Source organism: Dromiciops gliroides, chromosome 3 (assembly GCF_019393635.1).
Source record: "Dromiciops gliroides isolate mDroGli1 chromosome 3, mDroGli1.pri, whole genome shotgun sequence".
NCBI lineage: Eukaryota > Metazoa > Chordata > Mammalia > Microbiotheria > Microbiotheriidae > Dromiciops > Dromiciops gliroides.
In genome coordinates, this window is record NC_057863.1 from 431,660,553 (window position 1) to 431,732,641 (window position 72,089).

Genomic DNA, 72,089 nt, shown 5'->3' on the forward strand with positions numbered 1-72,089 from the left:
TTCTCTCTATTTTATCTAGCTTACTGAATATATGTAGACAATTTTCTTTTCCTACCTTCCTTTGCAGTCAAAGACCTTTCTGTTAAGTTAAGAAGGCTCTAGGCAACTCTGTTTGTTTGTTTTTAATGTTTATCAGACATACTCCAACCCTGGCCTGGAGTTTGTCATTCCTATATTTTAAACCATGTTTGAGGAATACAAATCAGAAACCACCTTATTACTCAAAAATTCATTTGGCAAATATTTCATTTTTGTTTTTAGAACTTTTGATCAATTCTCTTGTATTATTTCCTGCATTATGACTTTAAGATTTTTGTTTTTCTTTTTGCCTTGTCATTCTTCTGGGAGAACTATGATGCTTTGTTGTTTGTTGTTCAATTGTTTCAGTCATGTTTAACTCTTTGTGACCCTGTTTGGGATTTTGTGGCAAAGAGACTGAAATTGTCATTTTTTTCTCTAGCTCAAAATGCACTGATATTGGACAGGATATATAGGGACAGCTCGGTGGCATGGTGGATAGATTGCCAGGTATGGTGTTGGGAAAACTCACCTTCCTTAGTTCAAATCTGGCCTTAGACATTTAGTAACTGTATGACCTTGGGCAGGCCATTTAACACTATTATTTTCAGTTTCTTCATCTCTAAAATGAGCTAGAGAAGGAAATTTGAGCAAGTTTTTTTAAACATCCGCATCGTCATCATCAATGGTGGTGGTGATGATGATAATAATGATGATTATTGCTCCTCTTCTTTTATATTGGCCTTCACTTTCATGTGTTTGCATTCCTAATCAGTTGCCCTCTCTTTTATTCCTTTGGTGAGACTTTTCATCACAGATTCAAGTATTTTAAATCTGCCTATTATATTTGATGATATATTTGATGGCAAAAAATTTTGCTCTTAAGTTTCCCATTTTTCTTTTAAACCACTCAAGAACATTGTGTTTAGGTTCCAAATTTTCCTCAAATTCCACAGGGTCCTGCATCATGAAGTGTTAGATAATTTTTCTTAGTTTTGCAATATTTGTACATAAATGCCTGAATTCATTTACTAGATCTGTAAGCCCTATTTCCTTCCATTTTGACTTATCTTATTGTATTCAAGGTCTTTGAGGTTTTTATCCCAGAGGTCTGTGGTTGTTCTAGTCTTTTTTTCTCACCTCATTTCCCCTTATTGTTCACTTTCTGACTCCCCTTTCCTGCTCCAGTAATTGTTTTCTTGGGCCTAAATGCCAAAGCATCTCAGACTGCTCTCATACTGAACAATTTGTGGTTCACCAGTCTGTTCTTTTATCCAAATGACTTTTACAGGCATATAACTTGCCTCAGTTAGATGCTTAGCTATTTTCCTCAGGTTTAGAGGAGTATTACACACCCTGAACCCCCAATTCCCCCATCCCACAGTGTCCTGTTCCACTCACTATGATCCTCAGTTCTCTAGCCTGGCACCAGAACTTCGGAGAACTGCCAAACTGGTGTGATGGGGTTGATTTCTATAATTTGGGTCTTTGAGGCTCTGGAAGGCAGGGAGGGTGGAGTAGGGTTGAGTTGTATTTTAGCCCAGATACATGCCCTGTCCCTTTCCCTCAGTTCCTTAGCCCTTCTGTGGCACAGAATCCTGCTGCCATGGTATCTGAGCCCCATCAGAATTCTGTAGCCTGGTGCATGGCCATAGTCCTGGATTTCTGTCATAATCTGGGCAAATTTCCACAGCCTGGAGGCAGGATCTCCATGTAACTGATGGTTATGTGTATTTGTGTGTGTGTGTGTATGTATGTATGTAAAGTGGGCTACGAGGTTGGGTTTTTTGTGAGCCCATATCTTAAGTCCTTGGGTTTTGTTCATATTTTTTTTTCTTAACATTCTTTTGGATTGCAGGTATCCTAGTCCATGGAGAAAGTTTAAGTTCCTCTAACTTTGGTACATTATTTTAGAACATAATAAATTTGAGAGGTCATGGGGAACAGAGAAAAATGTCTAGTTCTCCATCTTGCAGGTCACATGACCTGGAAGCTCCATTCTACTTTTAACATCATCAGTACACAATAAAATTACTCCTGAGCCTTCTGTCTAATTAGACTCCTCATGATAATAGAGTTTTGCTGGACACATGTATCATATTTTCATATTAGAATGTAAGCAGTTTATCCTCCTTTAGCCACTTATTATTCACTTATGTTTATTTTTTACATTTCTCTTGACACCTTTGCACTTTAAAGATTCTATGCAGGTCTGCTCTTTCCTTCAGGAATTTCTGTAAGTCCTCTATTTCCTTAAAAATTCATCTTCCTCTTGTAGCATTATACTCAAGTTAATTGCTCTGGGATCAAAGTCACACAATTACTGCTTATTTCTGAACTTTTTCCTAGATCAGTATAAGACCAGGGCCTAGGAACACTTATTACCCCAGTTGCTACCACTGGACACACACCTTCCTCAGTTTTGCCGTACAAGAGTAGGGAGAAAACAATAGGGCTGCCAATGGGCACCTGTTCTAGTACCTTGCATGAGATTCAGATGCCCAACATTTGTCTGGGACCTTGCTTATCCCAGTTCACAGTCTCTGTCTTCTTTCAGTCCCTGAGCACTGAAATACTTTTTAGCGCTCCCTCCTGACCTATGTCCCCAGTGACCCCAAATTTGTCTTTCTTTGCTAACCTGGGCTGGAAAATTGATTTATTGCCTTTTTTTAAATTTCCCATTAACATTCAGTCTGGTACATTTTAGAGATATATTGGGCTGAGTTTTGTGTATAGTGGTTGGTGTTCACAGTACTTCTTCTTGCTACTCTTACCATTTAGGCCCCATCTATAAGACAGATGTTTTTGACCTGTGGTTATAAATCCCACAGTGAGTCTATGAATAGATTTGGTGAAGGGGTTTGTAAAATAAGATGGGAATATTAGATCTTTATTTTCACTTACTTCTGTTTTCCTTTGTAATCCTTTACATTTTGTCTTATGTATTTAACAACATTATTATGAGAAAGAGGTCCATAGGCTTCACTAAACTGCCAAAGGTTTCCACGGCACAAAAAAGGTTAGGATCCTCTACTTTAAGAATACAAGTTGCAGAAAAGATATTGATCTGCATTGGTAGAGGAAGTGTCCCCACTGAAAATTCTCCATATTGATTAGATTACAGAGCAAATATGAAAAAACAGGCAAACAAAAATTTTCAAAGGTCACCCAGTGAGTCATAGAGAACTTGTAATCAGAATTGGTAGAGGCAATGACTTCTAGCAAGTAAGAGACTTTTTTTTTTTTGCAGGGCTATGGGGGTTAAGTGACTTGCCCAGGATCACACAGCTAGTAATTGTCAAGTGTCTGAGGCCAGATTTGAACTCAGGTCCTCCTGAATCCAGGGCCTTTGCTTTATCCGCTGTGCCACCTAGCTGCCCCAAGTAACAGACTTTTAGGTACCAAAGTAAATGATCCTTCTAACAAACCCATCATAAATTTCCATTATTCATTGTCATGGGTATAATTTTCGTTTCCCATCTCCCAGTGCCTTAGGGATGAAGACAGTTTTGAACCTGTTGAAACAAGTAAAAAGAAGAAAGCATTGAGTTGCAGCAAAGAAGAATATGATCCCCTCTAACTTTGGAGAAGAAGGGCATAGTTCCAGCTCACTGAATAAAAAAAGACCAGCAGGATGCTCAGTTCCATTTATAGTATATCACAATGGCTCATTAGGAACAGTTACTTCTCTATCAAATTTAATTTTTCATTTTATAAGTTATTCAAAATACTATAAGAAATTATGATCCATTTGCACAATATATGATCATTTGCCCATTTTTGCATACCAAAAATAATTACTGAGCTGTGTGCAAAGCCCTATTCCTACTTATAATTTTGGGAGGAAATATAATGAGAACAAAATCAACCAGAGTACAAGACAGCCTGTGATAGGCACCTAATAAAGATATTTGTTTGGGCTTGGCAAAATTAAAAAAGTCAGAGCCATTTTGAAATGGACTCAGGTATCCTGAGTCTTTTTCCAGTGCCCTAGGTAAAGATAGTTTTAAACAAGTCAAATCATGACTTCAGGCCTCAAGGTCTTCATCATTCTAATGAATGGGTTAAACTAGATGACTGACCCTGAAGGTTCATTTGTCAATTTCAAAGACATTTAGTGTCAGTTATGAAACTGGGCAGATCATTTTCTACTAGCCCTTAAATTGTATATCTTTTTAAAAAATTCTTTTACCAAATTATGTAGTGTATTCAAAGCACTTTGCAAAGTACATTATAAACATGGGCTGTCATCTTTTGTGCTATTGTCTGTAAATGGATTTCCAGCTGATTCACATTTTGGCCTATATTAAGCCTACATTTGTGCTTCATTTTACAGTTTACAAAGCATTTTCCTTCCTTCCAATCTTCATCAGATACAGGTAATGCAAGTATCCATTATTATCCTTTAATTTTAAAATGAGCAATAATTTAGCATTGGAAGAAATGGTGGCAACTGGTATAGGCCATCTCTACTGCTCATCCTCTTTTCTGCTCTAAACTACCATTCATGTCTGCCATTCAGCTGTCAGATGGGTCCCCAGGCCAACTATCAGAAGGATACTTCAGAAGGCAGTAGAGGGATATGAAGACCATATGATCCTTGGGATAGGGGCTGGCAACATGAAGCAGAAGAGGTTGCATTGATAAAAGTTCTTAAGTCTTTCAGGGTTTTTGACCTTTACAATGTTATTTTTATTGTACAAATATTTTGCTTGGTTCTGATCACTTCATTCTGCATCAGTTCATATAAGTCTTCCTAAGGTTTCTCTGAAATGCTATCTTTTTTTATAGCACAATGTTATTCATTTCATTAATGTGCCATAATTAGTTCAATCATATCCCCAATTGATGGGCACTCCCTTAGATTCCAGTTTTTTGTCCTTTCTAAAAAGAGCTGCTATAAACATTTTTAAACACATGCGTCCTTTTTGTCTTTGGACAATAGGCCTAGCAGTGGTATCAGTAATCAAAGGTTATGCAGAGGGGCAGCTAGGTGGCATGGTGGATAACGCACCAACCCTGGATTCAGGAGGACCTGAGTTCAAATTTGACCTCAGACACTTGACACTTCCTAGCTGTGTGACCCTGGACAAGTCACTTAACCCTCATTGCCCTGCAAAAACAAAGAGAGAGAGAGAAAGTTTATACACAGGTTAGTAACTATTGCCCTACAGTTCTAAATTATTTTTCAGAATAATGAATCTATTCACTTCTCTAATGACAGTGTTATGTTCCTTTTTCTCCATCTCCCCTCCAAAATTTGTTGTTTTTATAAGGTGAAACCTCACAGTTGTTTTAATTTTTGTTTCTCTAATTATTTGTGAGTTCTAGAATATTTAAACATATGGGTATTGATAGCTTGGATTTCTTCCTTAAAATGCTGCCATTTCACAGCCTTTGCCCATTTATCAATTAGGGAATGGTCCTTATTCTTTTTTTTTTTTAGGTTTTTTTTTTTTTTTTTTTGGTGAGGCAATTGGGGTTAAGTGACTTGCCCAGGGTCACACAGCTAGTAAGTGTCAAGTGTCTGAGGCTGGATTTGAACTCAGGTCCTCCTGAATCCAGGGTTGGTGCTTTATCCACTGTGCCACCTAGCTGTCCCAAATGGTCCTTATTCTTATACATTTGAATCCATTCTTTATATAGGTTGGAAATGAAAACTTTATAAAATAAAGTCTACAGTTTTTGTTCCCAGTTGTGTGTTTCCCTTCTAATTTTAGCTACTTTGATTTTGTTTGTTAAAGCATTTTATGTAATAAAAATTGTTTATTTGGCCTTCCCTATCCTTTGTTTGGTAATGATCTTTTACCTTATTCATCTGAAAGTTCATTTCTTTTTTGCATCTCTAATTTGTTTATGGTTAATTCTTTATTAACAAGTCATATATCCATTTAGAGTTTACCTTTTACAATGATGTAGGATGTTGGTCTATAGCTAGTTTCTGCCAAAGTACTTTCTACTTTCCTTCTTCCACTTAAAAAAATGAATACTATAACATGAAGAATAGAGGGGTCTTTCTCAAGTCCCAAATTATTTTCTAGCAGGGAAACCAGTCCGCACTGTGAGTATAGAGAGCAGTCACTTGGCCATAGCAAAAATAAAGATTTCATATGTATTGCAAGTCATTAAAGTCTCTTCCTGTTCTCTGTACTTATTGGAAGTGAGATCCTCAATTCTTACATTTCTTGCTAGTAGCAGCCCATAAGATGTATGTGGTAAACTGTTTCTGAGTACCTTTGGCTCCATGCAATCCTCCTTACTTTGGAGAACCTTTTTTCAAATTCCTTAACAGGTAACTTCAAATCTCTTTCCTTTCCCTTATTAACTCTTACATTTTCTTCCCAATTGCCTTCTTTTTTTCCTTCTCTGTATCTTATTTCTTGTGTTCTTTAGATCCAGTTCTCCCTCTAATTTTCCTCCTCGTATCCTTCAGTTCAAATTATTGTTCTCTTTGAGGTCATTTTCCTTCTCTTCACCTTAAGTTCTTCTCCTATAACTCTAACCCTTTGTTTCCTTCAGCTTAGAACCCTTCACCTTTTTCACAAGTTCCCCTACCTTTTTCCTCTACAAATTCAATATCTGCCTTTCTTTACAATCCCAAGCTCTTTACATGACATTTACAATTTATACTTATTCTTCAGTTCAAATCATTCCCTCATCCTCTTCTCTTTCTCAGAGCCTTTCCATGAAGAAGGCAGATGTAGTTCTATAGCTCTACATTTTAGAATAGATATCGATAAACTATAGAGTATCCAGAAAGAGGCGGCCATGTTGGAGAAACTTTTCAATTTACTGCCCCACAAGGATCTATGGAAATAATTGTACTTAATGTGTAGAAAACTTGGTGGTGGTGGTGAGGCACATGGTAATTGTTTTTAAGTATTTGGAGACATGTGATATAGAGGAGAGATTAGACTTGTGCTTGAGGCCAGAGGGAATAAGTAGAAACAATGAGAAGAGACAAATTTTGTCTTGACACAAAGAAAAATTTACTAAAAATAATAGCTATCCAAAAGTGGAATGGAATGCTTGCTCCACTGGAACATAGTATGCTACCCTTCACTGGAGATCTTTAAGCAAAGGCTGAATGACCGTCACCTGTCAGATTTCTTTTCTTTTTTTCAAGTATACATTGGAATGGATAGTACTACTGAAAATTTTTTTCTTTGCTTTCAAAAAAGAAATTTTTTAAATTGACCAAGGTACAGATAAGTTGTTAATATGTATTGACACAGATAGTTTCCATACTGAGTGTTCCTTTAGTAAATATATCACAAGTCCAGAGAACTTCTCCTTTTACCCACCCCCCCAAAAAGCTGAATTAATATTTTGTAAACAAGGGAAGGACAAATAATATTTCTTATACCTTTATGTCCTTTTTCAAAATATAATCTTCAATTAAGGCCATCAATGATAAACTAATCTCTTGAAATGGTCAGTGTGAGCTATCCCTGGGAAGGAAATGGTATCAGGAAAAACATACCAAAAAGAGATTACTCAAAAGCATTCAAGAGGCCACTCATAAAGGAAAATATTCCTTTCAGACAGCTGTTTTTCTTTCATTCTTTTTAGAAACTGAAGAGGGTGATTGGAGGAGGACAAGAGGTAATACCTCATGTGTTAACTCATTCATTATAGTGCCCAAATGGCAAGGGTCTTCAATATCAATCTGGTTGAAACTAGAGATGATTTAATTTCAACAATTTAAGGAAAATGAGAATTAAACTTCCCTAAGCCCAGATGCTTGTATTTTTAAAAATATTTCATAAAATTACACAACCCCCAACCCCATCCCAAACTGAATTGATTAATGGGACATTGCTGTTGCTTCCACTGCTGAGGCTGGATAAAATCAGTAGGAGCTACAATGTATACCAGGATAAACAGAAGTTAACTGAACTTTTCTGAATCTCAAAGAGATTAAGTTCAAGATTTGGTGAAAAGTTCAAGTTCATTCTTATGAACCATCAAGTCTGTTCTCTTTTTATCTAGGTTCCACCACTCAGATAAATGTTGTATAGGGGGTGGAAGAAGCTGTGCTTAATGCTGACAGAAACAATATCTTGCTTGCAAGGCATACAGCTGTTAGAGAAGGCAAATGTGGATTTTGGAAGCCAGCAGGGCATCTGGGGAGTATCCTATTTCATTGCCTTTTCCTACTAGTTATAAGACATAAAAACAGACATTTGCCACTAGGAGAATGTTTCATAAATTGAATGTTATGATTCCATAAACTGATACTATTGCTTTAGGGGACTGACTGAACTTTTCAGGAAGGTGGAGTTGTTATCTTAAAATGGATCCCAGGAGCTTTTCAGTTCTTAAGTTTTAAATTGTTACAGGTTAGACCCTTGCACTCTTTTCTGGATAAAAATGGATAATAAGAAAGACTACTGGATTGTCTGATCAGAGCATTTAAAACTAAAGATAGTGCCTTCAAATCTTTAAGAGAAAAGTAATTTCTTTTGTAGAATTTTTCCACTATAAAATCATCAGATTAGTGCCTCTTTAATCCATAATCTGTCCATTTTAAAGCAAGACTATCTGAAATCAGTAGTTCTATAAGATTTTTCCTTCTGCTTCTCTGCCCTAAAAGTACTGCCCTTGTGAGTGGTTTGTGTAGGCAGCTTTCTGCACAAAGAGATTTGAAAAGTAGCACACAGATCCTCCCACATGACATATCCTCTGCACAGACTGGGTGCATGCCTTGATGCCTTTCTCCTTACTCCTGCTTCTTTGAACCTCTAATTCCCTTGGAGATTTGGCTCAAGTGTCACCATCAGCATGAATAGCCTTTCCTGAAACCTCCAGTTAGTGCCTTTCCCTCCACCTCAAAATTATTTTTCAATTTCTTTATAAGTATTTTATATTTTCTTACTTGTGTGCGTGTAATTTCCACTCAACAGAAGATAAACTTCTTGAGGGCAGAGGCTGTTTCACTTCTGTCTTTGTATCCCCAGAATACAGGAGAAGATCTTGTCTATACCAAACACTTAATCCATTTAATTAAATCAGTTCCTCACCCTCAAAATCCTTTCATGGTGCCTGGAATCTACCTTTAGAAATTAATTTCTTTGATGCTTGAAATTACTTAAGATTTTAATAGCCAATATTAAAAATGTAATTACAGTAATTTTATTTTGCATAGTGCCCAGTACATAGTAAGTGCTTAACAAATGTCCGTTGATTTGACTAATTTTTATATAATGCTTTAAAGTTTCCAAAGGGCTTTACAGGTATTATTTCACTTGATCCTCACAACTACCATATGAGGAAGGTGAGATTATGGTCCCCATTATTCAGCTGAAACTGAAGCTCAGCGGGTTTGTGATTTCCCCAGACTCACAGAGCTATTAAGTGATTGAAACAAGATTCAAATCCAGTTCTTCCTTGACTCTGAATGATTTGCTGCTCAGGGTAACACATTAAATCATTTATAACTAAAACTCTAATGGGAATCAACCGCTATCTTTCTGAGAGCTGGGCCTTAGGGGAATACAATATAGGACACATACCTGAGGAAATAGAAATACCAAGGTGGTGAAGAAGGAAACTAGGTAAGAAGGGGTATGGGAAAAAGGTCCAATGACAAATTTTGCCACAATAAACTTTGCCTAAGGTTGACCTTATTCTTGTGGCCTGTCTCTTGTATTCCACAAGGCACAACTATGACAGAAGTTCCATTTTGTTGGAAACAGGAAAGTGATATGTTCTTCCTTTTTTTTCAAAGCTCAGAAGAAGGTTTTTGGAGAGATCTAGGTGGGGAAGTCAATGCCAGTTACTTTGCATAAAATGAAAGAATTAATAGTTGTTGGCCAGAAGGAAAGGCAGGCAAGAGTTAACACCATCTGTCTTCTCCACCTAACAGTTGTTCGAATCCCCTAACAGTTGTTCAAAGCCCTCCCACTCTGGTTGTCTTAACAGTGCTTCACTCTAACCTTCAGAGAGGTCAAAACTCACCTTTGAAAACCACTAAATTAAATCATTGTAGACAGGTGAGAAACTATTACATTTTAAAGCAAACAAACAAAAAGTTACTGAAAAAAGATTCTGCAATATGCCTTGGAAAATCATTCTAGTATTTACCAAGACTCAAGAGGAAATATAAAAATATACAATATCAATTTAATATCTCATCTTAGTCCCAGACCCCACACCCCACCCCGGTAACTCAATTGACCAAGGAGTAATAGATCTGAAGTGAAAATAGCTATTTTCCCCAAAACAGAAATTCCTTCTATTAATGGACAGGATTCCTATGATTGTCCTTGTAGTTCTCCAATTTCACATTCCTTTCTCAGAAATGCTTTGGCCACCTTGTTGTGGTTTGTGTGACCCTATCACTAGAGATCAGACAGAGTTTTCTACCTTAGCTGCTCATGCATGCTTAACACCTGACTTGGAGCACACTCCCAGCAATTCTACAGATTTCTCTTCACATTAGACTAACATCTTTTAGAGATGACCCCTAAATGATTCCAAACTCTAGTTTTCACAGCGAGAGGGCACAATGGATATACTACTGGGCCTGGAGTCAGGAAGACCTGAGTTCAAATGCAGCCAAGACACTGACTAGCAGTTGCACTCTGGACAAGTCAATTAACCTCAGTTTGCCTCAGTTTCCTCAATTGTAAAATGGGGATAGTAACAGTATTTATCTTGCAGGATTCTTGTTACTAGAAAATGAGATAATATTAGTGCACTGTGCCTGGCACTGAGTACATAATAGGCACTGTATAAATGTTTATTCCTTTCCTATTTTCCATCCCTCCCAAGTTATTCTATAAGAAGGCTATATTGGTGCCCTCATAGAAAGTCCACTATAATCCCTTTACTTAATGTTTGCTAAATATTTTATTATGAGTGTTGAAATGAAGGTAAAAGCCTAGTTAATTCATTAGTTTTCATCACTTTCAACTTCCCTGTTTATAATACTCCTCTCTAGTCTACAGGAAAATGTCTATGAAGATTTTGCTATTCCTTTGATATTTTGATGGATCTTTTGATACTGAGATATCAGCTATATGAATAATCCTTCCAATGATGCAGATCAGATTTTATCTATGCTTCCCATCCTATACAGCTCTTGTTTTTGTCCTGTCAATTGTCCAAAATGGGTCCACCCAATGTACCATAGAATCTTTCTCTGAATCTTTTTGACTTCCTTTGGATATCTGTAGAGTATGTTGACTGTCCAGTGGTTGGTTATGTCCCATGACCCATCTTTCAATGTTATACATCTTCCTGGTGATCATTGGATCATGGGTTTGGAACTTTAAGCTATTTTCAAGGCCAACTAGTTCATCCCCTTCATTTTTCAAATGAGTAAACTGAGGCCAGGAGATGTTAAGTGACTTAACCAAGATCATGGCTAGTAATTAGAAAAAACAGAATTTGAACATAGAGTTTCTGATGCCATATCTAGTTCTCTTTCTCCTGTATCAACCTGCCATTCTAAGAATGCATTACATTCTTTAAATTACTTTGTGATAAATATTATTTTTTAAGTTTTGAGTTCAAAATTCTATCTTTCCTTCCTCCCCTCTTCCTTCCCCAAGGCAATAAGCAATCAGATATAGGTTATACATATGCAATTAGATGATACATTATATTCTTTATTTGCTTCTATAGCATAATTCTTCTTTTGAAATGTGTTGACACCTACTCATACTCACTGTGTACCTCTACATTGGGTGAATCAACTTTATTTCCTTGGAGTAACAGTTCTTCAAATTTTCACAAAAGTTCTTCAAGTTTTGGTCATGAATACCTCAGGTAGTCTAGTGAAACCCATTTAGTCCTCAGAATCATGTTTTTAAATGCATAAAATAAAATATATAGGATTACTAAATTATATTGAGGACTATTAAACTTTTAAAAATTAAAGTTCAAAGACTTAAGAACTCTTACTTTAAAGACCCCCATTTATAAGTATATGACAACTTTGAGAATGTACAGAGGAAGGCAACCAGCATAGTGAAGGGCCTTGAGAATCAGTAGAAGGAAATTAATATGTTTATCCTAGAGAAAAGGGGACTGATGGGGAATCTGAGTTCAAGTATTGGACAGGGAGGCATATGGAAGAAGAATTAGACTTATTCTATTTGTTCACATAAGGTAGAGCTAGCAGCAATGCGTGGAAGGTGAAAAGAAGTCCCATCACCCCCCAAACACCTTTTAATTAGAGCTGTTTAAAATTAAATAGTTCACTTCAAAAGGCAATTTATTCCCCCTCCTTGTAAGTCTTCTGACAGAATCTGAATGACTTACTACTTATTGGACATATTATGGTGGGGATTCCTTTAGGTACAGGTTGGATAATATGGATTATAACATCCTTTCCTACTTATAAATCTGTTATTCTGTGACTAAGAGCTGTATTGTTACACTACAGTAATTTACTCTAGCTATGAAAGGTAAGGTACATTAAAACATATGGAATTCTTCATTGTTATTATTATTCAAAACGAATGACTCCCAAACAATTCAGAGGCAGAATAGTCTCATTCCAATTAAAGGACCTTTTAACCTCTAGCAAGATGAACCTTGCAGTGAACTTCAGGATGCAAAATGAGAGCAATTACTTGGGCGGTTCCCCTGGTGTCACTGAGAACAATATTGGACTGAAGACCATTTCTTCAGTATCTTCAGTGCAGATCAAGCCTGAGGAGAGGTGGCTAAGACAAAAGGCACATAAGGTACCCTAAAGAGTCTTCAGCATTTTCATTATGTAACGATTGGAATAACGCCACCTGCTGGAGACTTACTGTAGGAGAGTTCCACCCATGAAGCGAAGGTCTTTGAGGGCAAGACCAGGAGTCTTTTCTTCGGCGTCAGGAAGTGACGCGGGCTAGTGGGAGGAGGAAGGAAGAGACTGAGGCTCTTTTCCTGAGGACGCTGGTGGAGAGGGGAGCTAGAAATGTGCTCTCCCTTTAATAGATAGAGGAATCTAGGCCTTTCTCTCTTTCTTTACCAAACTCTTATTCTCCTTAATAAATGCTTAAAAGTCTAACTCTTGCTAAATCTTATAATTTATTGGCGACCACTCATTAGATATTTTAGACAGTTTAGCTAGAATTTTAGCCCTTAACAATTACAATCACGTTAATTACAGCATTATGTCATCATTATTATGAATTTGACATAGAAACTTCTTATGTTGGCAAAAAACAAAACAAAACATGACAAAAACAAAACACCTGATCAACAAAGCGGGTATTGATTGATTGAGGAAGGGCTGAGTGAACTGTGGTATGTAAGTGTAATGGAATATTATTGTGCCATAAGAAATGACAAATGTGAACAATAAGAGAAGATTTCTATGAACTGATTCCAAGTAAAGTTAGAAGAACCAGAAGAACAATATAGGAAATGAAAAAGTAATGTAAAATAAAGTTGAATGCTGAGTAATTGTAATGACCTTTCTTGGCTCCAGAAAAGAGATGAAGCAGCAGTTTCCTTTTTTCAGTGGAGAGGCAGGGGACTAAGGGCAGAGAATGCTGCATACCCTGTCAGGAATATCCATAATCTCATTTGGTTCTATTTCAGTGTTTTTCTTTGTGTCAAGGGAGGGCACATGTAGTGGTGATAATAGGGGCGAAGCATATTTGGAAATATCTGTTAAGTTAAAACAAAGAACATCAATTAAGCTCATTTTTATAACATTTGCCACATCCCTTCCTCACCTTCTTTCCCTCCCTTTCCACTCAGGACTATGCCCATTACCATTGTCTCAGTGTAGTTATGCTGCTTACTTCCACATACAGCCAAAATTGCTGACCTCTGTCTACTGTAAATGATTCTCCAAGAGCACAAACAACCAAGGACATTAAACACTGTATATCTCTTCCAAGATTTTAACCTTTCATTTCCAAACCAATTTTCCCACCTCAAAAGCAGAATTAAAGATGCTTACCTAGCTCTTAGGGCTACTCTATAAATTCACTACCATGGAGCCCGAGGAACAATGTTTGTAAAGCACTTCAAAAGGATAATTACAATGATAGGCACATTTAGCAAGCTCAGAGAATACTATTTAATTTCTTTGGGTTATAAAGCTGATCACTGCACATAAAAACCAAGCTTTTGCATGAATGGATAAGCCAGTTAGAAAACCTCCTGGTAGTCAATTCTGTGAGATATTATATTCAGTAATTAATTTTATAATAACTGGTGCACACATAAAAAGTAGTCCATTTGCATAAAAAATTACTGCTTAAATGACAAATCAATTATTGCACACAAAGTCAATTATTACACACTTGTTTAAAAACTGAATATCATAATTAAAATTTGAGTAATTTGCTGTTTTTCCTATTCTAACATGAGTGCAGTAATTAGTATTCTGCTTCTATAAGATTAAGTATTTCTAAAAAGTCATTAAAATAAAAATCCCTAAATGTAATGAATAGTAAATGTATGACAATTGTAATATTTTAAGAAAAGTCCTTTTTATAGAAATGCTCATTCAATCCCTTTTTCTTTCCATAAGCAGATGTCAAAAGTCCTCTTTTCTTCTTTTGGGAGAGTGGGGGTTAAGGGAGTGGGCTGGGATAGACCAATGATTTTATTCATCCAAATGTCATTTTACAAAATTGCCCAGGGGAATTGAGTAGTTAAACAATTTGCCCTGGCCAGTACTGTGGGAGGGATGACCCGAAGCCAGCCCTGCCTAAGTCCAAAGCCAGGCTTCTAGCCATTCTATCATGCAGTCTCTATTGGAGACATGAACCAAAATCCCAATCATCCTAGGATTTTATGCCCCTAAATGAGATTTTATGAGTCTCTCTGCTTATCATCATAAAAAGCTTAGATTGTGAAGACACTTTTGGTCAACTCATTTTAGAAATGAGAAAACTAAGATTCAAGAAAGGTTAAACAACTAGCTTAAAGTTGCAAGTTAGGGCCAGAATGAGATTAGAACCTAGGTCTCTCTCTTGAATCCTGGTCAATGGCACATGACCTTCTTTTTATTATTATTATTATTTCTTCTTGAAGGAAAGGTGAATGTTAAAGCTTAAAAGACAAATTTACATAAAGTTCTGGCCTACCTAATGGATTAAATGAACACCACCCTAAGATTCCAGAAGTATTATATTAACAGAATAGCTGTGACTAATTCTCTACTTATAAAAGTAGCACATATTTACCCAAATGGAATTTAAGTCTCAATCCTAATGTTCTCAAAGTTTTGAAAGATAAATTAATAGTGTCAATAGGACAGAGTAGATAGACTGAAGAATTCTAGATAGAACTATGTTTGAAGAACTATAGGAGAATTCTAGATAGAACATTTGAAAAAGACAACAAGCATTAGGCAAGCACTTACTATGAGCCAAACACTATGCTAAATTCAGAAGATTCAAATAAAAATTTAAAAGAAAAAACAATTGGAGCAGCTAGGTGGCACAGAGGATAAAGCACTGGCCCTGGATTCAGGAGGACCTGAGTTCAAATTCAGCCTCAGACATTTGACACTTACTAGTTGTGTGACCCTGGACAAGTCACTTAACCCTCATTGTCCTGAAAAAAAAAAACCAACAAAAAGAAGCAATTCTTGCCTTAAGGAGTGTATACTCTAATGTGGGAAACTGCCTATATAAATCAGCAAATACAGAGTACATGGAAGGTAGCCTTAGAGGAGAAACTAATGGAATTAGGGAGAAAGGATGTTAGAGGAGGCAGCATTTAAGTTGAATCTTAAAAAAAGCTAAGCATCAGCACTAAGAGAGCATTTCACTGAAAAAGCACAAAGATAGAAGATGGAAAGGTGTGAGAAACAGAAAACTGGGGTGTGGATGCACCATAGAGTAGATGAAGATGAATAATGTGTCAAAAGTTTAGAGAGATAAGAAGGGATAAGTTTCTTAAGAGCTTTAAGTACACAGAAGAGATTATATTTGTTTTTGTTTTTTTTTCAGGGCATATGCCACCTAGCTGACCCCAATTACATTTAATTTTAGAGAAAATAAGGAACCACTATAGTTTCTTAAGGGCATTTAAGAGGTACAGTGGATAAAGTGCTTGGCCTGCAGTCAGGAAGACTCATCTTTGTGACTTCAAATCTGGCCTCAGACACTTACTACCTCTTAAGGCTAAAATTTTAGCTAGTCTGTCTAAAATATCTAATGAGCGGTTGCCAATAAATTATAAGCTTTAGCAAGAGTTAGACTTTTAAGCATTTATTAAGGAGAATAAGAATTTGGTAAAAAGAGAAAGGTCTATATTCATCTATCTATTAAAGGGAGAGCACATTTCTAGCTCTGTTCTCCGCCAGAGTCCACAGGAAAGAGCCCGAGTCAGAGCACCAGGCTCCCCCTTCTTCCTCCCACAAGCAAACATCACTTCCTGACACCAAACAAAAGACAAATGGTCTTGCCCTCAAAGACCTTCACCTCATGGCGGAATTTTTCTACAGTAAGTCTCCAGCAGGTGGCATCATTCCATTTGTTACATACCTGTGTTACCCTGGGCAAGTCACATAACCCTGTTTGCCTGTTTCCTCATCTGTAGAATGAGCTGGGAAAGGGAATAACAAACTACTCCAGTATCTTTGCCAAGAAAACACCAAGTAGGGTCAAAAAGAGTCAGACATGACTGAAAGATGACTGAACAGTAAGACAAGAAGAACAAGGATTAAGTGTAGGTCATTAGATTTGGCAATTAAAAGATCATGGGAGAGAATAGTTTCAGTTGAATTATGTGGTATAAAGCCAGATTACAGAGAATTTTGAAGAGAAGAAGGGAGGAAGTGGAGGCACTGGCTGTAAATGATAGATAACTTTCTAAAGTATTTGAGCAACACCAAGAACAAAATTCAATGCTTCTATTATATAAGTAAAATATTTTGCTAGACGTTAGGGAGATATAAAGATAAATGAGAGTGAATTCCTGCCCTCAAAGTAGTTTACTTGAACTCTGACAGGGAGAATGAAAGATACACAGAAAGAATATAAATTACAACATGACAGGGATGTGAAAAACAATATGGGAGTGTAGGAAGGCAGAGATTACTTCCAGCTACAGGGATTAGGAAAGGCTTCATTTAGGAGAGGACAATTCAGCTAGGTCTTAAAGGCTAGCTAGAATTTAGAAGGCAGAGTTTGTAGGGGACAAGTAGAACTCAGTCAACATGTTGGGAATGGAGTGAGAAAAGGCAATGAAGCAGGAAAAATCAGGACATTCTCAGGGCCTGGAAAGTAATTCAGTTATCCAATAAACACTGATTAAATTCTCTGTGCTAGGTACTATGCCAAGTGTTAGGGATGCTAAGTAGAGCACAAAGAGTCCTACCCCTCAAAGATCTAATATGCTAATGGGAGACTTTAGCAGTCTTCCTAGAAGATTCTGGTGGCATTCTGGGTCTCTCAGGAACTTCCCAAAATCCTTCAGCCTCCTCTGGGTGGGGCTATAATCAAAGGTGTTTCCTTACACGTTGGCCTGTGTGGTCACCAGGTAGTGCTATTGTTTTTTTGTTTGTTTGTTTGTTTTCTTGTTTGTTTTGTTTTTTTGTAGGCAGTGGGGGTTAAGTGACTTGCCCAGGGTCACACAGCTAGTAAGTGTCAAGTGTCTGAGGCCGGATTTGAACTCAGGTACTCCTGAATCCAGGGCTGGCACTTTAACCACTGCGCCATCTAGCTGCCCCCAGGTAGTGCTATTTCAGGAATAACCAGGAGATTTCTTACAGAACAAAGCACTAAGGGAGATCTTACAGATCTGGGAGGTAAACTATTCCTTCCTCTCTTAATTTATCTATGGTATCACCCTTTATGTCTAAATCTTGAACAAATTTTGATCTTATTTTTGTATAAGGTGTAAGATGTTGGTCTATGCCTAGTTTCTACCATATTATCTTCCAGTTTTCCCAGCAGTTTTTGTCAAATACTGAGTTCCTATCCCAGAAGCTGGAGTCTTTGGGTTTATCAAACAGTAGATTACCGTAGTCATTTACTACTGTGTCTCCTGTGCCTAACCTATAACCATTCATCCACCACTCTATTTCTTAGTACCAAATAGTTTTGATGATTGCTGCTTTATACTTGTGATATTTAAAATCTAATGTGTGATCACCTTATCTGACCCCCCCAGTGTGTATATGGGGGTAGAACTAGCTAAGTTTACTGATAAATTCTGCAACAATTTAGGCTTTTAAGCATTTATTAAAGTATATTAGGGGTTAGCAAAAAGAGAGAGAGAAGGCTACCTTCACCATGCTTTCAACATTAGAACACTTGAAGTTCTCCCATCACAAGATAGTCCCCGAACAAAAAAGAATGATCCACAGCAGCTTCTTCCAGAAGCCCATTGTGAAAGAAGGGCAGTCCCCACATACAGCTCCAAGCTAATTGGCTGGTAGCATTGGTTGACATGACCTACAGGTGGTTCTATGACTTCTGGACTCCAAGCCAAGCCATGTTTTCTACGGAGCAGGGCCCTGGTTCTCACTATGTCTTTCTCAGAAAGGGGTGGCACCCTGGTTCTCACATAGTTTAGCTTCAAATTTGGTACAGTTAGCCCACCTGTCTATGAGGTTTTTTTTATTAGTTCCCTTAATATTCTCGACTTTTTGTTTTTCCAGATGGATTTTGTTACTATTTTTTCTAACTCTACAAAATAATTTTTAAGTAGTCTGATTGGTATGGCACTGAATAGATAAATCAATTTAGGTAGAATTTTCATTTTTATTATATTAGCTTGGCTAATCCATGAGAAACTGATATTTTTCCAATTACATAGATCTGATTTTATTTGTGTGAATAGTGTTTTGTAATTTTGTTCACAGAGTTCCTGGTTTTGTCTTGGCAGGTAGACTCCCAAGTATCTTATATTGTCTACTGTTACTTTAAGTGGAATTTCTCTTTCTATCTCTTGCTGATGAGCTTTGTTGGTCATGTATAGAAATGCTGGTGATTTATGTGAATTTATTTTATATCCAACTTTGCTAAAGTTGTTAATTGTTTCAAGCAGTTTTTTAGTTGATTCTTTAGGATTCTCTAAGTATGCCATCATATCATCTACAAAGAGTGAAAGTTTTGTTTCCTCCTTTCCTATTCTAATTCCTTTAATTCCTGTTTCTTCTCTTATTACTAAATCTAACATTTCTAGCACAATATTAAATAATAGAGGTGATAATGGACATTCCTGTTTCACCCCTGATCTTATTGGGAATGCCTCTAACTTATCCCTGTTACATATAATGTTTGCCGATGGGTTTAGGTAGATACCGGCTATTATTTTAAGGAAAACTCCACCTATTCCTATGCTCTCTAGTGTTTTACTTTGTCAAATGCTTTCTCTGCATATATTGAGATAATCATATGATTTTTTGTTAGTTTTGTTTTTGATGTGGTTGATTATATTAATATATAATATTTTTAATAATTAATATTAATTTTAAAAATAATTGATGTGTATGATAAATGTCTTAACTTTAACTATCTTACCTTTGGCAACCCCTGGTTATTTAGTTCTCCTTTCTTTTTATTGTATTTTTAATTTATGGAATAAAACAGGAATTTCCATAATGTAGTACAGTAAAAAAGATGATTGTACATCATTTTTTAATGTTAGGATTTTTCTTCTCTATACTTTTAACAAGACACAGACCATCACTTTAAGTCTCTTCAAGTTCACTACTCATAGTGACTCTCCACCTTATTTATTTTTTGGAGGCAATTAGGTTTAACTGACTTACCCAAGGCCACACAGCTAATAAGTGTCTGACACCAGATTTGAACTCAGGTCCTCCTGACTCTAGGACTAGTGCTGTATCTTTCTCACCACCTAGCAGCCCCATTTTTTTTTTTTGCATAATTACCATTTGTTTATTAGTGATGAGCAAATGCTATTTCATTCAGCACTTCCATTTCCAGGGAAATGACTTTCTCAGTAAGGATAGCATTTTTCCATCATTCACACCTGAACCTGACAAATGTGCTTCAATTCTTGATGGGGGTATCAAATGGATGGAAAAAGTCCACCCTGGTCTTGCAGATAACACAGAAATTTATGTTGTTCCCAGATTCTAAGTCACTGAAGATACCAGATGGTTTAAATTCATCTTCAAATATAGCTATTACTGCCAAAGACCCAGAACCCATGGTTATATAAGAAAATTTATTAGGTGATCCACAAGGATAGATGGCATAGAGGTGAGGTCCAATAACATCTTCTCTTCCTAAATCCAAGTCTGCACCAATGTAACCTTGATACCTTAAAATCATCTGTTTAAGCATTTGATTAGCTGTAACAACCTGGGTAGATGTTCCATAGAAAAGAAATGGAGCTCTGAGTTGGAAGAGATCAGCTGAGTTGTCATATCAGTGTCTGCTGCAGGCTCAGCACAACAGCAATAGATATTAGGAGATATTAAATGTATTTCTATATTCTTCCTTCTTTTCTTCTTTCCTTCTTGCAAGAAAACAAGAAGGCATAAGTCAATGGTGACATACGTAAGAATAACAGATGGGTGACATAGGTAAGGTTAACAGATAGGTGACAAAAGTACCATTGGCAGAGAGGTGACATACGTGACAGTGGCATATTGGTGACATAGATGACAAAAGTGGCATCTTTGTGACAGATGACAAATTTGGCACTTTAGCCAGGTGTCATATAATTCACATAGGTGACATTTGCGGTTATATTCCATAGGTGGAACGTGTAAATTACTATCACAGATGGCAGTAGATGGGTGACAGGTGAGATTAGCAGATAGATGACAAAAGTGGCAGGTGGGTGACAGAGGTGACATTAAGCAATAGGTGATATGGGTGGCATTGGCTCATAGGTAGGTGACATGGGTGGCATTAGCACATGGATGACATATGTAGATACATGACATATACAGATAGGTCAGGAAAGTGACATTTGCTTTTAGGGGATATAGGTGGCCTTAGAAATTATTTATATAGGTGGCACGTGGAGATTATTATCACAGGTGGCATTGGTAGATGGGGATGACATAGGTGAGACTAGCAGAAAGGTGACAGAGGTTCCATTGCCAGTTAGATGAAATCAAAAACATTTGACAAGGGTACCGTCAGAAGGTAGGTGTTCTAGAGCCAACAACCATAGTTATAGACCAAGAGCTGTTCTGGGCTAGATTGGAAGCAGGGTTAAGTAAGATAGAGAAAAGTAGTTCTCTGCAGGTAGTGAGGAGTAGGGGTGGGAAAGGTATGTTTCCTATGTCCCACTGTCACCTGTGTCACCAGTCACCAAGATGCAACTATGTTCACCAGTGTCACCCTTCTTTCCTTTTAATTTTTTTAATCCTCAAGTGTACCACATCTCCTTGAGAACAATGATGTTGTTAAGAAAAATACTTGAAGTATCCATGGTTTTCCTGATGTGAGATACAACCAGGGACATAATAAAATAAGCTGGTACCTCTTCTTGTGAACTGATTGTCAGATTCTCAGTGTGAGCATTGTACCTTGCAAATTGGCAAACACTACATGTATAGAAGGGCAGCTGAGTGTTGGAGTAGATAGAGTACTGGACCTGTCATCAGAAAGAATTATCTTTGTGAGTTCATATATCACCTCAGACACTTTTACTAGCTTTGTGATCCTAGGGAAGTCACTTCACCCAAGGCTACCTTCATGCAAAAATGAGCTTTTGGAGAAAACTGAGAACATTCAAACATCTCTCACCCCAGCAAGATTTCTTTGTAAACTTTTCAATATATCTCCAACATATAGAGTTCCCCTTAAAATAAAATGACTTTATCATTCCCATTTTAGAAATGATGGAAAAGAGGCTCAGAAAAGTGGAAAATGAATCAAATTCACATGACAAATTGATAACAGAATTGGTATCAGAATCTGCATTTTGAGAGAGAACATCCAAGATACCACCTGCCCTGTACTACCTACCAAATAGGATTGTCATAACAAAAATGTTTATAAACTTCTAAACCCTACAGAAATCTCAGTTTTGGTTATTTATTACTACCCTGCCTCAACTTACATGTCTAATCTTATTTTTGAGTAAGAGCAAATCCAAACTCTCTGCTTTATCTTCACTGTTCCCAGCATATGTTATGTTAATTTATTCTTGAAGCTGTTGTTGAAGCTTTTCTTTGTCCTCTCCTCATGCTCCTCAGAGTGTCTTCCCTCTCTCCCCTTTACTGATCCAGACCCTACTTATCCTTTACATTTAACTCAAGCACCCCCTCCTTCAGGAGGTTTTCCAGATTACTCTAGACTATGCAAGTCTCCCACTTTTCTAGACAACTGTTACACCTGGACCTCTGCTACCCCTTATTACTTAATGGATATATATATATATGTTTTAGATTTTCAACTAGATTATAATTTTCTGCAAGGCAGGAACCAGATCTTATACTTCTTTGATTGGTGCTGGGCATAAAGTGGGTACCAAATGATTATTTGTTGAATGAATGAATGTAGATTTTACAATTCTGAAAAGTACTGACCACAGAGATCTCCAGCAAAGCAAGTAATAAAAATAGGAATGCCCCAGACTTTAATATAAGGTAAATTTGTTATGCAATACTATTGGGATTTTAAAAGAGTAGATTGAATTTTGTATTATTCCCATATAGATAGAGACAAAGGCCCAGGGAGCTCAGAGGGAAAAGATGGAGACTTATAGAAAGACAAAATGAAATTCATTCTCTTTTCAGGAATACCATCAATGGGGATCAAGGGAAAAATTGCTAGGGAAAGGAGAGAGAGGTGGGGGGAGAAGGGAGGGATAGAGGGAGGAAGAAAAAGAAAGAAGGCCCATTTTTCTCATACCACAAAAGAGCACACTCTTGTTCCACCTCTGATAATGTGGTCTGTGCCCTGGAGGACCTCAGTATTGTTATCTGTAGTTCTTGTGTTTTGTTTATCTGGAGCTCAGAAAATTTGTGGTGTCAGGATCATTTGAGCCTTCCAGACAGACAGATAAACCATGGCCAGGTTCATGTATCCTGAGATCAATTCTTCATTTTAGTTCCTTTTTCTCTTTGACTCTGAAGGTTTGGTCTGGCTAACTCAGTTGAGATTATTTCTGTGGCTCTCCATAGAACTGTCATTATATTTCACATAGCACTTCCCAGTTTACCAAATACTTTTGTTATGTTATTTCACTGACTGCACTTGGGCCCAAAGTGGTTTTTCTTTGGGCATCTCTTCAATGCTGGTGATAATCAGATAAGCTAATATTTAGAGTGCTATACTGTTATCAATGCTTTATATGCTTGAAATAAGATAGAATGCAATGGAAAAACATTCATTAAGTACTTACCATGTGTAAAGCTGGGGATACGAATAGAAAGGAGAGGAAGTACCTGTATTCAAGAAACTCAAATTCTAATTAATGGAGATGACGCATATGGGAGAGTACAGCTTCAGGGCAGATAGACAGGCCCAGAACCCAGGGTGGGTCATAAGGACTGATTTACCTTGGAAGAACAATGACAAAACAGGAGATCCTTGGCCAATGACTGTAATAAAAGAGACAATGGATCTGAAATTTGGAGTGGAGCTCTGGGTATTACCTCAAGAAGGAACAGGGATGGACAGGAGTGAGCTAGGGTGGAGAGCAGTGTATAAATCTAAGAAGGGGCATCCAGTGCTTGGTGAGAGCTGGGCAATAGGAACTAGTGTTGAGGAATAAAAGGGCTCCCTGAAGCAGATGCCAATTAGACTCTTTGACATCCTTTAATATGCGAAGGGTAGGTGGGCTAGAGAGGGTAAGAAGAAGATGACCAACTCCTGGTAGGATCTCCTCTTGCTTTGCCCTTGGGCTACTGCTGGTTTTCTTAATCCTGCCATTTGGTCCTTATGATAACTCCATGATGTAGGTAATTTTGAGAGGGAAAGAAAGGATTATTTGTGATTTTATTCATGTAGGGACTTCTTGATAATTAAAAAAAAACAACTCCATTTGCCAATGCAAGTCAGTCATTGTAGTCATGGCTGATTCTTTATGACCTCATTTGGAGTTTTATTGGCAAAGATACTGTAGTGGTTTGACATTTTCTTTTCTAGCTCATTTTATAGATGATAAAAGTGAATCAAACTGCATGAAGTGACTTGCCCAGGGTCGCATAGCCAGTATGTCAGAGGATTCAAATTCAGTTCTTTCTCACTCTTAAGTATCACTATACTTAAGTATACTATACTATGCTTCTTAGGAAACAATAATAATTGAATTGTATATAATACTTTAAAGTGTGTAAAGCATTTGATATACTAGACTCAAAGCCCTGTGAAGTGGATTCCATGGTTAGAATTATTTATAGATGAGAAATGGAGACTTTCAGACATAGATAATAAGTGTCAGAGTCCAGACGTGAATCTAGCTCTTTCTGACAGCAAGCTCAGCATGCCCTTTACTATATCTACCCTTCTTCTCTAGGTCATATGAGTATATTCCCCCACTCTTAGAGAAGAAGGGCTGGGGCCAGATTGGAGAAATATTTACCAAGAGTCACATAGCTACTAAGACTTGAATTCGAATTTTCTTATTTTAAGTAAGGCTACCAAAATCAAACCTTTTTTTTTTTTTTTTTTTGCTAAGTCCATTGTGATGTGCCAACAAGAGGCAAGCAGCTACTATGGTAAAATGTCAATCAAGCTAGTCAAGTACTGTCTGGTTAATGATTCTGAATCTAAGTCTAGGACTGTTTCCATCACATTTTACTGCCTCAAAGCTATGGGGCCCCTTCTTGTTGGGCTTGGTGCAATGCAGAGAGAACCTTGGTGTTTTTTTTTTTTTAATGTATGAGGTATTTTATTTTTTCCATTACATGTAAAGATAGTTCTCAACTTTTGTTTATACATGCTTTACAATTTCAGATTTTTCTCCCTCCCACCCCTCCCTCCCCCCTCCCCTAGACAGCAGGTAATCTGATATAGGTTATATCTATATATCTCTATACATATACATATATATATATATACACATAATAACATTAATCCTGTTTCTGCATTAATCCTGTTACAAGAGAAAGAATCAGAGCAGTGATGCAAAACCTCAAAATAGAAAGAAAAAAAAAACCAACAGCACCCAAAACAAAAGAAATAATATGGTTCAATCAGCATCTATACTCCACAGTTCTTTCTTTCTTTTTTTTTCTTGGATTTGGAGATCCTCTTCTATCATGAGTTCCCTGGAACTCTTCTGTACCATTGCATTGGTGAGAAGAATATAGTCCATCACAGTAGGTCAACACTCAATGTTGATGATACTGTGTACAATGTTCTTCTGGTTCTGCTCATCTCACTCATCATCAGCTCACGTAAGACCCTCCAGGTTTCTCTGAACTCTTCCTGCTCATCATTTCTTACAGCACAATAGTATTCCATTGTATTCATATACCACAACTTGTCCAGCCATTCCCCAATTGATGGGCACCCCCTCAACTTATAATTCCTTGCTACCACATAAAGAGCAGCTATAAATATTTTTGTACATGTGGGTCCCTTTTCCCCTTCCATGATTTCTTTGGGCAAAAGACCTAAAAATGGGATTGCTGGATCAAAGGGTATGCACAGCTTTATCGCCCTTTGGGCATAATTCCAAATTGCTCTCCAGAATGGTTGGATCAGTTCACAGCTCCACCAACAATGCATTAGTGTTCCAATTTTCCCACAGCCTCTCCAACATTTATTATCTTCCTTTTTTGTCATTTTAGCCAATCTGATAGGTGTCAGGTGGTACCTCAGAGTTGTTTTAATTTGCATCTCTCTAATCATTAGAGATTTAGAGCATTTTTTCATATGGGAATAGATAGCTTTGGTTTCTTCATCAGAAAACTGCCTGTTCATATCCTTTGACCATTTCTCAATTGGGGAATGACTTGGATTCTTATAAATTTGATTTAATTCCCTATATATTTTAGAGATGAGGCCTTTATCAGAAGCACTGGCCTCAAAAATTGTTTCCCAGCTTTCTGCCTCCCTTCCAATTTTGGATGCATTGCTTCTGTTTGTACAAAAATTTTTTAATTTAATATAATCAAAATCATCCATTTTGCATTTTATAATATACTCTATCTCTTGTTTGGTCAAAAACTGTTTTCCTTTCCAAAGATCTCATAGGTACACTATTCCTTTCTCTCCTAATTTACCTATGGTATCACCTCTTATGTCTAAATCATGTATCCATTTTGACCTTATTTTAGTATAAGGTGTAAGATGAGAACCTTGGTTTTAATCACTACTTGACCATTTAATTATGTGACTTAGGCAAGTTCCTTCACCTTTATGCCTCATACATAAAAAGAGGTTAGGCAGAATGATTTCTATGGTGCCTTCTAGATACAAATCTATGACCCCACGAGCCAATCAATTTGATATTCACCATTGCCTGGGAAATACTGATTAAGCTTTGTAGGGAGGCAGATGTGAAATCCAGAGGTAGTCTGTACTTCTAGATCCTAACAACTTTTGGTAGCCATAAATAGGATGAAGCATATTAATAAGGAACAATCATGTACAATAAGTAGCATAAGCAATATCATCAAAGACGTATAACTAAAAGGAAAGAAGTGAATACCAAGACTGAAGGATAGACAATGTACATTTCCTCTAAAAGAAACTTAACATTACCGGAGGATAATAATATTAAGAGACCTAGAGGAAACAAAGCAATATGTTAGGTGGATCATCAAACCAAACTCAACAATAATAATCATTAAGCAACTACTATTTGCTAGGCACTGTGGATACAGAACCAAATGATAAAAATAGGTTTCAAACAAAATGAGTTTACATAATCCTGGGAGAGATAAAGCATGCATACATCTAAATAAATGTTACATAATGTGATAAGAGAAAGCACTAAAAACTGAGAGGATGAGGAAAGTTTTCATATAGCCTGAGATTAGGTATAAAGGAAGTTAAGGATTCTAAAAAAGAGAGGAAAGCAGGGAATATACTTAAGGCATGAAAGCAGCTTCTTTCTAGACTCTAAGACAGAAGATGAAATGTTGAGTTCTAGGAGCCAGTAGTAGAAGCAAAACAAAAAACAAACAAACAAAAAATGAGCTTGGACAAACTTCAAGAGAAATTGGAGGATAGAAGCACTTGGCATGCTACGGATCATGGGGTTACAAAAAGATGGACATGACTAAATGAACTGAGTAACAACAGCAGCAATGAAGTTGAAAATATGATATTGTCTCAAGGTGAGGGATTAACACAACTTAAATACTAGAATATGATTTGGCAGGAGGTAGTATGGGAGGCCATAAAGCAGGTATATAAGATCCTAGGTTTTGATCTAGAAGAGACTTTAGAGGTCACCTATTCCAACCCTTTCATTTACAGATGAGTTCACTGTATGCCAGAAACATTAAGATGACATAAACCAATGAGTTAGTATATTACAAAAGAAGGATTTGAATCCAGATATTCTAACTCCAAATTCATGGTAAATTCCTTTGCTTTTCTCTTCAAATGGTCTAGGAAAGCAAAGCATTCCTTGAATCTTCTGTTCTTCTTAGCAGACAACATGACAGGTCCCTAGGTGGTTCATAGGATGGTTTTTTTGAATTATAAAAGTGTTATTATTTTGCAGTTACATGTAAAGATAGTTTTCAACATTTTTCATAGGATTTTTAGTTCCAAATTTTTCTCACACCCTCCCTTCCCTCCTGCCTCCCCAAGACAGAAAGCAATCTGATATAGGTTATATATGTGCAATCACATTAAACATATTTCTGCATTAGTCATATCGTGAAAGAAGAATCAGACAAGGGAAAAACCTCAAAAAAATAAAAACTAAAAACAAAAGTATAAACAGTATGGTCCAATCTGAATTCAGAATCCATAGTTCTTTTTTCCAAATGTGGAGAACATTTTCTATCAAGAGTTCTTTGAAACTGTTGTGGAACATTGCACTGTTGAGAAGAACCAAGTCTATCACAGTTGATTATCACACAATTTTGCTGTTACTGTGCACAATGTTCTCCTGGTTCTGCGCATCTCACTCAGCATCATTTCATTCCTTCCAGGTTTCTCTGAAATCCTCCTGCTCATCATTTCTTAGAGCACAATAGTATTCCATTGCATTCATATACTACAACTTGTTTAGCCATTCCCCAATTGCTAGGCATTCCCTCAATTTCCAATTCTTTGCCAACACAAAGAGAGCTGCTATATTTTTCTACATGTGCGTCCTTTCCCCTCTTCTATGATCTCTTTGGGATACAAACCTAGTAGTGGTATTTTGAGGTCAAAGGGTATGCACAGTCTCATAACCCTTTGGGCATAGTTCCAAATTGCTCCAAAGAGTGGTTGGATCAGTTCACAGCTTCACCAACAATACATTAGTGTTCCAATTCTTCCACATCTTCTCCAACATTTATTATTTTCCTTTTTTGTTATATTAGCCAATCTTATACATGTCAGGTGGTACCTCTGAGTTGTTTTAATTTGCATTTCTCTAAGCAATAGTGATTTAGAGCATTTTTTCATATGTCAATAGATAGCTTTGATTTCTTCATCTGAAAACAACCTGTTCATATCCTTTGACCATTTCTCAATTGGAGAGAGACTTGCATTCTTTTTTTTTACTTGCATTCTTATAAATTTGATTTAGTTCCCTGTATATTTTAGAAATGAGGCCTTTATCAGAAATACTGGCTATAAAAATTGTTTCCCAGCTTTCTGCCTCCCTTCTAATTTTGACTGCATTGCTTCTGTTTGTACAAAACCTTTTTTAATGTAATGTAATCAAAATCATCTATTTTGCATTTCATATTATTCTTTCTCTTGTTTAGACATAAATTGTTTTCCTCTCCATAGATCTGAGAAGTAAGCAATTCCTTCCTCTCCTAGTTTACCTATGGTATCACCCTTTATGTCTAAATCTTGAACCCATTTTGACCTTATTTTTGTATAAGGCACAAGATGTTGGTCTATGCCTAGTTTCTGCCATACTATATTCTAGTTTTCCTAGAAGGTTTTGTCAAATACTGAGTTCCAATCCCAGAAGCTGGAATCTTTGGGTTTATCAAACAGTAGATTACTATAATCATTTACTATGGTGTCTCCTGTGCCTAACCTATTCCATTGATCCACCACTCTATTTTTTGCTCAGCACCAAATACTTTTGATGACTGCCACTTTATAATATAGCTTCAGATTTGGATGGCTGGCCCACCTTCCTGTGCATTTTTTTAGTTCCCTTGCTATTCTTGACCTTTTGTTCTTCCAGATGAATTTTGTTATTAATTTTTCTAACTCTATAAAATAATTTTTAGGTAGTCTAATTGGTATGACACTGAATAAGTAAATTAATTTAGGTAGAATTGTCATTTTTATTATATTAGCTCAACCTATCCATGAGCAATTGATATTTTTACAATTATTTAGATCTTATTTTATTTGTGTGAAAAGTGTTTTGCAATCATGTTTATAGAGTTCCTGGATTTGTCTTTGCGGGTAGACTCCCAAGTATTATATTTTGGAATTTATCTATCTCTTGCTGCTGAGCTTTGTTGGTCATGTGTAAAAATGTTGATGATTTATGTGAATTTGTTTTATATCCTGCAACTTTCCTAAAGTTGTTAATTGCTTCAAGTAGTCTTTTAGTTGATTCCTTAGGATTCTTTAAGTATACCATCATATCATCTGCAAAGAGTAATAGTTTTGTTTCCTTCTTGCCTATTCTAATTCCTATTTCTCGTCTTATTGCTAAAGCTAACATTTCTTGTGCAAGATTAAATAATAGAGGTGATAATGGACATCCCTGTTTTATGCCTGAACTTATTGGAAATACCTCTAACTTATACACATTATAGATAATGTTTGCTGATAGGTATAGGTTGATACTGCTCATCATTTAAGGAAAGTTCCATTTATTGCTATGCTCTCTAATGTTTTTCATAGGAATGAGTTCTGTACTTTCTCAAAAGCCTTTTCTTCATCTATTGGCATAATCATATGGTTTTAGTTAATATTGTTATGATGTGGTTGATTATGTTGATAGTTTTCTTAATGTTGAACCAGCCTTTAATTCCTGGTATAAATTCCACCTGGCCATAGTGTATTATCCTGGTGACAAATTGTTATAATCTCCTTGCTAATATTTTATTTAAGATTTTCACATTGATATTCATTAGTGAAAATGGTCTGTAATTTCCTTTCTCCATTTTGGCTCTGCCAGGTTTAGATATCAATACCATATTTTTGTCACAAAATGAATTTGGTAGAACTCCTTCACCTATTTTTTCCAAATAATTTTTATAGTATTAGAATTAATTTTTCTTTAAATGTTGGTAGAGGGGCAGCTAGGTGGCGCAGTGGATAAAGCACTGGCCCTGGATTCAGGAGTACCTGAGTTCAAATCCGGCCTCAGACACTTAACACTTTCTAGCTGTGTGACCCTGGGCAAGTCACTTAACCCCAACTGCCTTACCGAAAACAAAACAAAACAAAACAAAACAAAACAAAACAAAACAAACAAACAAACAAAAAAATGTTTCGTAGAATTCATCTGTAAACCCATCTGTCCCTGGAGATTTTTTTCTTAGGGAGTTCATTGATGGTTTGTTCAATTTCTTTTTCTAAAATGTGCTTATTTAAGAATTTTATTTCCTCTTCCATTAATCTGAGCCATACCACTGAGAAAAAAGTATATTCCTTTCTCTTCCCATTCAATTTTCTCCACACATCCATCATATCTAAGTTTTCTAAAATTCTATTCACCTTTTAAACTTCTTTCTTATTTATTTTGTGGTAGATTTATCTAGTTCTGAGAAGGGAAGGTTCAGATTCCCCACTAGTATAGTTTTGCTATTTCTTCTTGCAATTCATTTAAATTCCCCTCTAAGAATTTGGCTGCTATACCACTTGGTGCATATATGTTTAGTATTGATGTTACTTCATTATCTATGGTAGCTTTTACCAAGATATAGTTTCCTTCCTTAATTATTTAATTTGATCTAATTTTGCTTTTGTTTTCTCTAAGATAAGGATTGCTACCCCTGCTTTTTAAAATTTCAGTTGAAGCATAATATATTCTGCTCCAATCTTTTACCTTTATTCTATGTGTATCTCTCTGCTTCAAACAACATATTATAGGATTCTGGTTTATGATTCACTCTTCTATTCACTTCTCTATTATGGGAGAGTTCATCCCATTCATATTCACAGTTATGATTACTAACTGGCTATTTCCCTCCATCCTATTTTCCCCCTTTGTATTTTTCCTTCTTTCATTCTATTCCTCATCACCTGTGTTTTGCTTCTGATCCCTGCTTCCCCTAAACTGCCCTCCCTTTTATCAGCCCCGCTTCCTTTTCTTTGCCCTTTCCTCCCCTGCTTCTGCCTTCCCTTTTGTCAGTACCACCCTCTTTTCCTTAGCCTTTTACTTCCTTAAAGAGTAAACTAAATTTCTTTATCCAAACGTGTGCATACGTTATTAGCTCTTTAAACTAAATCTGGTAATATTAAGGTTGAAACAATGCCCAACCCTCCTTTCTTTCCCTCTTTTGTAATAGTTTTTTTTGTGCCTCTTCATATGATGTAGTTAATCCCATTCCACCTCCCCTCCCCTTTCCTCTCCTTATTCTCCTTTTATTCTGCTCTTTAAGTTTCTTTATATCATCACGCAAAAGTCTATTTAGTAACCATACCCAAATAGACATAAAGTTCTCAAGAGTTAAAAGTATTATCTTCTTTCATAGTGATGTAAACAGTTTAACTTTATAGAATAACTTTTCCCCCTGTTTATCTTTTTATACTTCTCTTGAATCCTCTAAAGATAAAATTTTTTGTTCAGTTCTGGTCTTTTCTTCAGGAAACTTTAGAATTCCCCTATTTCACTGAATGTCCATGTTTTCCCATGAAAGACAATGCTCAGTTTTGCTGGGTAATTGATTTTTGGTTGTAATACAAGCTCCTTTGCCCTCTGGAATATCATATTCGAAACCCTGCGATCCTTTAATGGTGAAGATTCCAGGTATTGTGCAACCCTGACTGTGGCTCCATGATATTTAATTTTTTTTTTTAATCTGGCTGCTTGCCGTATTTTCTTCTTCACCTGATAATTCTGGAATTTGGCTATAATATTCCTTCGAGTTTTCCTTCTGGGGTCTCTTTCAGGAGGTGATTGGTGGATTCTTTCAATGACAATTTTATCCTCTGATTCTACAATATCAGGACAGTTCTCCTTGATAATTTCATGGAATATGGTGTCTTGACTCTTTTTCTGATCATGGCTTTCAGATTGTCCAATAATTCTCAAATTCTATCTCCTAGATCTATTTTTCCAGGTCAGTTGTCTTTCCAATGAGGTATTTCACATTTTCTTCTATTTTTTCATTCTTTTGATGCTGTTTGACTGATTCATGGTGTCTCATGCAATCATTAGCTTCTATCTGCCCAATTCAAATTTTTAAGACATTATTTTCTTCAGTAAACTTTTGTACCTCCTTTTGCATTTGACCAATTGTTTTCCCAATTTGACTAATTGTTGTTTCCATTTGGAAAACTGTAATTTTTGTTTGTTTGTTTGTTTTGTTTTGGGCCAAGCAATGAGGGTTAAGTGACTTGCCCAGGGTCGAACAGTTAGTAAGTGCCAAGTGTCTGAGGCTGGATTTGAACTCACCTCCTCCTGAATCCAGGGCCAGTGCTTTATCCACTGTGCCACCTGGCTGCCCCCAAGGGCAATTGTAATTTTTAAGGAATTGTTTTCTTCAGACAATTTTTCTGCTTCCTTTTCTGACCTATTGATCCTTTTTACATAATTTCTTCTTACCCCATGGCCAGGGGACTTTCCATTGTTCAATGCAGTGGGTTCATTATTTCTAAGGCCTATAGAACTTTATAGAGAGATTTCCTTACAATAGACCCATGAGGTTGATTCTTGCAACAAGAGTAATAGATAACATTTACATAGTACCTTATACCTGACAAAAATTTTCTTCACAATAGCCCAGCAAAGTAAGTACCGTACATTTTATCATCATCAATCTATCTTCATCCTCATCAATCACCATCTTCATTCGATTATCATCAATCCATCCATCCATCCTCATCATCATCTTACATTACACTTACCTCTGCTTCAAAATGTTTTTCACAGTTACTATTGTTAACTGTTTCCCTCCATCCTATTCCCTTCTCCATGATATTTACTCTATTTTCTATCTTCTTTCACCCTATCCCTACTCAAAAGGAATTTGCTTCTGACTGCCCCCTCCCCCAATCTGCCCTCATTCTTTCACCCCTCCCTCCTTATCTCCTTCCCCTCCTACTTTCCTACAGGGTTAGATAGATTACTTTACTCAATTGAGTGTGTATGTTATTCCCTCCTTGAGCCAACTCTGATGAGATTAAGGTCTTTGAGCCAATTCTGATAGGTGTAAGGCTCATTCACTGCCCTGCTCCTTCCCCATTTCTCCACCCACTCCATAAGCCCTTTCCTGTTTCTTTCATGTGAGATTTCACCCCATTCTACCTCTTCCATTCCCTCTCCCCCAGTGCAATCCTCTCACCCCTCAATTTTACTCTAAAGATATCATCATGTAGTTTACTATATAAAAACATGACGAGCATGAAGTTATCAGAAAAATGTGGAAAGACCTACATGAGCTGATGAAATGTACTACATATAGAATAATAGCAATACCATAAGATGATTTACTATGAATGACTTGGTTATTTTAAGCAATGAAATGATCCAAGACAACTCTGAAGGTCCTATGAAAAATGTAGTCCATCTAGAGAGAGAGAGAACTGATGATGTCTGAACACAGATTGAAGATAAATTTTTATTTTTTGTTAGTTCCTTTATCTGAAGTTTTGTTTTTGTCTGTTTTCTTTCTCAACCTGATTAATGTGGAAATGTTTTGTATGACTGCTTATGTATGGATTATATTGAATTGCTTGAGTTCTTGTGGGGAGGGGAGGAAGAGAATTTGTAACATGAAGTTTTAAAAACAATTGATTCCAAATTTGTATTTACATTTAATTTAGGAAAATAAAATTCTAATGCCTAGCAGGGCAACTTATGAAGCTTTCAGGAAAGTGTAGCTGACCAACATTTCTCCCTCTTCTTTTTTTTTTAGATTTTTAAAATTTTCCCACCCAGAGAAAAGATAGAATGAGAACCTAATAATACTGGTGCCTTAAAACTCCATCTATACATTTGCTCTAATCATGTTATAGACCTTTTTACATGCAATTCTCAGTTTCCCTGAAAGTAGAAGTTACCGTATTCAGTATATTTTGTATTCTAAACTCTCTGCCATATCTGAGGGCCAGTGTTTCCTATCTTTGAGGGATGAATCAGTTTTGAATCAGGCTTATTTTCTCTGCCTTTTTTGAACAGAAAATCAAGTCCACATGTCTCTTTTGGGTCTATTTTTGTTAAGTTAGAGCTATGTTTGGGAGGGATGAATACAAATCCTCCTTCATTCCAAAAATCTAATATTAATAATGATAACTGGCATTTTCATATAATTTTAAGGTTTGCAAAGTGCTATAAATAAAATATATTCTTATATCATCACAATAATGCTGAGAGTTAGGTTCTATTATTTTCTCCATTTTTTGGATGAAGACACTGAGGCAGAGAGAAGTTAAATGACTTGCCCAGGGTCACACAGCTAGCAAGCATTTTAGGTTATATTTAAACTTACACCTTCCTTACTCCAAGTCCAACATTCTCTTCACTATGCCACGTGGAGAAGGTAAGTGGATATTAGTTGAGTGTTGCCAAGAATCACTTGGGGCAGCTAGTTGGCACAGTGGATAGAGTGCCAGCCTGGAGTCAGGAAGATTCATATTTCTGAATCATTTAAACCTATTTACCTCTGTTTTCCTGATCTATAAAATGAGCTGGAGAAGGTGTATCTCTGCCAAGAAAACATCAAAAGGGGTCACAGAGAGTTAGGCATCACTGAAAATGAATGAACAACACCAACAAAAAAAATAGTGAAGTAGGCAGGTTCCAAATAATGGTTAAATAAAGCCTTGCCACATCAAGAACATCAGATTTCAAGTCAAGTGACCTGTGTTCATGTTGTGGCTTTGCCACTTCTCAGCTGTGCAACATTGGGGAAGGCAAACAACTTCTCTGTGGAAGGCTTTCCTGATCTGTGAATTGTGGATGATAATTGTCTGATGACACGGTGTGGCCTAGAGGATTGGGTAATAGACTCAGAATCTAGAAGGCCTGCATTTGTATACTGCCTCTAGTATGTTTTCCCATAGGCAATGAATTAACTTCAATGATCCCCAGACTCCCTATCTGTAAAGTGGGGATGATAATACATGCAGGTTTAGTGCATAGGAGTCATAGTTATGAAGCACTTCTCAAACTCTAAAAGCACCATATAAACATCTATTCTTATAGGTTTGTCATGAGTCTCAAAAAGAACTGAAGCATATAAATAACTGCTAGTAGTAAACATTACATAAAGTCTTATGTAAATGCAATGTATTATTATTTTAATAGTAATAGTGATTATTCTTCTTATGGGTGATATGACAGGATCAGGCTGGCACTTTTAGCAAGCACAAATGGAAAGCAGGATTCACCATCACTTTTACCCTTTTCATCAAAGTCATTCATCAAGTACCAAAGACAGAAACATATTATTCATTCCTACCATACCTAGGACTGAATGAGGTTGGAAGAAAGAATTTGCTGTAGGGAATGAAGGACTTTGAAATCTCATGGCAACAAAGAAGAGAGAAAAGTAGACTCAGCAGAAACATCTCACCAAATTAACAACCCAGGGCTAGCCAATCCACTGGGAAATGCATTCAAATTATGTTTAAAAATAAGTTTTAGTGGCAGCTAGATTATGCAGTATATAGAGCAGGGCTTCTTAAACTTTTTCCACTTGCAACCCCTTTTTCTGGAGAAACTTTTATGCATATATAAAACAGGTATACAAATCAAACATTTACTGCCAATTTTTTTGCGATCTCCACATTCAGTTACATGACCCCTTATGGAGTCACAATCCTCAGTTTAAGAAGCTTTGGTATATAACCTAGAGAAAAATTTGGCAACAATAAAAGGTTATGTATACCTGTTATATGCCTATATACCCAGGGTCACATAAAAATTTCTCGAGCAAAAGGGGGTCACAAGTGGGAAAAGTTTAAGAAGCCCTGGTATAGGGGGCAACTAGGTGGAGCGGTGGGTAAAGCACTGGCCCTGGATTCAGGAGGACCTGAGTTCAAATTCAGCCTCAGACACTTGACACTTACTAGCTGTGTGACCCTGGGCAAGTCACTTAACCCTTATTACCTTGCAAAACAAAACAAAACAAAACAAAAATTAAAAAACCAACCCACAAAAAAGAAGCCCTGATATACAGCACCAGCCTTGGAGTCAGGAGGACTTCAATTCAAATCTGGCATCAACCCCTTACTAGCTGTGTGACCCTGGGTCAGTCACTTAACCCTGATTGCTTAAAAAAAAGAGAAAAGAAAGAAGGCAGGGAGAAAGGAAGGAAGGAAGGAAGGAAGGAAGGAAGGAAGGAAGGAAGGAAGGAAGTTTTTTATTGATGTCTTTCGTTTTGTTTTACTTTGTCTGAATATCACCATAATTTCCTCAGTGTCCTTCCCCAGAGCAGCTAAATAGTGCAGTAAATAGAGTATTGGGCCTGGACTCAGGAAGATTCCTGAGTCCAAATCTGGTCTCAGACACTAGCTGGGTGACCCTGGGCAAGTCACTTAGTCCTGTTTGCCTCAGTTTTCTCATCTGTAAAATGAGCTGGGGAAGAAAATGGCAAACCCTTCTAGCAACTTTGCAAAGAAAACACCAATGGGGTTATGAAGAGTTGGACTCAACTAAAATGACTGAACAACATCAATTCCTCCCTAAACCCCTCCTCCAGAGAGTTGTCACCTATAACAAATAATATTTTGAATATGAAAGAACAAAAGAGGGAAACCTCAGCATATTTAATCAATAAATTGAAAAATTATGAAAATATGTGCAATGTATGAAATGTGAGGACCTTCCACCTCAGCAAAGGAGTGAGGTGGAGGTACCTCCCCATATATCTTCTTGGAAGCCATGCTTTTTCTTTGTAATTTTGCTACATCCACTTTCATTTTTAATTTTTTTTTCTGATGCCTATTCTTCTCTTTACAAAGTTCTCATTGCATATATGGTTTTCTTGGCTCTGTTTCACTTTATATCCTTTCACATTTATCTTTCCATGCTTCTCTGTGCTCATCACATTTGTCATTTTTTACAACACAATTATGTTCCATTACATTAATTTATCACAATTTGTGTAACCATTGCCCATTTGATGGACATGTACTTTGTTCCCAATTCCTTGCTGTCAAAAAAAGGTTTTGCTAAAAATATTTTTGTGTATGGGGAAACATTTTACCAATTTCCTTCTAAGCATCTAACCCTACAAATGGATTCCTAGGGTCAAAGTCTTTGGACATTTTGGTAACTTTATTTGCATAATTTAAAACTGCTTTCCAAAATGGTCGTCCAGAGTCACAGCTTCATCAAGAATGATTTGTGTGCCAATCTTCCCATATCATTCTAACATTATTTCTATTTTTTGTCATCTTTGCCAATTTTCATGGAATGAGGTAAAACCTCAGGGTCATTTTGATTTTCATGTCTCTGATTAGTGATTTACAGCATTCTTCATGTAGTAGTTAATAAGTTTATAATTATTTTGTGAATTCTTTATTAACTTTCTTTGACCACTTATCTATTATCAAATAGTTTTGGTCACATATCTCTATATGTATTGATACATATTTGAATATAAACATACAAGAATATACACATACACATACATGTATTTATTAATAATTTATACATCTTGGATATCAAAACTTTGTTAGAGAAATTTGATATGGATTTTCTTTTCAATTTGACTACTTCCCTTTTTATCCAAATGTTGCTTGCACAGAAGGTTTTCAGTTTCATATAATCAGTTATCTTTTTAATTTTCTGTAATTACTTCTATTTATTGTATGGTTAAAAAATACGTCTCCTACCCTTATGGTGAAAAATGTGTGACATGCTTTTTCTATTTTGTCTATTATTATCTTTAATATTAAGGTCATTCATACATTTGGAATTTATTTTTGATATGTTGTAAGGTATTGGTCAAAACTTAATTTCTGCTAGAATGGTAAACTCTGTTTCCTCATTAGTTTGATTAAATAGAGAGTTCTTTCCTAAGCAGTGAATGTTTTCCAGTTTATCAAATACTAGGTTACTTAGATCCATTCCTACCACCCCATTCAATCTACTCTATTCTGAACCATTGATGTTGCTTTCTATCTCTTAACAAGTCCCCCATGGTTTTGAAAACTGATGCTCTGTAAAAGAGTTTAAAGTCAGGAAGTGCTATAACCTTTCATTGCTACCTTTTTTTCATTATTTCTCTAATTATTAGAGATCTTTTTTAACATATTAATTTTACTATCTTTTTAATTTTGTGAAAAATCCCTACAATAATTTGGTTTACATTAAAATTATAAATGATCTTTGGTTAACTTCTTCTTTTTTTTTGTAATATATTATCATGGTCCATCCATAGTAGGCTTCCACCAGTCACGGACGACATAGTTTTTCTTTATTTAAGGAACACTTTGTAACTTTATCTATACAAGTATTACATGTGCTCTGGTAGATTGATCCCTGTGTATTTTCAGCATTTTTATTTATCTGGAACAATATGTGTCTTTCTCTTATAACCTTTTGGATGTTACTCTTATTATTTAGAAATACTTTTGATTTTTGAGGGTTCATTTTGTAGTCTACAGCTTTGATGAGATTTTTAATTGTCTTAATTAATATATTTATTGATTCATTAGGATTTTTAAAGTAAGTCATCATCAGAAAATATAAATATTTTTATCTCTTCTTTATATTTATATCTTTAATTTCTTTCTTTTGTCCTATTGCTATTGCTAGCATTCCCAAAACTATTTAAAATGATAGGGAGAAGAGGCATTTTTACTTTATTTGTTGGGAAAGCTTCATGTTTTGGGGCATTCTATATTATTCTTACTTTAAGTTTTTGATAGACATTTTATGATATTTAAAAAAAAGTCTTCCTATGCTTATATTTTATGGGGGATTAACAATAAAGGGTATTGTACCTTATGAAAGTCATTTTTTAAAAATTTGATTGAGATAATCATGCAGCTTTGATTTTTTTGCTTTTAATGTGATTAGTTATATTCATTGTTTAGCTAATGTTAAACAATTCTTGCATTCTTGTCATATATTCAACTCTATTATGATAATTTCTTGAAATCACTATAGTTTCACAGAATTTTATTTTTAAAATTTGAGCCAGTATTCATTAATGATATTAGTCTATAATGCTTTGTGGTGTTAGAATTGGAATGACAACCCTTGCTGGGAAAGACATTACAGGGAAGCTCCGCCATGAGGAGAAAGCATATGATGTAGAAACCCTGTGACTTTAGCATCTGGAAGTCACCCAGTGTCTGGAAGTCTGTAGACATCTTTAGAACCACCTGTGGGATGTGTCAATCAGAGCTACCAGAGCTTAGAGCTACAGAGCATAGAGCTGTGTGTGTGGATGGCCCTGCTTCCATTCTCTCAGGAGGCTTCTGGGAGAAGCTCAGGAGTGAGCGGGCTTTTCAGTTGGAGAATTTAGGAGGGGAGCAAGAGACAGGCAGGATAGGGAGAAGAAGCAAATTTCATACTTGATCCACATGGTTCTCTTTACTTACCCCTAATATACTTTAATAAATACTTAATGCCTCCAAATTGGTGCTATATTTTTTCTAATTTAATAGGACCACTCATTAGATTTTAGACATCACAGCTAGAATTTTAGTGCCCTTACAATGGTGTACTAGTTTTGGTATAGAATATATTTGCCTCATAAACCAAATCTGGCAGGATTCCTTCTTTCTCAACTTTTATTGATAATTTGTGTAGTATTGGTACTAATTTTTCTTTAAAAATTTAATGTACTTTTACTGTGAATCCATTAGACCAAGAAGGTTTTTTTTCCCTTTTGTAGTCCCTTTACAACTCATTCTATTTCCTTTTATAAGATTGGGCTATTTAAGATATTTCTGTCTCTGGTTTTCAGTTAGTTTGAGTATTTTATATTTTTGAAAATGTTCCTCCTTTTCTTTTTTTAAAAATTAATAAAGTATTTTTTTTCCTCTTACATGTAAAGATAGTTCTCAAGTTTTGTTTATACAAGCTTTCCAATTTCAGATTTTTCTCCCTCCCTCCCCTTCCTCCCTCCTCCCCTACACAGCAGGTAATCTGATAAGGGTTTTATATATATACACATAATAACAGTAAACATATTTTTGCATTAGTCATGTTATAAGAGAAAAATCAGAGCAATGATGAAAAACCTCAAAAAAAACAAAAACAAAAACACAACAGCACCAAAAACAAAAGAAATAGTATGGTTCATTCAGCATTTATACTCCACAGTTCTTTTTTTCCCCTGGATTTGGAGATCCTCTTCTATCATGAGTTCCCTGGAACTCTTCTGTACCATTGTATTGGTGAGAAGAATATAGTTCATCACAGTAGATCAACATACAATGTTGATGATACTGTGTACAATGTTCTTCTGGTTCTGCTCATCTCAATCATCATCAGCCCACACAAGACCCTCCTCCTGCTCATCATTTCTTAGAGCACAATAGTATTCCATTGTATTCATATACCACAACTTGTCCAGCCATTCCCCAATAGATGGGCATGCCCTCACCTTCCATTTCCTTGCCATCACATAAAGAGCAGCTATAAATATTTTTGTATATGTGGGTCCCTCTCCCCTTTCCATGATCTCTTTGGGGAAAAGATCCAAAAGTGGTATTGCTAGGTCAAAGGGTATGCACAGCTTTATAGCCCTTTGGTCATAATTCCAAATTGCTCTCCAGAATGGTTGAATCAGTTCACAGCTCCACCAACAATGCATTAGTGTTCCAATTTTTCCACAGCTTCTCCAACATTAATTATTTTCCTTTTTTGTCATATTAGCCAATCTGATAGGTGTCAGGTGGTACCTCAGAGTTGTTTTAATTTGTATCTCTCTAATCATTAGAGATTTAGAGCATTTTTTCATATGGGAATAGATAGCTTTGGTTTCTTCATCAGAAAACTGCCTGTTCATATCCTTTGACCATTTCTCAATTGGGGAATGACTTGGATTCTTATAAATTTGATTTAGTTCCCTATATATTTTAGAAATGAGACCTTTATCAGAAGTACTAGCCATAAAAATTGTTTCCCAGCTTTCTGCCTCCATTCTAATTTTGGATGCAATGCTTCTGTTTGTACAATTTTTTTTTAATTTAATGTAATCAAAATCATCCATTTTGCATTTTATAATATTCTCTATCTCTTTGTTTGGTCATAAACTGTTTTCCTTTCCAAAGATTTGAAAGGTAGACTATTCCTTACTCTCCTAATTTAACTATGGTATCACCTCTTATGTCTAAATCATGTATCCATTTTGACCTTATTTTAGTATAAGGTGTAAGATGTTGGTCTATGCCTAATTTCTGCCATACTATCTTCCAGTTTTCCCAGCAGTTTTTGTCAAATACTGAGTTCCTATCCCAGAAGCTGGAGTCTTTGGGTTTATCAAACAGGGGATTACTATATTCATTTACTACTGTGTCTCCTGTGCCTAGCCTATTCCGTTGATCCTCCACTGTATTTCTTAGCCAGTACCAGATAGTTTTGATGACTGCCACTTTATAGTAAAGCTCCAAGTTTGGTACTGCTAACCCACCTTCCTGTGAATTTTTTTTCATTATTTCCCTGGATATTCTTGATTTTTTTGTTTTTCCAGGAGAATTTTGTTATTATTTTTTCTAGCTCTATAAAATAATTTTAGGTAGTCTGATTGGTATGGCACTGAATAAGTACATTAATTTAGGTATTATTATCATTTTCACTATATTAGCTCTGCCTATCCATGAGCAATTGATATCTTTCCAATTATTTAGATCTGATTTGATTTGTGTGAAGAGTATTTGGTAGTTGTGTTCATAGAGTTCCTTGGTTTGTCTTGGCAAGTAGACTCCCAAGTATTTTATATTATCTACCATTATTTTAAATGGAATTTCTCTTTCTATCTCTTGCTGCTGGACTTTGTTTGTCATGTATAGAAACACTGATGATTTATGTGGATTTATTTTATATCCTGCTACTTTGCTAAAGTTGTTAATTGTTTCAAGTAATTTTTGAGTTGATTCTCTAGGATTCTTTAAGTATACTATCATATCATCTGCAAAGAGTGATAGTTCTGTTTTCTCCTTGCCTATTCTAATTCCTTTAATTCCTTTTCCTTCTCTTATTGCTAAAGCTAACATTTCTAGTACAATATTAAATAATAGGGGTGATGATGGACATCCTTTTTTCACCCCTGATCTTATTGGGAAGGCCTCTAATTTATCTCCATTGCATATAATACTTGCTGATGGCTTTAGGTAGACACTGTTTATTATTTTAAGGAAAGCTCCACCTATTCCTAAACTCTTTAGTGTTATTTTTAGGAATGGGTGCTGTATTTTGTCAAAAGCTTTCTCTGCATCTACTGAGATAATCATATGATTTTGGTTAGTTTTCTTATTGATGTGGTTGATTATGTTAATAGTTTTCCTAATGCTGAACCAGCCCTGCATTCCTTGTATAAATCCCACCTGGTTATAGTGTATTATCCTGGTGATCACTTGCTGTAATCTCCTTGCTAATATCTTATTTAAGATTTTGGCATCAATATTCATTAGGGAAATTGGTCTATACTTTTCTTTCTCGGTTTTTGCATTGCCTGGTTTTGGTATCACCACCATATTTGTGTCATAAAACAAATTTGGTAGAACTCCTTCTTCACCTATTTTTCCAAATAATTTGTATAATATTGTAATTAATTGTTCTTTAAATGTTTGGTAAATCTCACCTGTAAACTCATCTGGCCCTGGGGATTTTTTCTTAGGGAGTGCATTAATGGCTTGTTCAACATCTTTTTCTAATGTGGGTTTATGTAAGGATTTTATTTCCTCTTCAGTTAACCTGGGCAGTTTGTATTTTTGTAACTATTCATCCATTTCATTTAGATTGTCAACTTTATTGGCATACAGTTGGGCAAAATAATTCCTAATTATTGATTTAATTTCCACTTCATTGGTGGTAACATCACCCTTTTCATTTTTGATACTGGTAATTTGGTTTTCTTCTTTCTCTTTTTTTAATCAAATTAACCATTATTTTCTCTATTTTATTCATTTTTTCAAAAAACCAGCTCTTACTTTTATTGATTAATTCTATGGTTTTTTTGCTTTCAATCTTATTAATTTCTTCTTTAATTTTCAGGATCTCTAGTTTAGTATCTAATTGGGGATTTCTAATTTGTTCTTTTTCTAGCTTTTTAAGTTGCATGCCCAATTCATTAATCTCCTCTTTCTCTTTTTTATTCATGTAAGCATTTAGAGCTATAAATTTTCCCCTAAGCACTGCTTTGGCTGCATCCCATAGATTTTGGTATGTTGTCTCATTATTGTCCTTCTCTTGGATATAGTTATTGATTGTTTCTATGATTTGTTGTTTGGCCCATTCTTTAGAATGAGATTATTTAGTTTCCAATTGATTTTCATTCTACTTTTCCCTGGCTCTTTCTTACATGTAATTTTTATTGGATCATGATCTGAGAAGGATGCATTTACTATTTCTGCCTTTCTACATTTGACTATGATATTTTTGTGCCCTAATACATGATCAGTTTTTGAAAATGTGCCATGTAATGCTGAGAAAAAGGTATATTCCTTTCTATCCCCATTCAATTTTCTCCAGATATTTAACGTTCACTTATGATCTCAGAAATAAGTTATTCATGGAAACCATTATCCTTACCTATATGGAAGACTATTGAATAAATGACAAGGATAAACACCGAAACCTTACATTTTATTTTCCTTTGACCTGAATCTACCTTTCTCTTTTTGCCCTCATCTTATTCTATGTCAATAAAAATCTTAGTGTAGTTTTAAACTAAAGCTTCAAATTGTATTAAAATTTGATGATACTTTATATAAATGACTTATATTTCAAGTGTTTTATTAAAAAAAAGAAAGAAAAAATACCAGGCCACTCAATAATGCTAATGTCTTCCCTCATCATAACAGGAATATGCATCATTGGGATTTAGAGATGAAAAGGACTTTAGGGACTATCTAGTCCAGGGGTTCTTAAGCATTTTATGCCATGGACCCTTTTAACACTCCATAAGTAAAGCCTCTGGACCCCTTTCCAGTATAATATTTTAAATGACTAAAATAAAATACATAAGGGTAAAAAGGAAACCATTATATTTAAATGAACTTGTCCAACTATTTTTACTAAAAGATTAATGGACTCCAACTTAGAACGTCTTGATTAAGTACAACTACCTTCACTTTCACTCCCCCTCACCCTTGCATTTTATGAACCATTGTTGTTCAGATATTGGCAAGTAGGGAGTGGGAAGTATAGGATCCCTTACTTTGATACTCATTGAGAAGAATAAATAAAAAAAACTACTTTTAACCTTTAATAAGTTGTAATGCACCTCTGCTCAAAGGATGACGAAACTAAGCTAGAGAGAGAGCTAGACCTGTCATTTCCCCCTCACCCTCACCCTGCTGGCAACCATCATCATCTTCCCTGTCATTGGAACATAGACTTAAAGCTGGAGAGGTCTTGAGAGGTTGTCTAGTTCAATATTCTTATTTAACAGACAAGAAAACTGAAGCCTTAGAAGGCTTGCCAGATGTGATACAGGTAGTAATAATTTGAATCAAGTATTTGAACCCAGATCCATTGAATTTGAACCCAGATCCATTGACTCCAATTTCAATATTCTCCCCACTCTCTCATGGTGCCTCCCATCACCATTGTCTTCAGTTTTAAAAACCATTAATACCAATAGCACCCATTTTAATAGTGCTTTTAGGTTCATACTTACATGTCAGAGTGAGGCTCAAAATGCATACGATATGCAAAGTGATCTTATATGCATTAAAGCATTGCATAAATAAAAGCCTCTTTGCTGGCAAGTGGGGATCGAGAAGTGCATGGCCCTACCTTCTAATACTCATTAACAAGATTTTACTTTTAACCTGTAATAACCTGTAATGAAGCTTTGCTCAGTTAAGTTGCTAAAATTACTGGATTTCAGCACACTAAACAAATACATCTGTCTCAAGCCTTCTCTTTCTCTCCATTACTAATGCATTACTGATAAGCTTTCTTAATATTGGTGCCACTGTGCAAACAGGACTGTCACTTGGAGCAATGTTCACCTTTGTAAACAAATGATTCAATTAATAAGCTTCACCAGGGAATAGTACTTTTGACTTAAAGGTTGCCTTTCCCAGATTGCTTTATAAAGCAGCTTTCACTTTCCAGGAGCCTATGACCTATGAGTATTCAGGATTTGCTAATGAAGTTCACTGGCACACTGATGTTGAATAAATATAGACCATTTCTCTCTGCTACTCTCACACCTCTTAAGTGGAGGCACTACCAATTGGTCTGATTGAGCCTGCTTTTCTCTGTAACGAATGTGGTCATAAGAGCCTGGTGCAAGGCACATGAGGCAGGAAATATCAATTTGGAGGACCATAGGGTTGCTTTAAATTGTTCAGGACAAGGATTAATAGGTCATGAGTGACATGATCGATTGGCTTGAGAATTACATCACAACCAGAGCAAGTTTTAAATTGCAAGATACTGTGATGGGAAATAACATTATTGCAACAGTCTATGTCTGTCTGTATTTCCAAAGCCATTTTTTTCAACATAGGGTTCATAGTTACATCCCCAAGGATGTCAAAGAGCTAGCAAATTATTATAGCTTGCCAGCACAATGCCTCTCTTGCAGTTTCCTAATCATCCTCTAGCTTAATTTCCTCTTAATACTTTATTCTAGGCATGCTTATCTTTACCTTATGCCTAACTATCACATTTTCTCTCTTCAGGATTAAAAATGTGATTCTTTTCTCTCTTTCTAACTCAACTTCTTGGACTCAGAGAAATAACCTAGAGCTTCTAATCTTAGCTTTTCAGATTCCTTCCCTACATAAGTTCTTGGATTCCAGCCTCACTGGACCAGCTGATATATAATTGTTGCTCCCTTCAACCAATAGAGCATTTATGAAAACATGTTCTAGCTCTGTCACCCCAGCAAATACATAATAAAGACTGACTAGCCCTTCCCCCATAGTTTAACTCAATTAGTGGCCAGACTAAGAACCTCTAGGAATACAGGTCTTACTTGATCTCTACAACCCGGTAGTTTCTTGCTGGTTTTGTCAGAGATGTCTATGGGAGACTGCTGCATTAATCATGGCAGTCTGGGTCAATGTTTAGGTTTTTAAATGTGTAAGTACATAGCCATAATATTTTAGTAGATAATCATACTAAACAGAAAACTATGCATACATGAACATTTGGAGTTTTCAGAAAGAACTCATTTAACCACAAATCACTGGTGATATTCAATTGCCTGACCCTATTTCTTGAGGACTATGGGTTGGCAATCATACAATAACATTGGAAATTCTGCACTCTAACTAATAGTAGCCAGAGTTCCAGTGGAAATGAGAAATTCTCTTCTTCTCAAAGAGTTAATTATAACTCTTTGATAACTCTATAATATATCCCCTAACTCTGACACTTACATAAGTGGCAAAATTTGATTGAATAGTCTAGAATTCTAGCACATATGGATTTATTCAATTACTCTCTTTGCTCAATCCCTAACTGCTTGGAAACTTCAGTCCTTTTCCTTCCTTATTGCATTTCGCTGGGCCACAGACACCCAAAAATAACATTATGGAATTGATTGAATGAGCAAGGCATGACTACATACAGTGTTTTACTTATTATCATAGAAGCTAAAGAAATAAAATCAAACATATTAAAACAATTGCTGTGAGAGTTATATGTCTGTAGCTCCTCCCAGACCCAAGTAAATCTTAGGTAACCTACAGGAATGTCCAAATTCCATAGCTCCAGAAGCACAGTTCAGTGGCTTTAACTCAGATCTCCACTTTAGCCTCTGGAAATTCTATCCAATACATTATATGGTCCATTCGTTGTCTCCCATAGGATCAATATCCATTCAGTTTAGTTAACTTAAGCCCTGGAATGTAAATCTTCCTCCAAATGCTTTTCCTTATTTACTGCCCTTTCTCTGTCATCTCCAGTACTGACAATGTTTCCCAGTATGGGCCACCAGTATGACCCTGATAACTTCTTGTTTATCTTTATTAGATCAGTGGAATGTAGTCAGTGGCAGACACAAGGATGAAAAAACTTCTCCCATGCTTGACATTTCTCCATATAGTCATTCACTCCTCAAATGATCTAATTCTCTATCATCCACTTTGTCAGGCTCACTGGTAGACAAAGACTGCTAGGTATACCCTTTCTCTTAAACTGTCTTCAATCCTATTCCTCTTGACTGTTAGGCTAGTCCATTCCTTCCCAATTAGTTACAGTAAGAAACTTAGGGGTAAATGAAAGAAGCAACACAACGTAATACAGTCATAATGTTATCCTAAAAGCCATTCCCATGGAAATGCAGTGTGGTGGTTGTCCCTATGGGTGCTATAGTCAGCACTATTGAAGAACCAAAAAACAAGGTTTTTGATACTAAAGGCCTTGATATTTTCAAATGGTTCAACAATAGAAACCTATGATTTTCTCAATAGAAATGCCATTAAAGAGGCATGACCACATGCTTTGTCACTGTACTCCTAAGGCTCATAGGACCTTTTCATTTGACTTATAGCTGAATTCTTGAATATGCAGTCTTCTCTATTTGATTATTAATTCCTTGAGAGTGGGGACTATACTATTTTCCATTCATACTTCCATAACTTAGCATAGTGCTTTTCACATAGTATATACTTAATAAATGCTTAATTCACTTATTCATTCCTTCATTCCTTCATTCCTTCATTCCTTCATTCATTCATTCATTCATAGGAATAACGTGAGCTGTAGTTTTAGATCTCCACACTGAACATAAGTAGAAATCATTCAATCTTGGGAACTACTCAATATTTTTTTTTCAATAATTTTTCAATTTTTCCCATCTTCCCCTTCCTATTTCATATTACCCTGTAGTCAATCTCCTTTAAAGAGTCTGGCATACCATTGAGGAGACAATAAAAAGATGAGGCAAAGAAAACCTGTTAATTTTCACCAAAGAGTGGGCCTGGGGTTTGAGGATCCTGGTAGTCAATGAAAATGGTGCCACCTTGAAACCTAAAAGGATAATCAGTAAGCTAATGTTTTTTTCTTATGGAGGAAATATAATGGATTCATGGGATATTGCCACCCATCATACTACTGCATGACTGAGTTTGGAATAACTAAGTATAAATAGCTGACATTTACTAATTGCTTTGAAATTTGGCAAGTACTTTACCTGTATCTCTTTTGATCCTCCTAAAATTCCTGTGAGGCATATGCTATCTTTAGACTAGTTTTACATATGAGAAAACCATGGTTCAAAATGTGAAGTGAACTTCTCTGGGTCCTGCAGTTAGTAGGTGGCAGTCTCTAAATTTCTAATCCTAGTCTTCTGATGCCAAATTGAACACTCTATCTACCATTCTTGCTTGATGCTGAAATTTTATACCTGTCATTTATTAGCCATCATGCAGTTGAAATAACACAAGCTAGGATAACCAATAATGTTCTGAAATGAAATACTACTCTGAGCTGCTTTTGGTTGTATTGTTTCCTTCCCTGGATATCTGGATTGCATTATAGATTAAGAATAAATGGGGCAGCTAGATGGCACAGTGGATAGAGCACCAGCCCTGGATTCAGGAGTACCTGAATTCAAATCTGGCCTCAGACATTTAACACTTACTAGCTGTGACCCTGGGCAAGTCACTTAACCCCAATTGCCTCACCAAAAAAAAAAAAAAAAAAGAATAAATGACAGCTGGGGTACCCAAGCAGGTGTAGATAGCCATGAGGAAGGTTTCTATGATCCTGAGACTTGCAAGAATTTCCTTTATTTGGAAGTGTTATCTTGACCCAATTTTACCATTTTTCTTTAATTTGTTGCTCTTTATATAGATGTAACTAAGTTAAATATAAAAATTATTCACACAAACATTTACACCCCCCCCTCCCAAAACATAGATTCCCAAAAGCAAAATTTCAGAGACAGAAAAGAGAAGACTGTATTATGTTTCTCTCAGGATTACTGCTTCGTTTCTCTTAAGGTTTATGATATTTTCCTTTAGGCCTGACTGCGATATGTGGACATATGCTAATTTTCATGGTGGTTATAAGAAAACAGAGATTCTACTGTTGTAATACCCAAAGCTAAAACAATATTTGACTACCTTAATAGAAGCATAGCAGTGTTACAGAATTTTTAAGTTGGAAGGGAACTCAGAGGTCATCTGCTCTAAATCATAAGTGAGTACAATCTTCCATATGACGCTTCTGACAAGTAAGCATCCAGACTTAGGATGAAGATCCTCAAAGAAAGGAGACTCTCTATTCTGAAGGCAGCCCTTGGACAGCTGTTGACATCTCAGATCTGGAAGTTTGCTGTTCTTTTATTTGCTAAATTTGTCTCTTTGCATGTTCCAATCCTTGCTTTTAGTTCTGCCCTCAAGAGGCAACCAAGCAGGCCAAGTTTAAGCCTGTCTTGCTGTAACAGCTGACCAAATACTTAAGGACACATCATGACTACCCTTGCTCTCAGTCTTTCTCAATAGAAGAAGGCTCTACTACTGGCCCATCTTGGAATATTCCTCAGCATATGGGACTTTCTCACCCTGCAACAGTTTATGACCCTGCTTCCATGTCAAAAGGTTATATCATTCCACAAGGCTTGCTCCCTTTCTCCCTTTGAGTCTCCATTTTGTGGAAGATCTTAGGTCTGTCTGTTTTCATTTTCCTTCTAGATCTATTTGTGGCTTTCTGGATTTCTGGTAACTTAGCTAGGTACCTTTACCCCTTACTCCCAGCTTTTCTTTCTTTTTTTTTTGGGGGGGGCAATGAGGGTTAAGTGACTTGCCCAGAGTCACACAGCTAGTAAGTGTCAAGTGTCTGAAGCTGGATTTGAACTCAGGTCCTCCTGAATCCAAGGCCAATGATTTATCCACTGTGCCACCTAGCTGCCCCATTCCCAGCTTTTCATCTCCTTGTTGTGAATTAACTCCCCCCATGGTAATATAAGCTCCATAAGAGAAAGGACTCTTTCCTTTTTGCTTGTATTTGTGCACCCAGTGTGTGGCAAAATACCAGGCACATAGTAAGTCAGACACGGAATAAATGCATCTATCCTCTCTCCTTCCCTCTCTCCCTTCTTTGAACCATGGGCCAGCTAGGTGGTACAGTGGATAGAGCACTGGCTCTGAAGTCAGGAAGGCCTGATTTCAAATCTCACCTCAAACACTTATTAGCTGTGTGAACCTGGGCAAGTCGTTTAACCCCCATTGCCTTCAAATATCTGGGGCTGTCTCCAGTCATCTTGATGTATATCTTGCCACTGAACCCAGATGCTTCTGAAGGAAAAAGTGAGGTTAGTGACCTTACACAGTCCTCTCTCACTTAAATCCAATTCAATCCAAGTCATAACATCACCCCCATGGCATTTCCTTGTTCTTTTTCCTCTTTGAGAACAAAGGAAAAACAACAACAACAACAACCTACCTTAAAATACTAGAAAAGGTGGGGTGAGAGGGAACCAAGTCATGAAAACCAATTGACATATGGAACAAATGATATTGTATGTAATGTTCTACACTCATGGTGTAAAACCTCTGCAAAGAAATAGGGGGAGGTGCCTTCTCAGCTGTCTAATTTAAGGTCAAGTTTGTGATATGGTCCATTATCGATGAAGCTATATTATTTCTTTGTGACAAATACTATCCTTCTGCTTAAACCCTATTCTGCCCCTGGCTTTTCAAAGATTTTGCTTTAAGGTACAAGCTCTGGCAGGTCTGATTAAGCCGAAAAGACACTAGTGATGAACTGATAGCCTATCATTCAAGGACCAGCCTAGCTAATTGCAGAAAGTCTCATTCCTAGATGATTGACTAATAGGAGATGGATTGTTTTGGCCACACAACTCAAGAAACTATCACCTAAAGGATGGAAAGCCTGTAATGTGTATTGATGGAGGAATCATTGCCACCAATGAAACCAAGATTATTATGAAGCATCTAATTAGTAGAGGTATAAAGTTCATATTACTTGAAGTCATAGCTCCACTGCATTCTACAGTGCTAAGATCATATATAAAGTATTGCATTCAAAGCTACATTTCAAGTATAACAATCTAAAATGAATTTAAAAGGTGGGGCATAATGTTTTTTGTGTTGTGAACTCTTTTGGCACCCTGTTGAGGTCTGATGAATCTCTAATCAGATTAATGTTTTAAATGTCTTAAATAAGATACATGGGGTTATTCAATTATATTGAAATATTGTTATTGATTTTATTTTTAAAATAAATTCATGGATCCCAGGTTAAAAAATATAATACAGGGGCCAGCTAGGTGGCACAGTGGATAAAGCACTAGCCTTGGATTCAGGAGTACCTGAGTTCAAATTCAGCCTCAGACACTTGACACTTACTAACTGTGTGACTCTGGGCAAATCACTTAACCCTCATTGTCCTGCAAAAATAAAATAAGATAAAATAAATTTTTAAAATGTAATACAGAATGGCGACTCGTTTAAACCAAGTTCTGTGACAAAATTTTGAAAGAACTCAAGGTGTTTAGCTTGGAGAAGAGAAAACTTAAGGGTGACACAAACATTTTTCAAATATTTGAAGGGCATTCTTGCATTAGGAGAAGCAGGCTTGTGCTTTTGTTATTGCAGAAAGTTAGATTAAAACCAATGTGTGTGAAGTTACAATGGGGTAGAATTCAGTTTGGACTTAAAAATAACTTTTTAATAAACAGAGGCATCATCATCCATGAGGGGAACAAACTCATTTGTGATGGGGAGAGGGGCTGTAGATGGTGAATGTTCCTTCAACAGAGGCACTAAAAAGTCACCATCAGAACAACATAACCTGGGAGCTTTGTTTCCTAGTAGTGGGGATTGATTGGGGTTGATGAATCCACACCCTTCTCTTGCTCCATGTAATCCATGGTATACACATGTGAGATAACTGTCATGTTCAGGATTAAAGCCTAGGGTCATGGAACAGAAGTAGGCTCAATGAAACCCTTGTCTCTTACGCAATCATGGCTACTGATGATCTAGTCAGTCAACCAATAAATAAGCATTTCTTATGTCATAGGCACTGTGCTAAGTGCTAATAAAATTGAAAACACAGAGACACTCCATTTTTCAAATCCATGCCTTTTTTTTGTTGGTTATCCCTAATGCTTAGAATGCTCTCTATTCTTGCCTCTACTCTCTGTCTTCCTTTGAAAATCAGCTCATGCTCTGCCTTTGGCAAAAGATATTGCCTGGTCTCCCTCCTCCTTGCTAGTTCCTTCCATCTGAGATTATCTCCTATTCAAACTGGAGATCCCTTGTGTCATATTTGTCTACATTAGTTATCAATTAGATTTAAAATATTGTGCTGATTACATGACTTCCAAAGAACTTGTTCATTCTTACAGGACTAATTCAATTAAATTCATGCTCAACTGAACCGTACTTAACAAATTGAATCATATTTATAACTTCAGGGTGCTTACTATGTGCATTGTAGGTGTCAAGAAAGCCTAGTAGCTCTGGTATGAGGGCTGTGAAGCCCTTCTCAGGGCTGCTTTCCATGTTTGGTGTCCACCTGCTACCCAAACTTTTCCTTGGGCTTCAAGAAGCTGTAGTATGTGCAGAAGCTACACCCTGGTAAACCATTTTGGCAGATGAGATAAACTGGGTTGAAGATAACTGATGGTCCTCAAACCCATTGGTGATTTAGGGGGGTATCTGCCCCAAGCATGCATGTGAAGATTTCCTTTGTGGCATGAGCAGGTATGAACAATTTGTTCCTATGGTCCATGAAGGTGGCTGAAGCAAATGGAGTGCTTAGAGTGTAATTAGACATCAAAGATGCAAAGATCATCCCCTGAATCCCCAACTATCACCAGTCATCTTGACTTTTGTCTTGCCACTAAATTCCAATGACTCTGGAAGAGAGAGAGAGAGGTTGATGACTTCATGAAACTCTGCCTCACTTTAATCCAATTTATGCACAAGTCAAAATATATTTCATACCATTTTGCAACTGTCCTGTGGCAATGGGCAAATGATGAAGCAGCAGATAGAGAAACACCGAGAGCTGTAGTCACAACCTGCACATAGGTGGTCCTTACTACTGAAGATGTGCATGTTATGACCTCATCACCAACACTGTCTTCCATTTACTTGAATACAATAAAACTTCACTCATGTACCCTCACAGCAAACTTTGGCATTTAATGAACTATGCCACTGTAAGGATGACATAGTAAGGGTCAGACTGTGACATTATAAGGAACAAAGAAAGACAGGATATGGGAATAACAAAGGCAATATGTGGTGCATAGTGCTGTACTGATCATAGATTTATCCTCTCTAAGCTAAACATTCACATTCAACAAAAGCAGCAGCCTCAAGGCAAGATGACTATAGCAGACTTAATGTCAATAGATTAGAGTACTCCTCCCAGCAGGGATAGTTTGTTGCTAACTTTGAGGGAAAATTTAGCCAACACACAGTTGCAACAGAGAAGCAGAAAAGGAGTGGGCATCTTTCAGAGATTGGTTGTACAGCATTATCTTTACTGATCTGGGCCAGAACACTCACAAACATCAAGATTAACTTGGTAAAAATCATGGAAAATTTAGATGCTGTTAAATAAAAAATGAGAAATTCACAGGCTTTAGCAGCAGGATAGTTTGCTTCTAAGAAGGCAGCATTTAACACCATCAAACAAAAAGTGCAATTGAATCTTAGAGAAATGTAGGATTCTTGGCTCAGTAAAAAAATGTAGATGATATTCTGTTTTAAGCTAATAGTAACAATCCAAAGCATTTTTATGATGCTCTGAAGGCTATTTATGAACCAGATACCAATGGTGCATATAAACTACTCAGCACTGATGGAGCCATATTTACTAGTAATAAGGACAATATCCTGGATAGATGGACGGAGCACTTCCATAGTGTTCTCAACAGACCATCATCAATCAATGGTGAAACCACTAAACATGGACTTCAGGTTGAAGTCAATCCATCCCTAGCTAAACTTCCAACTGAAGATGATGTTTTAAATGTCATTAGATTCTTTTCATGTAATGTTGATTCTATTCTAGCTTAGATTTGCAAGGCAGGGGGTCCACTACTCACACACTAGCTGATTGAAAGTTTCCATGTTTTATGCCAAGATGAAATTATCCTCCAGGAGTTCAAGGATGCCTCCATTGTCCAGATCTATAAAGGAAAAGGGAATAGGTTGGACTGTCACAATCACAGGGCAAGGGGATGATCATTGTCAGCAAGATTCTTTCCAGAGTACTCCTTAATAGGTTAATTCTTCACTTGGAAAATGGCCATCTACCCAAGAGCCTATTTAGAAAGGACCACGGAATGGTCAATAAGGTATTTACTACCTGACAACTCTAGGAGAAATTTGAGGAACAAAATAGAGGTCTGTACATAATGTTCACCAATGTGACTAAGGCCTTTGATATTGCCAATTGTGAAAGCTTGTGGAAGAATATGGTTGTGTGGAAAAGTTTATAAATATTCTATTTCACTTTCATCATGGGATGCTTACATGGTTACTGAATAATGAATGATGTCCTCTTACTTTCCCAGTCACCAAGAAAGAGAAGCTAGGCTGTGTGCTTGCTCCCACACTTTTTTGCATGATGTTTTGTAGCGATATTGTTGGATGCCTTCAAGGAGGATGAAATCAGTATCAAGGTAAGCTACCACATTGATGGTAAATTATTTAACTTGAAAAGGCTATAAGTCCAGACCAAAGTGGAGGGAGAGTTGGTGCATGATGTTTTGCTTATGGATGATTGATTGTGCACTTGATGCAGCCTCTGAGGCTGAGATGCAACAAAGTATGGATCAATTCTCTGCTGCTTGTGCTAGTTTTGGCCTAGCAATTAACACCAAGAAAACACAGGTTTTCCACTAGCCAAAAGTGCACCATCTACATATGGAGATAGCAAATGGAGAATTTTTTAATGCTGTGGATAAATTCACTTGCCTTGGCAGTATATTTTCCAGGGATTTGCACAAAGATGATAAGGTTGATGCATGCATTGCCAGAGCTAGCTCAGCGTTTGGGAGGCTCCAAAGGAAAGTGTCAAAGAGAAGAGGTCTTAGACTGCCTACTAAACTGAAGGTCTACAGAACCATTGGGCTGACTTCAATGTTGTATGGCTGAAACCTGGACAGTATACCAGCACAATGCCAGAAAATTGAATCATCTTAGGAAGATTCTGAAAATTACCTGTCCTGTACTGGACACTAATGTCCTTTCTCAAGATGAAGTGCCAAACATCCAAACTCTACAGAAGAGGGCACAACATTTGGTGGTCTGGCTACATTATTTGAATGCCAAACATATGTTTGCCTTCAGAGAACTCACAGAGGGCAAGTAAGCACTCATGTGGAGGTCAGAAGAAACAAAATGAGTACACCCTTAAAATCTCTTTGCAGAACTTGGAAATCTATTGTGAGACATGCAAGACACTGGCAGAGGAATGCCTAAAATGACATGCCCTCATGAAGGAAGGCACTGTGCACTGTATGAGCAAAGCATAATTGAAGTAGTTCAAAAGAAACAGATGTGCAAATTGAGAGATATCTGCACCCCAAAAATTCATATAGACTATTTGTGCCTGACCGGTGATGAAGCCTTTCAAGCTCATAATGCCACAATGGAACACATTCACTGTACCTTGATCCCAACATTTTGGTCCTCTTCAAGAACCAAGGAAGACAACCAACTAACCAAAAATGTGCACTGCACTAGGTGGGGACACTAAGAACTATCAGATATGCTCTCTGCTTGAGATGTTGGAAATCAGCTTAAAGTATTGTTTGTTCCTGGCTAGATGAGTCTATTGGTGGGCTGAATTCTCTACTTTTTAACTAGTTATTTGGTGTCATAATTATATCCTTTGAGGATCTGTTTAAAAGATGCTGTCACACATGGGGTTGAATTTGTGAACTGAAAGAGGCTCATCTCAGTTAACTATAGCAGTCCTTGTATTCCATATTATTCTCCATTGTTCACTCTCACCATGGATCCATTGAAAACTTTATAAATAGCTTAGTAGTTTGCTTTATATTCTTTTCAAATGTAAATATAGGCCTGGGAGATGCGCTTTTAAAAAGCCATGTTGCCTTTAGGAACCTCTACACTGCAGACCTTAAGAGATTTGAGAATGACACTGCTGTCAAATGAAAGTTGCCTTGAGGTCAGCAATACAATCACTGTAATGAATACCTTAGAATTAAGAGCTCATCACCATTAGTACAGTGCAACACTGAATAGATTGAATTATGTACTTCAAGAGATGGATTGAGGGCAATTGGCAAGCCCTGCAGAGGAAGCTATCTTGGACAAATAATAATAATAATAAATATTCCAAGACAACAGTAGTTTTTCAGAGATACTTTCCCCCTCATGGGATATTTTATTTTCATAATACAGATGCTGGAACCCTAGTTATTCTCCACATGACCACAGTTGGACTTAGTGTTTTACTTTTTTGCAACAAACATTTATTTGATTTTTTCCAGTTACATGGAAGGGTAGTTTTTAACATTCATTTTTATAAGATTTAGAGTTCCAAATTTTTCTCTCTCCTTTGCTTTCCTCCCCCCTCCACAAGACAGCAAGAGATATGATATAGGTTATATATGAACAATCTACAAGTGCTCTTTTAATCAGTTCTTTCTATGGGAGTGGATAGTATGCTTCATCATTAGTCCCTTGGGATTGTCTTGGATCATTGTATTGCTGAGTGTATTTAAATCATTCACAATTGCTCATTGAACAATACTGCTATTGGATTTAGTCTTAATGACCTTCTAATATCTGACTATTTGAGGACTTTCCTAGCATCATCTGTGACAAATTGATAGTGTTCTCTCTGCTTCAAGAATATGCACCCTTTCTCCTAACCAAGTTCAGTAATCTGGTTGTTTCTTGATAAATAAAAACTAAAGAAAGAGTTCAAAGTACTGAGGAAATATGCTATTCGGGTGTCCTCAGAGCTGTTTAAAATATCTTTCGTGTAAAATGGAACATCAATTTAATTCTGAGTGTGGAGAGGGGGCATGGCAAATCCAATGTAGCTGCAAGGCAGTTTACATTGTATCTTACCAATGTTCAATTTAAGAGAAGATTGAAGAACATCAGGCTGCTATAAAAACAATTTGCACAGAATAAATTTGGTACTAGCCAACAATTTCTCTGAGAATGCAGTTCTCTCTAGGAGCCAGGATGTCATGCAAGATGCTCTAGTTTTACTCAGGCAGGATGGTTATTAGGCATGAAATTGCTTCAAAAATAGATTTACAAATTTCCTAAATGTTGGAATCAGAGCAATATCTTCCAGTTAAAGGGTATTTGAACTCTGTTGAGTTGGAATGGATGCCATACTTTGGCAATATTTTGATCTTTTCTGTGTGTGTGTGTATTTTCCATCAGAGTTAAAGGTAGGTAGCAGCTATCCACAGGAAAAGGACTAAAACATGAAACCAAAAACCAAAAAAGGTTTTTTAAGTACCTACTGTATGTGCTTTAAGGATTTATAAAATTACTCACCAGTGCTAGAATTAAGACCAAAATGGCTATGGGTATTCATAGAAGCAAGGGATCTTCGCAAACTAAGGTAGTCAAGAAGTACTTCATGGTTCATAGGATTGTAGTTGTAGATCTAGAAGGAACCTTAGGAGTCCATTTTAGTCCAACCCCTTCATTGTACCAATGAGGAAACAGGTGCAGGGAGGTGATTCTTAATCATAACAAGTAATTGTGTGACAAAGCCAAAAATGGAACCTAGGTTTTTGATCTCCAAATCTAACAACTTTGTATTACAACATACTGTCTGCCACAATGTCTGAGCTAAATAAGTGGTGCTATAAACTACAGTATATGGCAACTGAAATTTATTTCCATTAATTATTTTTGGATTTATTACAAGGACATACCTGGCTTTTAAAATTCCTGACCAATATATGTTTATAGAAAGGTAGGGCTATATTTTTAAATTTCATATTTAGTTTCAATAGGGGCACCTAAATGGCACAGGGGATAGAATGCCTGACCTAGAGTCAAGTATACCTAAGTACAAATCCAACCTCAGATACTTACTAGCTGTGTCTCCCTGGGCAAATCACTTTGTTAGTTTTCTCAGCTGTAAAATAAGGATAATAATAGCACTTACTGCCCAGCATTGTTGTGAGAATCAAATAAGATAATATTGGTAAATTCTTTGCAAAACTTAAAGCATTGTATAAATGCTAACTATTATTATTATTTGATGACGAGGCAACCCATACATATGGAATAAGCATATACAAAATATATACAAAATAAATAAATACAGGGTAATAATTTTACGGGAAGGAGGAGGGCACTAGAAACTGAAGGGATTAGGGAAGCTGTCTCATGCGGAAGTTGATATTTGAGTTTTGAGTTTCTTTTTATATTTCTTCCTATTTTTATTTATTTGTTATTTAAAAATAATTATTACTTATTTTTAACATTCTTTTTAAATTTTGAGTTCCAGATTCTCTTTCTCCCTTCCACTCTCTTACTTACCCACTGAGAAGGCAGGATATAATTTATATATATGAAATCATGCAAAATAATTCCATATTAGTAATATTGCAAAAAAGCAAGAAAATTATACTTCAATTTACACTCAAAATTCATCAGTTCTCTCTCTCTCTCTGGAGGTTGATAGCATTGTTTTCATCATGAATTGTTTGGAATTGTCTTGTATCATTTTATAGATCAGAGTAGCTAAGTCTTTCAAAGTTGATCATTGTTACAACATTTCTCTTGCAGTATGTCATAATTTCCCAGTTCTCACTTCACTCGTCATCATTTCATATAGCTCTTGCAGTGCTTAATTTCATTCTTTTTGTTTTCTGAAACAACCCAACTTGCCATTTCTCATAGCACAATTGTAGTCCATCAAAATCATATGCCACAACTTTGTCAGCCATTCTTAATTGATGAGAATGCCCTCAATTTCTAATTCTTTACCCCCCACAAAAAGAGCTGCTATGAATATTTTTGTAAATTTAGATTCTTTTCCATTTTCTTTCAACCCTTTGGGGTGCAGACCTACTAATGTCATTGCTGCATCAAAGGTTACACACAGTTTTATAGTCCTCTGGGAGTGTTTCTGGTTTGTTCTGCAGAATGATTTGACCAGTTCAATACTACAACAAAGCTCATTACTGCACTTAATTTCTCCAATCACTTCCAGTATTTGTCATTTCTGATAGGTGTGAGATGATACCTGAGGGTTGTTTTTATTTGCATTTCTCTAACAGTAATTTGGAGCACTTTTTCATGTGACTACAGTTTTTATTTCTTCTTCTGAAACTGCCTATTTCAACCCTTTTCCCATTCATCAAATGGGGAAGGGGGTATTGTTTTTATAAATTTGACTCAGTTCCTTATATATTTTAGAAATAAGGCCTTTATCAGAGAAATGTGCTGTCATTTTTATATTACTTCATTCTCTCTAGTGCCTTTTAGCAAAATGTAGTTTCTCTGATTATCTCTTTCAATTAGGTCTAATTTTGCTTTTGCTTTATCTGAGATCATGATTGCCATCCCTGATCTCTTCAGCTGAAGCAAAATAGACTCCCCTCCATCCCTTCATTTCAATGTATGTCTTTCTGTCCCAAGGGTGTCTCTTATATAGAACAGATTCTTGGATTCTGGTTTCCTATTCATTCTGCTTCCATTGTACAGGTTAGATCATCCCGTTTACATTCACAGTTATGATCACTAAATGTGTACTACATCCAATTTCCCTCTGTTTATCCTTCTCTCTTTTTTTATCCTGTCCCTCCTCAAAGGTCTGTCATTTCCAACCACTGCTTCTTCTAATCTCCACTTCACCTTGTCATTCCTCCCCAATACCTTTTATCTGCTTCCCCTTCTATCTCCCCATTGGGTAAGAGAGATTTCTATATCCAGCTGAGGGTATGTGTGTGCATACTTCCCTCTTTGAACCAATTCCAATGAGAGTGAGGTTCAAGCATTGCCTGCTACCACCACTCCATTATTCCCTCTACTATAAAATGTTTTCTATGTGCACTTTCTTTTTCTAAGAAACTTTGCCCCCATTGTACTTCTCCCTTCCCCCTTCTCCAGGTGCATACCTCTTTCTCAACCCTTAATATTTTTTTGGATATCATCACATCATAGTCAATTTATATCTATGCTCTCTGATCATCTAGACTTCTTCAAACTGCTCTAATGATGATAGAGTTCTTATGAGTTATATGTATCATCTTCCCATCTAGGAATGTAAACAGTTTAACTATATTGAGTTCCTTATGATTAATTTTTTATAATAAATATTTTATATAAAGTTTTGAGTTCCAAATTCTACCCCTCCTTCCTTCCCTCCCCTCTCCCTTCCCTGAGGTAGTAAGCATTCAAGTATAGGTTATACATTTGTAATTATGTAAAACATTAACATAGGAGTCATTTTATACAATTAAAAAATGGAAGAAAGAAAGTGAAAAATAGCATGCTTCAGTTTATGTTCAATCAATGTCAGTTCTTTCTTTGGAGGTGGATAGTATGCTTCATCATTAATCCTTTGGGATTGTCTAGGATCATTGCATGGATGACAATAGTTAAGCTCATTCATAATTCTTCATCAAAAAATATTGCTATTACTGTGTACAATGTTCTCCTGGTTTTGATTATTTCGCTATACATTGGTTCATATAAGTCTTTCTAGGCCCTTCTGAAACAATCCTGCTTCTCATTTCTTATAGCACAATACTATTCCATTACAATCATATACCACAGCTTCGTTAGCTATTCCCCAATTGATGGACATTCCTTTGATTTCCAATTCTTAGCCACTACAAAAAGAGCTGTGAGAAACATTTTTATACAAATAAGTCTCTTTTTGGAGTATCTTTTGGATATAAACTTAGCAGTCATATTAATGGATCAAAGGGTATGCACAATTTTATAGCCTTTTGGGCATAGTTCCAAATTGTTCTCCAGAATGGTTGGATCAGTTTACAACTCCACCAACAGTGAATTGGTATCCCAGTTTCCCCACATCCTCTCCAACATCCAATACTTTCCTTTTTTGATATATTTGCCACTCTGATAGGTGTTAGGTGGTACCTCAGAGTTGTTTTAATTTGCATTTCTCTGATCAATGGTGATTTAGAGCATTTTCTCCTATGACTATAGGTAGCATTAGTTTCTGAAACTATCTGTTCATATCCTTTGACCACTTATCAATTTGGGGATAACTTGTCTTTTTTATATATTTGGCTCAGTTCTCTATATAATTGAGAAATTAGGCCTTTATTAGTCATACTTGTTGCAAAAAAAAATCTTTTTCAGTTTTCTGTTTTCCTTATAATTTTGGTTACATTGGTTTTGTTTGTGCAAAAGCTTTTTAATTTTATATAATCAAAATGATCTATATTACATTTTGTAATGTTCTCCATTTCTTCTTTGTTGCTAAATTCTTCGCCTTTCCATAAATCTAACAGATAATGTATTCCATGCTCTCTTAATTTGCTTATGGTATCATCTTTTATGTGTAATTCTTGTACCTATTTTGACTTTATTTTAGTATATGGTGTGAGACGTTGGTCTATACCTAGTTTCTTCCATACTATTTTCCAATTTTCCCAGCAGTTTTGTCAATAATGAGATTTTGTTTCATAACCTTGGCTCTTTGGGTTTACAATAGTCATTTACCATAGTGTAATTTATACTTATTCTATTGCAAGGATCTACCCCTCTATTTCTCAGCCAGTACAAGAGTGTTTTGATAATTAACATTTTGTAATACAGTTTAAGATCTGGCATTGCTAGTTTACCTTCTTTCATATTTTTTGTCAATGATTCCTTTGATATCCTTGGGCTTTTGGTCTTCCAGATTAATTTTATTATTTTTCCAAATATATAAATATTTTTGATAGTTTGGTACTAAATAAATAGATTTATTTAGGTAGGATTGTAATTTTTATTATATTAGCTCAGCCTATCCATGAGCAATTAGTAGTTTTCAAATTGTTTAGATCTGACTTTATTTGTGTGAAAAGTGTTTTATAATTGTGTTCATAGTTCATGGGTTTGTCTTAGCAGGTAGACTCCCAAGTATTTAACCTTATATGCATGATTACTATTTAGTGATTACCTTCTTATGCTTTTTCTTGAGACTTCTGTTCGAATGTCAAATTTCCTATTCAGATGTAGTCTTTTCTTCAAGAATGCTTGGGGGGGGGGGCAGCTAGGTTGCACAGTGGCTAGAGCACCAGCCTTGGAGTCAGGAGTACCTGAGTTCAAATCCAGCCTCAAACACTTTAAACACTTACTAGCTGTGTGACCCTGGGCAAGTCACTTAACCCCAATTGCCTCACTAAAAAAAAAAAAAAAAAGAATGCTTTGGGGGGGGGGGACAGCTAGGTGATGCAGTGGATAGAGCACCAGCCCTGGATTCAGGAGGACATGAGTTCAAATCTGGCCTCAGACACTTAACAATTACTAGCTGTGTGACTCTGGGCAAGTCACTTAACCCCAACTGCCTCCACCACCACCCCCACCAAAAAAAAAAAAAAAGAACGCTTGGATGTTCTCTATTTCATCAAATATGAATCCCCTCCCCCCAGGATTATATTCAGTTTTGTTGTCTTGGATGTTCTTGATTGTAATCCTAGTTACCCTGACCTCCAAAATATAATATCCCAAGCCTTCTGCTTCTTTAACATGGAAGCTACTAAATCTTGTGTGACCCTGATTATGGCTCTAAAATATCTGAATTGTTTCTTCCTGGCTATTTTCTCTTTGACTTGCAAGCATATTTGACTATGCTATTCCCAGGAGTTTTTATTTTGGGATCTCTTTCAGGAAGTAATAAGTAGATTATTTCAATTTCTATTTTACTTTTTGGATCTAGCTTATTGGGACAGTTTTCCTTCATAATTTCTTGAAATATGATTTCTAGGCTCTTTCTTTTTTTTTATGAGATATTTTATTTTTTCCGTTACATGTAAAGATAGTTCTCAACTTTTGTTTATACATGCTTTACAATTTCAGATTTTTCTCCCTCCCTCCCCTCCCTCCCCCCTCCCCTAGACAGCAGGTAATCTGATATAGGTTATATCTATATATCTCTATACATATACATATATATATATACACACACATATATATACACATAATAACATTAATCCTATTTCTGCATTAATCCTGTTACAAGAGAAAGAATCAGAGCAGTGATGCAAAAACTCAAAATAGAAAAAAAAAAACAACAGCACCCAAAACAAAAGAAATAATATGGTTCAATCAGCATCTATACTCCACAGTTCTTTCTTTCTTTTTTTTTCTTGGATTTGGAGATCCTCTTCTATCATGAGTTCCCTGGAACTTTTCTGTACCATTGCATTGGTGAGAAGAATATAGTCCGTCACAGTAGGTCAACACTCAATGTTGATGATACTGTGTACAATGTTCTTCTGGTTCTGCTCATCTCACTCATCATCAGCTCACATAAGACCCTCCAGGTTTCTCTGAACTCCTCCTGCTCATCATTTCTTACAGCACAATAGTATTCCATTGTATTCATATACCACAACTTGTCCAGCCATTCCCCAATTGATGGGCACCCCCTCAACTTCCAATTCCTTGCTACCACGTAAAGAGCAGCTATAAATATTTTTGTACATGTGGGTCCCTTTCCCCCTTCCTTGATTTCTTTGGGCAAAAGACCTAAAAGTGGGATTGCTGGGTCAAAGGGTATGCACAGCTTTATTGCCCTTTGGGCATAATTCCAAATTGCTCTCCAGAATGGTTGGATCAGTTCACAGCTCCACCAACAATGCATTAGTGTTCCAATTTTCCCACAGCTTCTCCAACATTTATTATCTTCCTTTTTGGTCATTTTAACCAATCTGATAGGTGTCAGGTGGTACCTCAGAGTTGTTTTAATTTGCATCTCTCTAATCATTAGAGATTTAGAGCATTTTTTCATATGGGAATAGATAGCTTTGGTTTCTTCATCAGAAAACTGCCTGTTCATATCCTTTGACCATTTCTCAATTGGGGAATGACTTGGATTCTTATAAATTTGATTTAATTCCCTATATATTTTAGAGATGAGGCCTTTATCAGAAGTACTGGCCTCAAAAATTGTTTCCCAGCTTTCTGCCTCCCTTCTAATTTTGGATGCATTGCTTCTGTTTGTACAAATTTTTTTTAATTTAATATAATCAAAATCATCCATTTTGCATTTTATAATATACTCTATCTCTTGTTTGGTCAAAAACTGTTTTCCTTTCCAAAGATCTGATAGGTACACTATTCCTTTCTCTCCCAATTTACCTATAGTATCACCTCTTATGTCTAAATCATTTATCCATTTTGACCTTATTTTAGTATAAGGTGTAAGATGTGGGTCTATGTCTAATTTCTGCCATACTATCTTCCAGTTTTCCCAGCAGTTTTTGTCAAATACTGAGTTCGTATCCCAGAAGCTGGAGTCTTTATGTTTATCAAACACCACATTACTAGTGTCATTTACTACTGCATTTCCTGAGCCTAGCCTATTCCATTGATCTACCACTCTATTTTTTAGCCAGTACCAGATAGTTTTGATGACTGCCGCTTTATAGTAAAGCTCTAGGTTTGGTACCACTAACCCACCTTCCTGTGAGTTTTTTTTCATTATTTCCCTGGATATTCTTGATTTTTTGTTTTTCCAGATGAATTTTCTTATTATTTTTTCTAGCTGTATAAAATAATTTTTAGGTAGTCTGATTGGTATGGCACTGAATAAGTAAATTAATTTAGGCAGTATTGTCATTTTTACTGTATTAGCTCTGCCTATCCATGAGCAATTGATATCTTTCCAATTATTTAGATCTGATTTGATTTGTGTGAAGAGTGTTTGGTAGTTGTGTTCATAGAGTTCCTGGGTTTGTCTTGGCAAGTAGACTCCCAAGTATTTTATATTATCTACTGTTACTTTAAATGGAATTTCTCTTTCTATTTCTTGCTGCTGGACTTTGTTGGTCATGTATAGAAATGCTGATGATTTATGTGGATTTATTTTATATCCTGCTACTTTGCTAAAGTTGTTAATTGTTTCAAGTAATTTTTGAGTTGATTCTCGAGGATTCCTTAAGTATACCATCATATCATCTGCAAAGAGTGATAGTTTTGTTTCCTCCTTGCCTATTCTAATTCCTTTAATTCCTTTCTCTTCTCTGATTGCTAAAGCTAACATTTCTAGGACAATATTAAATAATAGGGGTGATAATGGACATCCCTGTTTCACCCCTGATCTTATTGGGAAGGCCTCTAATTTATCTCCATTGCATATAATACTTGCTGATGGCTTTAGGTAGATACTGTTTATTATTCTAAGGAAAGCTCCCCCTATTCCTAAACTCTCTAGTGTTTTTATTAGGAATGGGTGCTGTACTTTGTCAAAAGCTTTCTCTGCATCTATTGAGATAATCATATGATTTTGGTTGGTTTTCTTATTGATGTGGTTGATTATGTTAATAGTTTTCCTAATGTTGAACCAGCCCTGCATTCCTGGTATAAATCCCACCTGGTCATAGTGTATTATCCTGGTGATCACTTGCTGTAATCTCCTTGCTAATATCTTATTTAAGATTTTAGCATCAATATTCATTAGGGAAACTGGTCTATAATTTTCTTTCTCTGTTTTTGCTTTGCCTGGTTTTGGTATCACCACCATATTTGTGTCATAAAACAAATTTGGTAGAACTCCTTCTTCACCTATTTTTCCAAATAATTTGTATAATATTGGAATTAATTGTTCTTTAAATGTTTGGTAAAATTCACCCGTAAACCCATCTGGCCCTGGGGATTTTTTCTTAGGGAGTTCATTAATAGCTTGTTCAATTTCTTTTTCTAATATGGGTTTATTTAAGGATTTTATTTCCTCTTCAGTTAACCTGGGCAGTTTGTATTTTTGTAAATATTCATCCATTTCATTTAGATTGTCAAATTTATTGGCATACAGTTGGGCAAAATAATTCCTAATTATTGATTTAATTTCCACTTCATTGGTGGTAACATCACCCTTTTTATTTTTGATACTGGTAATTTGGTTTTCTTCTTTCTTTTTTTTAATCAAATTAACCAGTATTTTATCTATTTTATTGGTTTTTTCATAAAACCAGCTCTTAGTTTTATTGATTAATTCTATAGTTTTTTTGCTTTCAATCTTATTGATTTCTCCTTTACTTTTCAGGATCTCTAATTTAGTGTCTAATTGGGGATTTCTAATTTGTTCTTTTTCTAGCTTTTTAAGTTGCATGCCCAATTCATTAATCTCCTCTTTCTCTTTCTTATTCATGTAAGCATTTAGAGCTATAAATTTTCCCCTAAGCACTGCTTTGGCTGCATCCCATAGATTTTGGTATGTTGTCTCATTATTGTCATTCTCTTGGATAAAGTTATTGATTGTTTCTATGATTTCTTGTTTGGCCCATTCATTCTTTAGAATGAAATTATTTAGTTTCCAATTGATTTTCATTCTACTTTTCCCTGGCTCTTTCTTACATGTAATTTTTATTGCATCATGATCTGAGAAGGATGCATTTACTATTTCTGCCTTTCTACATTTGACTATGATGTTTTTGTGCCCTAATACATGGTCAATTTTTGAAAATGTGCCATGTACTGCTGAGAAAAAGGTATATTCCTTTCTATCCCCATTCAATTTTCTCCAGACATCTATCATGTCTAACTTTTCTAATAATCTATTCACCTCTTTCACTTCTTTCTTATTTATTTTTTGGCTAGATTTATCTAATTCTGAGAGGGGGAGATTCAGATCCCCCACTAGTATAGTATTACTATATAATTCCTCTTGTAAATCATTTAACTTCTCCTCTAAGAACTTGGATGCTATACCACTTGGCGCATACATATTCAATATTGATATTACTTCATTATCTATAGTACCTTTAAGTAAGATGTAATTTCCTTCCTTATCTCTTTTAATGAGATCTATTTTTGCCTGCACTTTGTCTGAGATAAGGATTGCTACCCCTGCCTTTTTTACTTTAGCTGAGGCATAATATATTCTGCTCCAGCCTTTTACCTTTACTCTGTGTGTATCTCTCTGCTTCAAATGTGTTTCTTGTAAACAGCATATTGTAGGGTTCTGGTTTTTAATCCACTCTGCAATTCGCTTCCGTTTTATAGCAGAGTTCATCCCATTCACATTCACAGTTATTATTACTGACTGTCTATTCCCCTCCATTTAATTTACCCCCTTTGTACTTTTCCCCCCTTCTTTCACCCTACTCCTCCTCACCGACGTTTTACTTCTTACCCCTGCCTCCCCCAATCTGCCCTCCCTTTTTATCACCCCCCTCTTTTTTCTTTACCCTTTTCTCCCTAGCTTTTGTCCTCCCTTCTATCAGTCCCCCCCCTTTCCCTTCCCCTTTTGTTTCCCTAAAGAATGAGTTAAGTTTCTTTATCCCAATGAACGTATATGTTATTCCCTCTTTGAGTCAAATCTAATGAGAATAGGGTTGAAACCATGTTCCCCCCTCCTTTCTTTCCCTCTATTATAATAGGTTTTTTTCCACCTCTTCATATGATATAATTCATTCCATTCCACCTCCCCTTTCCTCTCCTCCCCATAGACTCCCTTTTTATCTCCTTAATTCTTTTGTATCATCACATCAAAGACAATTTATATTTATACCCTCTATATAAAGTCCTTCTCTCTGCCCAAATACATTTACAGTTCTTAAGAGTTATGAGTATTATCTTCCTGTGTAGGGATATAAACAGTTTAACCTAATAGGGTAACTTTTTTTTTTCCCCTCTGTTTACCTTTTTAAACTTCTCTTGAGTCTTGTATGTTGAGATCAAATTTTCTATTCAGTTCTGGTCTTTTCACCAGGAAAGATTGAAGGTCCCCAATGTCATTAAATGTCCATCTTTTCCCCTGAAAGAAAATGCACATTTTTGCTGGGTAATAGATTCTCGGCTGCAATCCAAGCTCCTTTGCTTTCCGGAATATCATATTCCAAGCCTTGCGGTCCTTTAATGTTGAAGCTGCCAGGTCCTGAGCAATCCTGACTGTGGCTCCATGATATTTAAATTGCTTCTTTCTGGCTGCTTGGAATATTTTCTCCTTCACCTGATAATTCTGGAATTTGGCTACAATATTCCTTGGAGTTTTCCTTTTGGGGTCTCTTTCAGGAGGTGATCGGTGGATTCTTTCAATGATGATTTTATCCTCTGATTCTATGATATCAGGGCAGTTCTCCTTAATAATTTCCTGGAATATGGTATCTAGATTCTTTTTCTGGTCATGGCTTTCAGGCAGTCCAATGATTCTCAAATTGTCTCTCCTGGATCTGTTTTCCAGATCAGTTGTCTTTCCGATGAGGTATTTCACATTTTCTTCTATTTTTTCATTTTTATTATTCTGCTTGACTGATTCTTGGTGTCTCATGGATTCCTTTTCTTCCAACTGTCCCACTTTAATTTTTAAGGCATTGTTTTCTTCAGTGAGATAATGCACCTTTTTTTCCATTTGGCTAAGTGAATTTTTTAAGGTATTGTTTTCTTCAGTGATATTATGTACCTTTTTTTCCATTTGGGTAAGTGAATTTTTTAAGGTATTGTTTTCTTCAGTGAGATTATGCAGCTTTTTTTCCATTTGGCCAAATGAATTTTTTAAGGCTTTGTTTTCTTCAGCTTCCTTTTCCAAGCTGCTGATTCTTTTTTCATAGTTTTTTTGTTTTGCTTTCATTTCTCTCCCCATTTTTTCTTCTACCTCTTGCAATTGATTTTTAAAATCCTTTTTGAGCTCTTCCAGGAAGGCTTTTTGTTCTTGCGACCAATTCACCTTCCCTTGTGAGGCTTCAGATGTAGACAATTTGAGGCTATTGTCCTCATCTGAGTTTGTGTTGGCTTCTTCCCTATTGATACAGAAGCTCTCAATGGAGAGGGCTCTTTTTTGCTTCTTACTCATTATTGCAGCTTATTTATTTATTCTTTAAGTTGAGGTCTGCTCTGGGGGCACCAGGGTTCCTGTTTTGGGCTTCTTGTGCAGGTGTATAGGTGCTGTGTGACCTAGCTTTTACTCTGAGGCCTTTATGGTGTGTGGAGATGCCCCGCCCTGCACTTCCTGTATGATTGTGCTCGGCCAGCCAGGTGCCAGACCCCAGCGTCTGATCCCGCCGTTCGTGGCGGCCGGTGCAGGTAAGTTTTTCCACTGTCCTTCTTGGCCACCAGATTTTTGAACTAGGTTCCGGGAGCCTCAGTTGTTCGGCTGTGGCCCGCAGCTCCTGCTGACTTGCCCCGACCCCCTCGGCGCTGGGTTGCTGCCCTGCGCTGGGCCTCCCTTTTGCCTGAGTCAGACCGACCTTTTCCTGAAGTCTTCTAAATTATCTCTGGTTGGAGGACTGTGTTTCTCTGTCTCTTTGCAGGTTCTGTAGTTTCAGAATTAGTCCAGAGGCTTGATTTAATGTTTGTTTTGAGGGAACAGAAGGAGAGCTCAGGCAGCTTGCTGCTTCCTCTCCGCCATCTTGGCTCCGCCCCCTAGAGCTCTAGGCTCTTTCTTGATCCTGCTTTAAGATAGTCCTATAATTCTTAAATTATTTCTCATTCTATTTTCCAGGTAAATTGCTTTTCCATTGAGGTATTTCATATTTTCTTCTATTTTTTTCATTCTTTTGTCTATGTTTTATGTTTTCTTGATATCCCATTGAGTCGTCAGCTTTCAATTGCCCAGTTCTGATTTTTAAGAAATTATTTTCTTGAGTTAACTTTTCTATCTCTTTTCCCAATTAAATAATTCTATTTTAAGGGAGTTTTTTTTTTTCTTCAGTGAGTTTTTGTGCCTTTTTTACCATTAGGCTAAATTTTAAGGTGTTATTTTCCTCAGCATTTTTTGTTTCTTTTACCAAGTGCTTAATTCACTTTTCATAATTTTTTTGTTTGCCTCTCATATCTTTCCCCAATTTTCCCTCTACCACTATTACTTATTTCTTTAACTGTTTCAAGAATTTTTCTTGATATAGGATCAAATCAGCATTTTTCTTTGAGGCTTTCCTTGTAGCAGTTTTCAAATTGTTCTCTTCTAACTTTATGTCTTGGTCTTCCTTGCCACCATAGTTGCATTTTATGATCAAGTTATTCTTGTGTGATTGATTTCTTGCTTTCCCAGCTTATTTATTTGCTTAAAATTTATGATAACGTTGATATTTGCTCACTTTGGAGTGGGGAAGAACTAGGCCAAGCTTTAGGCTTTTGCCTGTTACTGTTTTCAAGGCTAGTTCTGGGGGTCTGCAAGTTTTTGGTGTTTGTAAGGTGGTGTGATCCTAGGAGATGTGTGGTCATTGCTTTCCTTGTATGAACTATAATCTTTGCCTAGGAAGAATTCCTGCTCCCCTTGGCACTAGAAGCGGGACCAAGTCCGTTGCTCTTCTGCAGGTGCAGGCTCTATCACTTTTCTTGGCTCTGGTATTGTGAACAAGGCCTTTGCTCCTTTGTGACCCCTCAAAAGCACTCCTCTCTATTTTGGACCTGTGATCCCAAACTGCATATGGGCAATAGAGTTGCCAATAAGCACCAGCTGCACCTAGTCCTGGAAAAGGACTCTGTTATAATATTTTTCTGACCAATTGTTTGACTCCCTTATTTTCTTTTGACTGAGAGCTCCCATAGCTGTTGCTGTTGCTACGGCCACCTCCAAGGCTCACCACTGGTGGTCCTGCTGCACTTCAGATGTGCACCCACTCCAGTGTTACAGACCCCTCCTGTAAGACCTCCTAAGTTGTCTTAAGTTGGAAAAATGTCTTTCTGTAATGTGTTTTTGGCTCTGACACTCTAAATTTTGTTTTGAGGCATTATTTTAAAGTTGTTTGGAGGAGAATATTCAGAGAAATGAGCTGGCTTCCAGCCTACTGTACTCTGCCATCTTGGCTCTGATGAGTTTTGAGTTTCTAAGAAGTTAAGGTGATGAGAAAGTGTGTAACAAGCTAGAGAGTTGGTCCTTTCAAAGGAGCAGAGGTGCAAGATGCAGTGGCCTCTGTGACTAAAAGTAAGAATGCTAGTTTGGATAGATATAAAGTTTGTGAAGGGGAAAACCATATAGTAAGGCTGGAAGAGTGGATTTTGAAGAAATGTAAATACCCAACAGAGGAGCTTTTATTTTATTTCAGAGGAAAATTTATTGAATCTACATGCATAGAGACAGGACAGTGTTTCCTAAATCCAAATTAAACTCTATAGAGGTAAAATGACTAAAATCTCTACTTCAAACTGTTCAGTCATCTATAATGTATGTCCAAGGACTTGACAAAACCAAAGGGACAGAGGTAGAGAGCATGGAAGAAGGAGAGAGTCCCAAAAGGTCTCTGTTTTCATTTTTTTCAATATTTCCACCTTTCAGGTTTTTTCTCCTGGTTATCATTATTTCTCCTTACTTCATCTTGAATTCCCATTTGTTAGTCATTTCAACTCTACACTATATTCTTATTCTTGTCTCCTTATTCTATCATCAATCATGTTTTACCAATCTATAACCCTGAATTAATTTCACTATCTGCTAGTTCTGTTCCTATTCTTTTTTTCAAATCTCATTAAATATTTTCCAATTATGTATAAAAACATTTTTAGCCTTCATTTTTAAAAATTTTGAATTCCAAATTCTTTCACTTCTTCCTTTCCTTCACCCACCATTAGGATAGCAATTGTAGCAATTGAAGTAATCTAAAACATGCTTCAATATTAGCCAACTTGCGAAAGAAACCAGATTTTTTAAAAAAACAAGAAAAATAAAGAAAGTTTTAAAATGTGTTTCAATATGCCTTCAGAGTTCATCAATTTTCTCTCTAAACATAGAGAACATTTACC

At 36.3% G+C, this 72,089-nt stretch overlaps 1 pseudogene; it reads right to left on the bottom strand.

Moving 5' to 3' along the window:
- Nucleotides 1-19,844: 19,844 nt before the first annotated feature.
- On the bottom strand, nucleotides 19,845-46,321 carry LOC122747762 (annotated as a pseudogene).
- Between the last annotated feature and the right edge of the window lie 25,768 nt (nucleotides 46,322-72,089).